Source organism: Nannobrachium achirus (assembly GCF_963921795.1).
Source record: "Nannobrachium achirus genome assembly, chromosome: 6".
Lineage (NCBI taxonomy): Eukaryota > Metazoa > Chordata > Actinopteri > Myctophiformes > Myctophidae > Nannobrachium > Nannobrachium achirus.
The window spans coordinates 23,817,400-23,868,650 of NC_137815.1; the positions used below are offsets into that span (position 1 = coordinate 23,817,400).

At 41.7% G+C, this 51,251-nt stretch overlaps 3 protein-coding genes across 3 annotated transcripts; 1 reads left to right on the top strand and 2 right to left on the bottom strand.

Annotated features, from left to right (window-relative positions):
- Positions 1–782: 782 nt before the first annotated feature.
- rabif (RAB interacting factor) lies at positions 783–5,366 on the bottom strand. Its single transcript, XM_080728495.1, has 4 exons — positions 5,300–5,366; positions 4,929–5,001; positions 3,956–4,101; positions 783–3,217 (listed from the first exon to the last, which is right to left on the bottom strand). The coding sequence occupies exons 3-4, from the start codon at positions 4,088–4,090 to the stop codon at positions 2,972–2,974; spliced, it is 381 nt and encodes a 126-aa protein (XP_080584621.1). The 5' UTR covers positions 4,091–4,101; positions 4,929–5,001; positions 5,300–5,366; the 3' UTR covers positions 783–2,971.
- An 18,598-nt stretch (positions 5,367–23,964) lies between these two features.
- adipor1a (adiponectin receptor 1a) lies at positions 23,965–50,904 on the bottom strand. Its single transcript, XM_080728537.1, has 9 exons — positions 50,836–50,904; positions 49,744–49,805; positions 47,765–47,935; positions 42,381–42,491; positions 38,820–38,991; positions 37,896–38,082; positions 29,280–29,467; positions 28,334–28,527; positions 23,965–25,739 (listed from the first exon to the last, which is right to left on the bottom strand). The coding sequence occupies exons 3-9, from the start codon at positions 47,921–47,923 to the stop codon at positions 25,611–25,613; spliced, it is 1,140 nt and encodes a 379-aa protein (XP_080584663.1). The 5' UTR covers positions 47,924–47,935; positions 49,744–49,805; positions 50,836–50,904; the 3' UTR covers positions 23,965–25,610.
- On the top strand, positions 31,772–32,758 carry LOC308286323 (ubiquitin-conjugating enzyme E2 J2-like; the record flags this gene model as incomplete). Its single annotated transcript, XM_080727321.1, has 1 exon — positions 31,772–32,758. The coding sequence occupies one exon, from the start codon at positions 31,772–31,774 to the stop codon at positions 32,756–32,758; it is 987 nt and encodes a 328-aa protein (XP_080583447.1).
- Positions 50,905–51,251: the final 347 nt, after the last annotated feature.

Below are 51,251 nucleotides of genomic sequence, written 5' to 3' on the forward strand. Positions count from 1 at the left end.
GAGATCCCTGTGATGCCAGGGGAACAAATCCCTTTTATGCCCATACAATATGGAGATCCCCCCTGATGTCCACATCACTGATGTCCACATCACAGTGGCGCGGCATCGCTCTTTAGGGTGAGGCCGCTTGTCACCCTGAGGCGTCTTACTAGTATATTTTTTATTTATCCCTATAGTGGTTCAGTGGTTCTCAAACACACAGAAAGAACTTCTTTGGTATAGCTGACGTCTTACTTTCTTAAAGGACAACTGTTTTCTTTACAACAAGGGTTCATATTTTAGAAAAGAAAAGGTGAGTGCTAAAATGTTTTCATTTACTTCATTCTATCGTTTTAGTACGTTTAGCGATTTTGATTTCAGTAGGTGAGGGCATGCGTACAAGTGGCTAAAGATGTCACATAAAAGGTCCATGAAATATTGCTGTGCATCTTGGAAATGGACTTATTGTGTGTAAACACTTGTATGCATGACCCCCGCCACTGAATTCAAAATCATTGAAATCTCTAAAACGATAGAAAGGAGTAAATGAAAACATTTTAACACTCATCTTTTATTTTCCCTAATTGCAATCTAAAATATGAACCCTTCTCGTAAAAAAACAAAGTTATCCTTAACATAGCAGACTGAGTGAGTAAGGTAACAACATACGCAACACAAGCACAGTCTTTGGTTTGTCAGAAAACTTTAACAGTACATATCTGATAAAACACAGATATAAAAAGCTAGATACCTCATCCGCCACTGCAGTTCAATGGCACGACTGGTAAAACAGGACTGGCGGAAGTGCGGAACTGTGGAAGGCATGCTGCCTCTGATTGGCCTACCGAGCATCCCATTCTGTGACGCACAAGGAAGCTTCCTTCAGAATTCCGGAAGCTTGCCAGTCCTCTTTTACCAACACCCCAGAGCCGGAGGAGGCGTCTATCTTTTTATGTCTATGTGATAAAACATGAAAACAAACATTGCATGCTTCAAGAATTAAGTAGGAATGCAAATCTTCCAGAGATATTTGCAAGATAGTATCCAAACACCGGCTTCCCAAGGTATTTATTAGAACAGATTCCCACAAGTGTTGTCAGTATACCAAAGGAGCAACGCAGCATTACAGTAATGTCAACGTTATACGCAAAATATAACTAGGGTTGGGATCTGGAACAGCGGCTTTGAATGCTATCAACACACTGAATGGGAATTCAGTTTCACATATTTCCAGACCTTTGAGTTACCAGCAGGTCGTTGTCACCATTCAGTTCATTGATGGCAGTAGGTTTTTGTCATCATTCAGTGGGTTGACAAAAGTCGGGGGAAATGAAGATTTACTATTCTGGCACCCTGGTTTTCAATTTCTAACAGCGCTGAGTCGACTCAGGCGACCTTCGCAACGCTCGACAAGGCGACGCGCTCAGCGGTGTCTCACGTGGATCAAGCTCACCTGAGACGGTGTGCCTCCGTCATGGTCAACAACTACTGACCATGACGGGCACAGCTACTGAGCCCCGTCGGTAGTTCATTTATCTCCCAATCAATGGTGTGACAACTGAGCTACAGGTAGCATTCAAAGATCTGAAAAAGATGTGTTGATATCATTCGAATGGGGTGCTACAAGTGGAGCTTTGAAACTGAATGCACGCCCTCACATGCACCATTGTCTGTTTTCGCACTTCGCTGTCGGTCGACGCTGAGTGTCACAGCTTGAACTAACAACAATGAACGACCTGGTTGATGCATATAAATGGTTCATCCATTGTGTGACCTGCTAAACAGCCTAGTAGGTGTGACAAGTTCTGTCTGAAGCAGTCAAGAGAGTTGGATAAAAGTGGCTGATGGATTCATGAACTAATTCAATTACAGAGGTGGCTGTGAGGTAAATGCATAATTATGACAACACTAAAGTTTCCCCATTATGCAAGTAAACATAGAACACAATTTGATAAACAGTATATTGTGGGTTAATAAAATACATATTAAAGAGGTTATTTCAATCGGCGACCGCTCCACTAGCTAAACATTCCACAGCCAGTAAGAGTCCATTTGGAACCCCCTATAGGAATCGTTAAAGGGAACCGTTAAGGAACCGGAATCAACTATAATAGGATCCCAACCCTAAACATAACACCCCGGCGTGGAGAGTCTGGGGTTTGAATCCTGCATGGTACGTCCGGCTTGCCCGGAGGCACTCCGACAAACGTGTTCACTGGTGGGGAAGGAGGGCGATGATCAGGGTTTGACACTAAGGTCTCAGAGGTACCTTGACTGTCGGGCAAGCACAGTTCATGTTCTACTTGCCCAAATGTCATGTCCACTGAGAAGATTATAGGTGGAATTTTAATTACCGTTCATTTTAACACATAATTTTACACAAAGGCATCAGGCATTCCACAATGAAGAGCTTGTAGAACAAATTAATAACAAATCCAATCGATAACTGCCGACTTGCCGAGTGGCGACAGTCACTTTGAGAAACAGAATAAGTGCAACTGTAAAAAAAAAAAGTAGCATTGTTTAAATGAATGGCCGATAATATTTCCACACTTAAACGCACTTTCCCCGTCGTCGGGCAACCTGAAAGCTACCTCCACTTGCCCCAACGTTGTATTTACTTGTGACGGGCAGTCAGGCAACAACCCCTGCCTGTCGCTGCATTACTGACTCCTACAGGTTGGTCAGGGTTGTTCAGCAGGGAGCAGAACTGAGAGGGAGAGTGTGTTGCTACACATGTGTTAAGCTGATTTTAAGCAACAGGTTTAAAATATTGGTCTACCTTCAAACGGACAGAGCCTTACAACCCCCCCTTGTGACCTTTGCCACCCCACCCCCAAGACCAAACAGTAGGGGGTCAGCCGTGACAGGGACTACGGTACATGGGAGAATTCATTGGCATGACTTAAATTGGGGTGGGAATGGAAAAGGAAAACATAACACTCAGACCAGGCAGACAAGGGGGTACAGTAGTAGGTAGGTGGGAGGGACTTTAAGAATGATTCACCCTTTCTACAGCGACATAGAAACTCTTTTTGTCATCCAGACAGTGCCAACCGATGGGTCCGATCTCACAGTCTGCACAGATCAGATACTTGATCCTGCCCACGTCCTTGGTGAAGCCCACGTTCTCGAAGATGTACATGTCGTCCACATGCCAGTGGGCGCTCAGCGTGTCTCCGTCTGAGCCGTCCGAAGAGCCCAGGGAAGTCTTCTTTCTCATGGACGGCAAGAACAACTGATAGAAGAGGAACAAGCAGATGATATTATTGGTACACAATATTAGCCTGACATGACATGGCCAGACTATTATCACTTCTTATTAGGGGTGGGCGATATGAAAAAATACAATATCACAATATTTTCCCAAGTTGTATCACGATACACGATTTTATCACAACTCTTTTTCACGTTGGTTTTTATGGTTATTTTTCAAGTTACTTTTGGGAGGTCTAAATTGAAATAATTTACAAGTATGTAACTCTGACAGTATACAAATGAAACCAAATGGACCCGTAACTCTGACAGTATACAAATGAAACCAAATGGTTTCATTTGTATACTGTCAGAGTTAAGTGGAGACCTTGACATTTGAAAGTTTGAGAACTGATGTTTTTGACCAAAATGCAGGTTTAAATTGAATTCTGCAATGAATCTCCGTATTAACGATTAAACAGGCTCCATCAATTGTATCACGATATATACGATACCTCCGAAAAGGCATATCGTGGAGACATTGTATCGTCTCTCAACGATAATTATCACCATATCGCCCAACTCCTACTTCTTATTACACGGCTTGGTTGAATGCTTGATCTGCTTGAGCCATTCTCGGGCTGTAATAATCTATACTGTAGGTGATGAAAAACCTATCATTCTATCATTGGTTAACTTCATTCTAATAGCCGGTGAAATAAATGTGAAATAATTAAGTCATTGAAAGTGCATCATTTTGCTCATCCATACAGTACAGTACCTCCTTCTCTTTGAACAAGGCCATCCCTGGACAGAGCACCTTGGAGCCACATCTCTGACACAGCACAGACTTGATGTTCTTCCCATCCTCAGACACCAGCTCCGATCGGTCTACCTCGCTCTCTTTCTGCTCCATGACGTCCAATCCTGACAAAAACATTAATTTCAATATATTATACGGCAGAGTGGCACCATTTATTTATTATATATTTATTTATTTCACCAGGAATAGTCCCATTGAGATTATAAACCTTTTTCTTTTTTTGCAAAAGAAATCCTGGACAAAACATAAAATCCCCCAAAAACAATAGATTTATGACATCTCCAATCAAATGCCAGGACATGAGCAGACAGTGGTCAAGTTGTCCTTCATCCTGTTAAAACGGTAACAGGTCAGATGTAAAATTGGCTATTTTGTCCAAAATGTGTTACACACAGACATATATTTGAAAAATAGTCTTAGGTAAAAGAAATATTCGAAAATTAAGGTCTAATATTTCTTGCAACAAAACCTGTATATCCAGTCATTTTGGGGCATTAATAATAATAAGAAGGATAGAATAAAGCCTGATAAATGATGTACCGTGCATGTTAACATGTATATGCCTACTTTACTTAATGTTTCCAATCAATCTGGACAAAATAGCCAATTTTACATTGTGTCCAGATATCCCAAGTGCCCACCTGACCTGCATCCTTAAAAACAACCATGCTGACAAGAAGAGAAATCAGTTTAAGAAATCTGCAGCTACAGACACCAAGATGATGCTGCAAACAAACACATGAACTTTGCATCAGATCATCTCAGGGTTAAAACACTAGTAGAGGGCCTTAATGGAGTCAACAAAGAAGAACACATGTAAAAAGCCAGAAGCCAGTAAGAACACAGCCTTATAAAAGATGTGAGTGACCAATGCACCAAATCCAGATGGACCTCACCTGTCCAAAAGAACCAGTCATTAAATGAGCTTTACCTTCTGTCTTCACCCTAGGTGCATACAGATGACTGTCAGTCTGCAGGATGTTAGTAGATCCTACGGCACGTTCCTGAAACGTAGATTCATTGATGAACAGGCTATATTTATACTTACATATCATGTCAAGTTCACGTATAGCCTAATAATCACATTATTATTATGACGACGTAATCCAGTTTCTAATCTATCCATTAAATTCCAGAGAGGAACTAGGATGCCACAATAATCGAGCTTTAGCTTTAGGAATTCTCGTCCAAACCGCTTCCAACGTTTACGTGCAGGAGACTCAATTCGTGAAAACGTGAACACATCCAGCACGAGAAGATAATGTTACGATACGTTTGAATGAAACAGACGCACAAAATTACCTTAGATTTTAAAATCTAGACAAAAAGCAGAGTGGATGAAAACCATCAGATAGACATGGTGCACACACTATATGAGCTCGACCTGAAACAAGCAACAAGAGGTTCCTAAGTTCCTCCTGCCTAGTTGGGAAGATTACAAAAATGTGGTGGAAAAAATACTACAATGTTTTACTCAAGTAAAAGTATTAATATTGCAAATCCGTGTACACAGATTATTGCAGTATAGTAAAAGTCCGGAATTCTAATTGTACTTGAGTAAAAGTACAAAAGCTCTGCTTTTGAAATTGATAGTATCCTAGATAAAGTAGCCTACTATGTTCTATTCGTCTGTCTTTCAATGTTACTAGCCCTTACCCGTTCAAAGATATGAGCTCCGAAATGATGTGCAGTGTGTGGGTTATGGGATGTGCACTGTGCACACAGTATATGAGGGATGGAAATAACTTTAATTGGTGCTTGCATGATAATATGTAGGAGCATCAATGTAAGAAATACCCGTTTTGTTTAATGGCTATAGAGATACTGTGTACCGATCTGCATGATTTTTGGACAACATCTGTAACAGGGCCAGACAGACAACCAAACCCCCCCCCCCCCCCCGCCCCCCCAAAAACACACACACACACACACACACACACACACACACACACACACACACACACACACACACACACACACACACACACACACACACACACACACACACACACACACACACACACACACACACACACACACACACAGCTGGTTAAACATGCTGCCTCATGCTAGATGCAGAATAGATATGCCTCATGCTAGATGCAGAATAGATATAGATATACCATAACAATGCTAATATACAGCATATGATTTGTGAAAGTGACAAACGGGCTTCACAGTTATGTCAGGTGTGTTCATATGCTAATGGTGATGCGATTTCAGATCAATAAGCCCTTTTGCAAATCCCGCCCCATTCTGCCCTGTTACTATGATAGGACATTTGACCCTGGGCAGATTGTTTTTATAGTGGCAGTGAATGGGATTTTTTTTCCCCTTCATAGCCTCATTACAGCTATATAAAGTACCAAAGGAAAAACATCTAGGTGATATTAATAAAAAGGGAAGACAAAGGTACAGTAGTTACATTGCAAAACAGGGGGTTTACCCGAAAATATATGTTTTAATTTGTTTAATCCCAGTGGGACAGAATCCTCTTTGCAGATTCTTTTATAGTGGTAGTGGATGGGATTTTTTTTCCCTTCATAGCCTCATTACAGCTATATAAAGTACCACAAAAAACACATCTACGTGATATTAATAAAAATGGAAGAAAAGGGTACAGTAATTACATAGCAAAACAGTAGTTTTCCCCCCGAAAATAAATGTTTTAATTAGTTTAATCCTCTGGATCAGAAAGAGAATAGACCAAGCATTGCATCCTGGGTAGGAAGAGGACAGAACTATAATCCTAACCTCACATAATAGGCTGGCTTTTCGTAATTCTGCCCATTTAAAATACTAGAAGCTCGGCCGCCCTTCGGGCGGCCGAGCGTCTAGTCGGCGACCTGGCCAACTCGGGAACAATGTAAATAGGGAATGAATGCCCCGCCCTTTAATGCAAACCCCATTATACCTGTTGTCATAGGATCCGTTTTGACCATCTGTTTGCGTGTGTCCATTTATGCCCATATATGGAGAGATATGTCTGTCTACGTCCATTTTCTGCCCATATATGGAGATCTCTGTAGGACCTGGTTTGACCATCTGTTTGCCTGTGCCCATTTATGCCCATATATGGAGTTTGCAACCTGGCCAACTCGGGAACGATGTAAATAGGGAATGAATGCCCCACCCTTTAATGCAAACCCCATTATATGGAGATCTCTGTATCTGTCTGTGTCCCTTTTTATGCCCATATACTCTATCTGTGTCCATATTTTATGCCCATATGCCCATATATGGAGATCTCTGTATCTGCCCATATGCCCATATATGGAGATCTCAGTCTGTGTCCCTTTTATGCCCATATATCTGCGTCCATTTTATGCCCATATGCCCATATATGGAGATCTCTGTATCTGCCCATATGCCCATTCTCTGTATCAGTCTGTGTCCCTTTTATGCCCATATACGGAGATATCTGTCATAGAGATCTCAGTCTGTGTCCCTTTTATGCCCATATATCTGTCTGTGTCCCTTTTATGCCCATATACGGAGATATCTGTCGGGTCGAGGCGCCCATATACGGAGATATCTGTCATGGAGATCTCAGTCTGTGTCCCTTTTATGCCCATATATCTGTCTGTGTCCCTTTTATGCCCATATACGGAGATATCTGTCGGGTCGAGGCAAGGCCCCTGTATTGCCCATATATGGAGATCTCTGTATCTGCCCATATGCCCATATATGGAGATCTCAGTCTGTCGGGTCGAGGCTAGGCCCCTGTATCTGCCTGCAGTGATGTCACAATGACTCAGCGCTTGCGCCCGGCACTGCAGTGATGTCACAATGAGTCAGCGCTTGCGCCGATTTTGCGAGAAGCTAACCGCTGCAGCCTGCGGGAAGTCTGCATGCAGCATGTCTGCAGACGTGGGTCTGAAGACACGGGTTTGCAGACCCCATACTACTTGACTGACCCCACCCACCGTTTCCCCCGCTGGTTGTACCACGCTCTGAGGGTGGCTAGATTCACATATACCAGCTGCAAATCTGTGTCCTGCATGATGCTTCCGTTATTGTGAATCAGTGCCCTTATGTTACTGTAGCTGTCAAGCCTAAGAGTCCACCTACTCACGGATCCCTCTCCGCGTTTCTTTGGACTCTTGTGAATACGACAGAGTCATATAAATATGGCCTCCATTAGACGGCAGCAGTCTGGAAACTGGGCACTTGAACCAGGCGAAGCCAGTACACTCCGTTTAAGGCTGTCCACACCCGGTGTGAACTCTGCTTTTTTCTTGGTAGACTTGAACTTCCCAACAGAAAGTCTGTCCTGGTGTCTGGCAGCGAAGACCAACCGCTGGCGGTCATAAGGCAGAAGGTTCTGCCACAAACCCTTAATGGTGGAGACTTGTTGTTGGCTCAAAGTCAACGCAGTTTGAGTGTGCAACCCCACCAGATACTCTGCTAGCTTGTCCACGTGATCCATGCCTGGAATGTTACGCTCATCCACAGCCTGGAAATACAAATGATATTAAAAGTAAACATTGTGGTATAAGCAAGACAAAACAATTAAGGTTTATTTGCCTGGAAATACAAATGACATTAACATTGTGGTATAAGCAAGACAACATTATTAAAGTTTACCTGGAAATACAAATTACATTAAAAAGTAAACAATTAGTGGTATAAGCAAGACAAAATAAAGTGTATTTAAAACTGTTCCAAGCACTTACCAGCTGTGCCTCAGGCACCTCTGAGGTAGCAGGTTGAACGGAGCTGGCAGGAAGGCAGGAGGCCACAGCCTAGGAATACAAAAACAATTAGATATGAAACATTTACACTTGAGCAAGAGATTAAAACTTTGATTTTATGCCATTCTAGCTCTTACCAGCTGTGTATCAGTTTGAAGGGAGCTGGCAGGAGACTGGCGGGAGTCAGAGCCCACAGGAACAGTGGAGCTGGCAGGAGGCTACAACCAGGGAATACAAACATAGAAATTAAACATTTACGGTACACTATGGTATAAGCAAGACATGCAAGCATTAATTTTATGCCGTTCTAGCTCTTACCAGCTGTGTATCAGTTTGAAGGGAGCTGGCAGGAGACTGGCAGGAGTCAGAGCCCACAGGATAGGCGAATGTGGCAGGAGGCGGGCAGGAGTCAGAGCCCATAGGAACAGTGGAGCTGGCAGGAGGCTGGCAGGAGTCAGAGCCCACAGGAACAGTGGAGCTGGCAGGAGTCTACAACCAGGGAATACAAACATAGAAATTAAACATTTATTTATGGTACACTATTATAAGCAAGAAATGCAAACATTCATTTTATGCCATTCTAACTCTTACCAGCTGTGTAGAAGTTTGAATGGAGCTGGAAGGAGGCTGACAGGAGGCAGCAGAGCTCACAGGAACGGTGGAGCTGGAAGGAGGCTGACAGGAGACAGCAGAGCTCACAGGAACAGTGGAGCTGGAAGGAGGCTACAGCAAGGGAATATACAAACATAAGAAGTTAAACATTTACACCATGTATAAGCAAGATATTCAGATGTTTGACTTTATGCTATATCCCTTACTTGCTGTGTAGCAGTACTTTGAGTTCCCAAAAGTCCTTGCCAGCTCTTGCATAGAAACGGGAGGGGCACGTGTGTAGCAGGTTGAGTGGCGCTAGCAGGAGACTGGCAGGAGGCAGCAGAGTCCACATGATGGGTGGATGTGACAGGAGGCTACAGCGAGGGAACAAACAGAAATTAAACATTTACTCTAGTGGTATAAGAAAGACATAACATGTGATGCTGTTCTAGCCCTTACCAGCTGTGTAGCAGTTTGAATGAAGCCCACAGGACGGGTGGAGCTGGCGTGCGGCTGGTGTGGATCATCCAAGTGAATAAGTGGCCACAGTGTTACAGCAGTAGGATCTGGGGCCTGGTCTACAAAGCCTTCGTCCTGGTCTTCCTCAACATGGAGATCTTCCAAGAGCTGATCCGTATCAGCTGAATCAACATCAGTTCGAGTTGTCGGCTCTCCTGTCTGATTGGACAGGTAATCGACGCCAATCAGCTCTCCTGGTAAATGAGAAATCAGATAAGCATGTTTGAACGCAAATGGATAAACTTAACCCAACAAAGGTTTTTCATAATTACTGCATTAGCGTACCAGTGTAAGGAGGCGGGCGATGGAAAGAGGGGATATACTTCCGCCCCAGCAGGTTGAGTGGCGCTAGCAGGAGACTGGCAGGAGGCAGCAGAGTCCACATGATGGGTGGATGTGACAGGAGGCTACAGCGAGGGAACAAACAGAAATTAAACATTTACTCTAGTGGTATAAGAAAGACATAACATGTGATGCTGTTCTAGCCCTTACCAGCTGTGTAGCAGTTTGAATGAAGCCCACAGGACGGGTGGAGCTGGCGTGCGGCTGGTGTGGATCATCCAAGTGAATAAGTGGCCACAGTGTTACAGCAGTAGGATCTGGGGCCTGGTCTACAAAGCCTTCGTCCTGGTCTTCCTCAACATGGAGATCTTCCAAGAGCTGATCCGTATCAGCTGAATCAACATCAGTTCGAGTTGTCGGCTCTCCTGTCTGATTGGACAGGTAATCGACGCCAATCAGCTCTCCTGGTAAATGAGAAATCAGATAAGCATGTTTGAACGCAAATGGATAAACTTAACCCAACAAAGGTTTTTCATAATTACTGCATTAGCGTACCAGTGTAAGGAGGCGGGCGATGGAAAGAGGGGATATACTTCCGCCCCAGAACTTTCAAGCTGTTTGTGTTGACATCATGGACCAGTTCTCCCGAGTAGCTGAGGAGGGCAGGTGGCTTGACAGACAGTGACGCAGCACCCCAGTCCTGGTTCCACCTATTCAGGCCTTCCAATAAAAACAGCTGGTAGTTCAGGCTGTTGACCTGGGTCCCTAAAATTGTGACAAATGTGCATAAGGAATCAAGACTTAGATAATCACTACTAAAAAAATTATAATAATAATAATGCTTATAAATATACAGCCATTCTCACCTGGAATAAACCTGTTTAGGTGGAGATGAAATGACTCCAGGGATGAGGAGCCCCTGGCACATCTGTACACTGTGAGCACCACTCCTAGCTTGGTGGTTGTGCCGGTCTCCGTGTACAGAGGTACATTTTCATCATCCTGGATGCACTTTATGTGCTTCTGCTGCGTGCGCCAGATGTGCTGCATCTTCTCGGAATCCAGGAGTGGAACACCAAGGAGGTCTCTCCCTTTATCCCCCATCAACTCATCCAGCAGTCTGCCAATAAGACGAGTGGTGAAGTCCACCCCTCTGGTCCTTCTTCTGCAGTACAGTGCCAGCTCATCTTTGGAGATATTTGCGTCCACCATTGCATCTGTAATGCCAGGCCTACCCTCCCGTTTTAGCTGCTCCCTTTTGTACCGGCGCAATAAAGCAACATCTCCCTCATCCCACTCAAAAACGCATGCAGAGAGCCGTGCCATGAATGTGGGAAACAGGGGATGGGCGTCGGTGGTAGTGCCGAGTGCCAGTCTCCTCATGAAGTGGTAAATGTCCAGCCGAACTTTGAGGTCTGGCCACCCACCAAACCTCTTCTGCAGCTGGGTCCGTTTCTCACCCGTCTCCGAACAGCACCCACAGTCCACATACAGCAGCTTTGGTGGAGTCACGCTTGCCGCACTGTACCGACTAATGATCCCAGCCACCATGAGATCTAGTCGTGCCCCTTCCCCATCGGTAAGAACACTGTTGAGGATTTGTCCATGCTCGTTGCTGACTGTTGTCTGCCACAGTGCTGTGCCCTTCGCTGCTCCTGCCAGCTTCTTGGTAATCTGTGATTACACAAATTACACAAAAGTGATGATTCAAACACAGATTGTGGCACAAAGAGTTTCACAAATGATATGCAAGTCCAAGAATTACCTTCTTGGTCGAATCCATTTTCAAAATGGATCCAAAGACAGAGGTGATGCTGGCTTTCACGTGGTCCAGCCGGGTCAAGATGTCCTTCCCAAACACCACCAGGAGCCACTTGTTTGTTGGAACTGCCACAGGCTCAGGGGGATCCTGACAGACAACAGGAAAGAGACTGGGACGGTCCACAAAACCAGCACACTCCCCAAGGTACCTTGACAGCCAAAGAAATGAGAGAAAAAATAAAGAATTATGTAAACAGTGTAATTTGAACCTTTGTACATTCCTGTTTTTTTTTGTATTATAATTTTTTTTCTTCTTTATTATTATTGTCATTGTTCTAAATGATCATGTGCAGGTGGTGTTTGTATGTGTGTGAAAGTGAGTGAATGTGTATGTACTGTTTATGTAAAAAAAAGAATCAATAAAAATATATATAAAAAAACCTTGACAGACGATGGAGCCACTGCTCACTGTGGTTCTCTTTCAGCTGCTTAGCAAGCCGCGTGGAGCTGTTCCCCAACGTTCTCTCACGCATCAACCGGATGACGCGGATGTCACACGCATACCTATATGGAAAGGTTAACACACACGTATGACACGCATCATTATGCATTTGTGATACGACAAAAACAGGCAGTATGCTGTAGAATAAAAATAAGATTAGGCTATATAACATTCATGGACCACAATATATTAGTTTAATAGTTTAGATCTCATGTGTAAGGATTAGGGATAACATCTCACCTCTGTGTCAGAATGATGCGGAACTCTGACTGCCAATGAAGATCCAGCTGTCTTAGAATGGCATTGCTGGTGGAGATGATGGCTGCCTTGCACTGTGGGTTGCTGCACCTGGACCACAGTGGAAACAAGCATTTCATTGCATGAGAAGGTTAAATCACCTTAAACACAGATAACACATTATACAATATAAGAGCAAACACAGATTGCACATTATCCAAATTAAATCACCTGAGAACCTCAGTTATCAAGAGGTAATATCTGTCCACATCTAGGACCTGACGAGCTCTCTTGTGTGCACCACCTCCAGTGAGGTGCTGGCTGCACTTGGGACACGTGAAGTCCTTCTTGATCCCATGGTGGTAGGGCATCCACACCATAAGCCGGTGGCAGAAAAAGCGTTCTGGGTGGGGGACTTGACTGTAGGTCAGACTAGGAACAGGTGGCTCATACCATAATTGCTTGAGGTCTTTACGCAACTGCTGGTTCTTGTACAGTGCAGAAGCAATCCATCGCTGGTCTTGCTGAGGAATGGTACACTCTAAGAAAGAATTCTGTGACCGAGTAAATAGCACTATTAGAAAAAGTTATATTTACTCAATAAAATCACTGAATATCATGTATGTGATTGTTTGAGTAGGTCACACCAAACTAAATGAGTAAAAATCCAACTGTTCTTTTTGAGTTAGATGTACATATATTATTTGAGTTAATTTCGTGAGAATAAATTAGTATTTGACCAACTAATTTTATTCATGAATTATACTCAATTTGTTTTGGTAATTTTCCTTCATAATATGTGAGTATGGAGTACTTATATGGATCAATTTAAAAAGACCCTTAATTATTATTCATTCCAACTAAATAATCTTTCATCTCTCACAACAACCTAAACAATTGAGTAGATATGACTAAGATTCAAAATTGTACACAAGGGTTCATGGGAAAAAAAGGGTTCATGGGAAAGTTCTACTGGAACATTCTGTCAACAAACAGCAGCAACACATCTTTTTCAACAAGAGACCTGGAGAGTGTTTGCAAATATTGGTAAGTAGATTTACTGTATCTTTGTGCATATAGGCTACACAAATGTATTTGGTATAACTTATGTTCTTTACAAAGGTTTGCAGCTAGTTAAGGTCACAGTGAGGGGAATGTGCAAGCCCTAGTCATTGTGACTTTTTGCATGTATTACAAGCTATGCACAGCTGCATACAATGGTGTGTACAATGAAGATAAAATGCACAGGTAGGCCTACATATTATCTACATGTATCTATTATGGTGTTCAATGAGGATTACATGTGTAAACTTGGAAAAAGTATGAAGTAAATAAGCAACATGATTATACAGTATACCTTGATTTTGGTTTGGCCAAGTAATTATTGGAATCATAAATTGACTAAGCCTCACATGGTGTCAGTTATTTGAATTATTATCTTTTTTTTTTCCTCAGAAATGCTCAAATGACCAATTTACAAGCTCAAGCTTGTGAGCTGTAGATCAGCTATATCCACTATTTTTGAATATTTTTAAGTATACAATTATTATTATTAACTATATCCCTGTAAAATTGTGTTGCAGATATTAAGCATTGGATGACATGATGTTGTCAGCCAGCAGACATCAAGGAGAGTTGGCCTGCCTTGTTAGATGTTTACAGAAATGGTTACAGAAATTAGACCTGAATGTGACAGACATCTTGTCATTGTAGTTAACCACTTGTATACCCTAGCATCCCTATCCTGGGGGACAATACCAGATCTACAATCTCACGTCTTCTTTTTTACTCTCTTCCCCTCATCTCTGTCTTCCAGGTTAAGTTCAGGATGATCACCACACTGAATCTTGAGCCAAATGGCAATGTTGGACTTCTATACCCCCAAACTACTGTCCATGTTCCAGTCCAAGAAGGGCAGTTTGGGCACAAATGAGTATTCTACTTCAGGTATGAAACTTTCATTTACTCCAACTGCTTTAATTATATTTCACCTGGCTAATGACAATAATTACTATATTAATTTATGCTAAACTCATCTTTATCCCCTGCAACTCTCTCTCCTGATTATTAATTTCTAAATGTATGTCTTAATAGCTACTAAGGACAGTCTCCCAGCTTCCGTTGCTAAAACTGGGTTGTGGAAACAATTGTATTGCCAAAGTTTATGTTAGTTTATGAAAGTGCAGTCATACTGTTTGTTTATTGTTTAAATAATTATTTTTCTATTCTGCAGAGAGGAATCCCCAATCATCCGATGTCTCATCGACCATCTGGAAGAAGATTGTGTCAAGATCAAGGACTTTCAAGTTAGTAAAATAAATGTTTTGACGTTTTAATGTCATCGTGGATGAGACCATCACATGCAAAGGAACAGCATAGTGATGTCCAGAGAATCAGGTTGTGACATTGGCTGAATGGCTGTTGCATCCGTTGCATGTCTGGTCCAACTGATTCAAGATTATGCCCAGGGCTGCATGTGTGGAGACAGCTAGGATTGCTCAATGTGTGTCTGTGTGTCTTGTAACATTTAGCCTGAAAGTGAGCTCTAAACAATTATCTTCACAATGTGTGCAGGAAGGAAGCTGCTGGTGCACCTGTCAGAGTAGAAGAGAAGTTGACAGAGGAGGTGATGATGAAGATGAAGATCTACCTGCTGCAGAACCAAGAGGACTCAATGAATGAACCTACTGATGTAGGTATTGTGATTGAGGGCATCACTGCCCTCAACAATCTTGGGGGTCTGCTGCTATCTGTTGGGACTGTTCTATGCCTTTAATCTGAGATACCCCAAGAACCTCAGATATGGTCTTGAGATGTTCCAAAAAGTACTAGTTGAGTTGGATCCTGGACACCTTTCATCCAAAGTTCAGAGACTGAAAAAATGTCTGCTTGCCGACTACTGTTCAGCAAGATGCTCTCAGAAAGTGGGTATAAAGTGGATTTATTGTCAAAACAGCATTTTTGCAATGGTATTTGTTGCTGATAGTAATTAGTTAATGTAAAGTGTTTGTTTCTGGTGCATTCGAGTCATAATGCAAACAGGTCAGTTTAGCATAGACATTACACGTGTGCATAGTCAATATGTTTAAATGTTGAGCTACTGTAAATGCTTATTTATTATTTCATATTCCAAGTTGTGATTTTCTTTCATGCCAAATGGCCTCTGACTGTCTTCTTTAATGTATTTTGTGGTTATGACTTACTGTTCATTTGATGGGCTCATTGTTCTTATGGTGCATAATGTTTGACAGACTGCTTACTTACAGTATGCACAGTTCAATTAGAGGTACTTATAGTATTGTGTACACACACTGCTCTTTAGTAAACAGAACATTTTAAAAGTGTCAGGGATACCCCTTTCCTGATCATTATCTTTAAACATATTGTTTTTGCAGGCATTGTTGCATGTCATTTACATACTAAAGTATGTTGAATGTTCATACTTGATGTGGTGTTACACTGGTCAAAATTAGTTGATTAAAAACATAATTATCTGCATAATTATTTCATGTGTATTCATTTGACATCATGTACTTCTGGAGTAAAAGTTAAAGTAAATGAAAGGGGTAAATGGTACTATATGAATTAAATCAATAAAAGTAAATGAATAGTGTAAATGTGACATATTTGTTTTGTTAAATCATACTCTAATATTCAATTAGATCTACTTAATATTTCAATTTATTTACTTGTAGTCTTTTGTGGCATTGACTGAATAATTTAATTATATCTACTCAATTTCTTTAGGTCATTGTACTCAATTTTAGTTGTTAATAAGTACGCAAAAGTTTTGGTTACTTTTACTCAAATTAATTGAGTATCATCTACCTGATTTCATAACAGTAATATTTACTCAATATTTTTGAGTGTAAAAATGTTTCACCAATAAAATTGAGTAGAGACTAGTTTTTGTTATGAGAGTGTATCCTTCATTTTCTTTGGTAAAAAGAACTCACTGGGTGAAGACAGCAGCAGGGCAGTAGCAGCAGGCAGAGATACAGGTGACACTTCACTGGTTGAAGAGGGGGGTCTTGGTGTTCTGGGTGAAGCCCTAACTGAGGTTGCAGCAGGTCCAGGTGAAGCCCTAACTGAGGTTGCAGCAGGTCCAGGTGAAGCCCTAACTGAGGTTGCAGCAGGTCCAGGTGAAGCCCTAACTGAGGTGGCAGCAGGGCCAGGTGACGCAATTGGTCCACCCTAAGTAAAGTTACAACACAATATAGATCGAATGAACATGCATATAAAGATTACCGTCATATTTTAACTCTACACAAACACACACAATATATATGAAGTACAGTAAGTACTTACAGTGCCAGCAGCATCAGTCAAAGAGGGGGGTCCTGGCGTTCTGGGTGAGGACTGAACTGAGGTAACAGCAGGTCCATGTGATGCAATTGGTCCATCCTAAGTTTCAACACAATACAGATTGAACATGCATAGGCCTATAAAGATGACCATGTCATATAAAAAGCCTATACATACACACAATATTTATTTGAAGTAAGAACTTACAGTGCAAGCAGCATCAGTACTCACCGCGGTCGAAGAGGAAGGGGGGAGAGACAAAGGTGAAATAGTCCTTATAAAGGACCTGGGGCTGCTCAGAGGCCTTGAGACTGGGGAAGAGGCCGTCACGGAGACCACAGAGCCATCAGGTGAGGCTGGGACAGTGCTGGAAACAGACTAGGAATGGGGATAATAGTTGATACGCATACAACATTAATATTGACCCAAGTTAGTCAACCAAGAGTAGTTTTCATTATATAAGAAATCTATTGTATAAACCATCAATGTCTAACATTATGCCTCTTACCTCGGCAGGTTTCCTAGACCTGGTCAAACCAATGTTGGGTTTGGCTGCGTCACAATGCGAGCCACCAAACCTTTGCTTGTCAAACTGTGGAAGTAAACAGTGTCAATACAGTAAGATAAAATGCAGTATTCAGTGTCATACAGTACCAGTGAAGATAAATAAAAACGCAAAGTCAAAACGTATTGGATTTGGAACTTCATCATGGCCAAGCTTGAGTTTAATACACAAAATTAGGCATATTTACCATTGCCAGGTTTGGTTTAGGCCTTTCCCTTGGAACAGGATCTGCTGGCTGAATATTAAATAAATGTTAACAGAATAATAATGTACAGTTAACAGAATAATGTACAAGTAACAATACAACTTTATAGAAGTCTGTTATTTAACATTTAAACTTACTTTCTTAGAATGAAATCCACAATTGCAGACCTGTGGCCCCCCAAACAGAGTCCTCTGGCCCGGTTTGTGTAGTGGGCATTTCTCTATCTGTGAATGAAATCCATGTACACAGCACACATTAATTATATTCTTAACTGCTGTTCTGCAGGAAATTGCACAACCATAACTCAAATTCACAGACAAATACAGCAGTGTTGGTTGATATCCTGCATCAAGTCCTTTAATGAGACATGCAAAAGCTTACCTTCTCATACAAATCATGCAAAAGCTTACCTTCTCATACAAATCATGCCATTTCTTCTGCTTGATGGATGGTTTGTTCCCCAAGTTACCAGGCCAGACACCTGCATCAGCAAACACCTTCATGCGGGCATGCCATTCATCTCCCCCCATGGCCTTGTGTTTTTTGGGCTTTGTGTATGCCATCTGAAAACATTTGGAATGATGCTCATTAAGCTTTCTGAAACTTTCCCACCATTGATCAAGTCAAGTCATTTTGCATGAAGACATCTTTAGCATTGTCCAGTTAGTAAGTTAGGCCAGTATAGTTCTCAACCTGTGGGTTTGGGGGGGGGTCCCCAGATGATTAATTTAATGTGCAACATTGTTTTCTCACTCAACAGTACACAAACCAACAAAGTTTAAGTGTATAGAGGGTATCTGCACTCTCAACAGTACCCAAACCAACATAAAGTTTAAGTGTATAAAGGGTATCTGCACATTTCTAAAGAGACAATAATTTAAGGACTTTATAATACCTCTAAAATGACAAATTAAATATTGGTCAAATTGTCAAATATTAGAGGCAGAAATTGTAAATATAGCTCATCTACACACGAGGCTTTGTGACCATGTATCAGCTATTTTCACAATAGAACCATGTTATCAAAAAATGCCTCATGGTGGGGGGGGGGGGTCCCCAGTTAAAAAATGATTATTTTGGGAGTCACGACCTGAAAAGGTTGAGAACCACTGAGTTATGCTACCTTTGCTTTATTGTATTCGTGTGTAGGCTATTTTCTGTTAAGCACTTGTGCTTAATTTTCTACTCTGTAAAGCACTTTGAGCTGCATTTCATGTCATGAAAGGTGCTATACAAATAAAGTTATAATTATTATTATTAAGAGTTCACGCACAATGAAACTTGTTTAAATTAAAAATCAGTCAATAGCCTACTAAACAACATGAAACATGATGCCTACAAAGTCGACGTTCCAAGACAACATGACGTTAGTTTTTAAGACATCAATAGGCCTATGTCCACTCAACAAGCACAATAGTTACTAAACAGCATGCATCATGACAGTGTATTGTCCCTAAAATGTCGAGGTCCCAAGACAACATGACTTTAGTTTTTAAGACATCAATATGTCCATGCAACAAGCTTCCAAGCACAATAGTTACTAAACAGCATGAATCCCTAAAATGTCGGATACCAGTTAAGCCAACATGACGTTCTTGTCAGTGTTCTTGTCAAGCGTTCACGCACACATACTCAATTAGAACAGACATCAAAAGTGCATCATTTTAGCCTCTTACCTTAGAAGGAGGTTAATGTCTTTCGTTAATGAAGAACAGAGCCGCTCATCCCACCAAACATTTCTACAGTGCTGTGTGCTTTCAAGGCTGCCGCCGTTCAGGTAATGTGCAAATAACAGGCTGGAATTGAAGAGGGGCGGAGGTTTCAATTGGTAGGTAATGAGCGATTGGGCCATTTTCATTGGCAATGGGGGGAAGAGGGGGGGCTTCATTGGCCAGGAATGAAGAAGGCAAATGAGCCAGTAGAGGTGGTGTTTCATTGGCCGGGATTGTAGAATGCAAATGAGCCCGTCTTTTGTGATTGGCAGGAGTTGAAGCTGGGCCCTTTTCGATTGGCAGGAATTGAAGAAGGGGGCTCAGCGAATGGTCAGTAAATGAAGCTTCCTTACAGTCCATCAGGGGCTGGGTAGAGGAGAAACGCTGTGACAGACACTCACTCAGACAGACAGGCAGACAGACAGACAGACACTCACTCAGACAGACATTCGGAAAATTATATGTTTGATATGAGATACTTAAAGTGTGGTACCAATTCTAGGATCTCCTTTTAGTTGACCTTGTACCAGTGATTTGTACTGTCATGAAACTGTACCTTTTTCTATTGCAAATTTCTAATAAATTCTTCAATCAATCTCGAATCAATCAATTAATTGGCATCAAAATAACTTAAAGTATCAAAAGTAAAAGTAGGCCTACAAAATGTTTGAAAATAGCAGATCTGCAGCCCACGTTTTAGTGCAGAGCTCAGTGTTCTTTGTTAATAACGTGCAGTTGTAGGCTATATTTGAAAAGTCACATACTGGGAAAGAGAGGTGAGATTATGCAAAGGATGTGAAGTGTTTTCATTTACACCTTTTATTTCCAGTAGGGGGCGCAAAATGATACCTCTGATCTTGCTCTCAACCAGAGGGGTCCCCAAATGATTCGATGATAGCTCAACAGTAAACAAACCAACATAATATGTATAAGTGTATACAAGGTATCTGCACAATTCTAAAGTGTCAATTAAAGGACTTTTAAGACTTTATTTTACTCCAAATTGTCAAATATTAGCCTACATAAGAGGCAAACATTGTGAAACATAGCTGATCTCGAACAGCGTGGGGATGCACCGAAAGGGACATTCTTGGCCGATACCGATGTTTATAATAACAATTTAGACGATAACCGATAGCCTGCTGATATCGATATTTGTTTATATATTTATTCCCCACTTTTGTGCCAGGGAAACAAATACATCTTCATTATAATAAATAACTGTTCAGAATCTACAGCTTGGTAGGCTGCAGATACATGGCACAAAATACAACATTTTGAAAGAAATTCAAAATACTTGGTCAGTATAGCCTACTTGGTCTAATACTGACCAGGATACTGTCACCAAGAAACTATCCTGGTGACGGTATCCTGATCAGTATTTCACATAGTATTTTACATTTGTATTTCAAATACTTTTTTGCATTTTGCGCCCATCTTTGCAGATAACCAATACACCAACATAGCCAGTGAAAAATATATGTTTATCAACCCCAGATAAATATCGGCTACTGCCAGCGGTTAATGTCAGCTTTATTTGCAGATACTGATATTGACCGAAAACTGCAAATGTCGTTCGATATCTGTCCGATACTGATGGTGCATCCCTACTATTTTCACAATCTTTGAAGTTAATATCTTTGCCATAGTTGGTTTCTGCCTTAGAGATATGATTCCCATCTACATTCTATGGTCTCCCTTTTGGCAGAAAATCTTAAAAGCATCCCTGGCTAAGCCAATAATTATACATTATGGCTAATAATAATTATACATTATAATTGCCCCCATAACTAAAATGTAAAATACATTAAATATTGTATTTATTTCAGAAATAGTTCATCTTTTCCCTCTATGGGGACGGGACAGCTCCCATCGCAAGTTGATATCATTTGTCATGTGTGGTCCAGCCCAGAGTTCATGAAAGCACAAGCTAATAAAATGCTTTTAGGATATTGCTATGATGCTCATATTAATAGGAAGTATTAAGTCGGCTTTTATTAGCACATGAATCACATCAACTTTCGACAGAGTTTTGCCTATTGAGTGCAAGATGAACTATTTATGGAGGGTAATTATAATGTACTAGTCGCGCCAATTCTTGACTATCTGGCCAACCACAGTGTTTCTCTGACGATTCTAGTTGTTATCATTCTGGGGGGAGTTTGTTCATGTTTTTGTGAGGGTATCAACCCTAGGAGACACGGGGAAACATGCAAACTCCACACAGAAAGGCCCTATCGCCAACCCCATCGAGGGTGTGAGCGATGGGGCCTAAACATGGAAATGTGGAGAACACTATATATGGAGATAGTCCAGTCCATCATGTCATAATGGGACTACCGTCATAGACAGTAGCCATTGTTAGGCCGGAGTCAATGGCTGTGTCTATGACGGTAGTTCCATATGACATATTGGACTAGACTATCTCCATATATAGTGTTATCCACATCTCCATGTTAGGACTCATATATGGGCATAAAAAGTATGTCATGTGACATCACTTCCTGTACAGACAGTCAGCCATTGACTCCGGATTAACAATGGCTACTGTCTATGACGGTAGTCCCATATGACATATTGGACTCCATATATAGTGTTATCCACATCTCCATGTTTAGACAGCCAATGACTCCGGCCTAACAATGGCTACTTTCTATGACGGTAGTCCCATATGACATGATGGACTGGACTATCTCCATATATAGTGTTATCCACATTTCGTGTAGCCGCCCTGTACAGGAAGTGATGTCACAACTCGCTGACATCACACTGACATCACAGAGGATACGGAAGGACGGTCACGAGGATACGGAAGGAAGGAAGGAAGGAAGGAAGGACACTCAAGCGACACGATTCTTCAGAGTATATGCGACCTTCGGTCGCAATTAAAACATGTGAGGCTTATAAACCAGGGATCCTTTTAAGGCTGAATAGACAAAATGAGCTGGATTCTGCTGGAAGTAAATCAGTAAAGCATTTACGGTTATGAGGGGATAAAAAATAATGAATATTGCACAATAGTTTTCCAAGTTAACCATTAATAAATATTTATTATGTTTTACATTTCAGTGAAATGTATGATTTATCACTTGTTCTACACAGGACATTACACAAAGTCAAGAAGAATACACATTGTTTTAGTTCTTTGTAATAAAGCTCCGATAAGTTTACCTAAAAAAAAAGGAGTCGTAATAAACAGCAGTTGATACAACCTATCGATGCAGTTTCTAAAGTTCAATAATGATTGGATTGGATATATGGCAAGAACACAGGAAAAACAAATCAACGTTATCTGGAAATCCTAGAGAAGCTCACTTAACTGTAGTATAGGCCATTTTTTTTATGTAAAAACCTTTCCGTTGGCCTAAGGCACAGGAATACTATAAGATTATCATACATACCACACATGGATCCTGTACAGTGACTTAAAAGTGTTTGATTTTTTAATAATTATATACTAAGGTGCATCTTGCTCCTTTACACCTCTCATAGCGTTTGTAATACAGCATGGAAAAAGAATGTCAAGCGAAAAATAAAAAGTAACATGTCAACCTTATCGCCAGATTTAACCTTTGTGCGCAACCCCAGACTTTTTTTTTTCCTTCCAACATACAATTGAGTAACTTTGTAATATTGTCTCATTGAAACATTATATGGGGGAGGATAGATCATCATTGAAACATTATATGGGGGAGGATAGATCAAATAATTTAAGTGGGTTTAAGCATCATGCATCTCAAATTATTACAGATTCTAACCTCTTATATATTTGACTCGATGCATTTAAGTAGTCGTTCTAAACAATAAAAATAAAAAGGGTGTTTGTGTCTTGAGTTTCTTTCCAGTTTGTTTATGCTACTATTCAGTAATTTCAAAATAATACTTTGGGATTATTGTCCAAGAGTTCAATTCAAAGTACTCTTATGCTACCAAGGTTGAAAATGGAAGGTTCTAGAAATATAAGGTATAAATTTAAATACAGATAAATGCCGTTTTATAAAAGTACCCAACCCCATGATTCAGTTTGGCTCAAACAGCCACAAACAAAAAATGAACATCCAATAACACGATAACTTAGACATCTTTTTTTTTTTCTTCTTCTTTTTCTTTTTTTTCTTTTAAAGATTCCATTTTGGGGGTTAGATTAGAACAATATATTCCTTGCAAAAAAGTGTTTAATTTCTGTGTCCTTTGTCAACAAAGTCAAAGAGAAGATCCTTCAACAGATCTTAACAGCATTTAAGGATTAGAACACAGTAGAAATCCTCAATTGTTAAATGATCCATTTGTTAACCAAATGGTCCCTTACAGCACGGTGAACTCAATAGTGTACAACACGTAAACAAGTGGACCATTACGGTAGGGCTGTCACAATTATTACATAATCGTCGTGATTATTTGACATAATCGTGATTATTTTTCATAATCGTCATAATCGTTTCCATGTTGAAAAATGTTCATATATTTTTAAGAAAGTCAAAAATAGTGGAAATAGCAGATCTACAAGCTCACAACGCGTCGCATTGCGACGCGTTGTGAGCTTGTAGATCGGCTATTTCCACTATCAATGTTCTTTTTTAAGTATAAAGTTGTCAAATATGTCAGTAATTTCATTGTATATTTAAGGTTATGTGTCATATCTGCCATGTGCAACTTCAAAGCCTACAAGCCAAACAGAAAACACAATTAAATCGTTAATCGCAATTATTTGAGAGAAAATTAATCGTCATGTAAAATGTCATAATCGTGACAGCCCTACATTACGGGTCCATTTGGTTACATCATGTTACGTACGTCATCCGAGTTAAATTAACACCGAGGATTCAACTGTGTAGGGTGGACCTTTTCTATCGCGGTAGGTTTGATTGATTGAATCGTTTATTATCATCAGTTTGCAAAAGTACAGCGGTACGATTTTACACAACAATGCTAAAAGGATAACACAAAAATCTCAGAGGACTTGTTTCCATTGTGGTCCTGTGTAAACAAGGTTCGTTTGCATTAACCTTTCAGCATCACTGAGCATAATCACTACTATCGTTTATCGTGATAAAAAACACTCACAATAATCGTATCGAGATTGGAGAGATGGAGATTTAAATTCATTGTGAATTTGTCTTCCTTTTATTTGCCGAGCTGCATGTCCGGTACCATTTAAACCCTCTATAATTGGTAAAAATTGACCCGTAAATAGTATTTCTTTTCATTCTCTACCAAATCTCTTAGCCGATCTACAAGTTCACAACACGTCGCAATGCTTTGTGAGCTTGTAGATCTGCTATTTTATTGGCAAATGTTCCGCCCCAGGTTAATGGATGTTGAGAATATTTTGATTATCGCGATAATATCGTAAATCACTATTATTTTGGTCACAATAATCGTGACATGAAAAGTTCATATAGTCCCATCCCTATCCCTTATTTTACACATTTTGATAACCTGGTTATTATTATAGCATCACAATCATTTTAAACAACTTCATCCATTTTGGTAGCGTGGGCCCTGGTCCTTTAAGGTTTAGGGTAGGCCCCCGATCCCGTAGTCCGGAATGATCCCTGCAGTTCTACAGCCCGCCGCAAGTCTGGAAGAAACGCCGAATTGAGTTCACAGCGCGCAGCATCCGCGACACGTTGTGAGCTTGAAATTCGTCTAATTTTCGTTACGCAATATAGCACCCACCCTGCAACACAACACGCCTTGGAAATGGAACAGAAAAGAACACGTTTACTGGTATATGGGCTCACATTCAAGTCATATTCTTTCTTTTTACCGTTAAGCTCTGGGGGCTACTGGGGGCACAGGTAAAGTAAGCGTCGAATAAGTTGATCATCAATGAACATTATTTAACATGAATGTTTTGGTGAAACCCCTGGTTGTCGTTCTTCTCGAACAACAAGACCCATAAGTGATTGAAAAGGGAACAGAACGCAGTGCTTGTCCAGATTCCCTCCTCCTCCAACACTTCATTCGCTATCAAGAAAAGCCGGCATGAAGAATGGAAGCACACAGGAGAAAAAAAAACAACAACCGACGACCACCAGAAACCTAAAATATAAAACGTACAAGAGGGGGAAAAAGGGAGCAACAAAGTGAACATACTGAATTCCAGCAGCATTTTCTTTTCTTTCTTTCTTTCTTTTTGTGTGTGTTTTTGCGGGGTGTTTGGAGGGGGATCATCATCATCAGACAGGGAGGAGGAAATGGGATGACAACAGAGGAGGAGGAGGAGGAGCCTTCCTAGAGCAGAGTGTCGTCTGTGCAGCCTCCCTCCAGGCCGTAGCGGAACTCCTGCAGGTTGGACACGCCGTAGAAGTGGATGAAGGCGGCGGCCACCACCAGAACATGGAAGATCTGGTGGGAATGGAACTGAAGAAACAAAGAGAGGAGAATGAGACATGATGAGCAGGCCTGTCACAGTTAGTACATAATCGTCTAATCCAGGGTTCCCCAATAGGCGGCCCGTGGGGGGCTACTGTCTGGCCCCCACCAACCCCAGTAATAATGGTGGTATAAGAGCAGCAACAACACTAGTATATCGTTGTTGTCGGGTGGAAATCTCGTATCTCCAAATTTGTAAGTTCTTTCGCAAATCATACAAGGCCGTCGCACAAAAGTAGTGAAAACAGCAGATCTACAAGCACACAACGCCTATTTCTGCTGATTGTGAACCGCCCTGACCGAGAACCGACCTGTTGGGTTGGACGTGTGTCTAGAGAAAGAGAAAGTGGGTTTTGAAGGTTTGGAGGGCGGGGGGTGGGGGCTTCTCTTCTCTGACAGTATTGGGGAGTGCTTTCATTCATTCCACAGGGAGTGTGCATGGCGTCACTTTGTGGTTCCAACCTACTAGCCCTGTACAGTCTGGTTCTTCAGGTATGTCAGCCTGTCAGGTGTGGAAGTAAAACCACTCTCACTCAGATACATAGTACATACTTTGCATTTTCTAGTGAGCGCTGGGAATTCTGCCTGACAACTGGCAAGTCATCCAGAACCTCACACTAGACTGTGCTTTCATACGTGTCTCTCTTCTTGACAGAGTCTGTACATGATGAGCTCCTCTTCTGTAGTTAGTTACATTCTTTTATGCTTTAACTATTAAAAAAACAGCAGATCTACAAGCTCACAGCATGGCACCAAGTGCCACGCTGCGAGCTTGTATATCTGCTGTTTTTGAAAATCTTGTTTTTTGCAAATCTTTGAATATGTCGGCTAAAACGGCTTCATCTCGCAATCTTTCTCCAAAATCGCATCGATCTTCGAGAAACGGTAACAATTTTTCTTTTACGTGTGAAAGAAAACATCCTGATCGATAACATGGTGAATTTCCACAACATTACACGATAGTAGCTTCCGTGGGTCTTCAAAATAAAGCGCAGTCAATGGCGACACACGCCATCTAAACGATTCATTATATTCCTGCCACTAAAAGTCTTAAAGGAGTATTTCACCCTTACGCCATGGAGACTTGAATTCATGGATATTTTTTAGTTTTTGACGTATTCCTAAGACAATAATTTGATTACAATAAATGTACCCCCATTAATTCAGGACAGGGACCCGATTGCATTTGGGTATGAACCAATGGGGGTAAAAAATGAGTTTTTTTGTCTCAGGAATGCGACAAATACAGTCTCCATGGTGTGAGTAATCAATAGAAAAAAGTCATTTTGGGTATGAACTACTCCTTTAACTGTTCTGCCGCCGTTGACGGTGAGGACTGTCATTGAAAGGGTTAATACCATGGCGCCGTTGACGGTGAGGACTGTGAATCTTACTGTATATACAGTAAAGATATGATTACTTACTGTACGTCGCTCCGGTCCCGCCCGCATCGGTAATGTCGGCGATTTGTTTACAACGCACGTTGGGCGTGCACGCGAAGTGAAGCTCCTCAATGTTAAGTCAATGGAGAGGCCCATAAAGAAACTTCATTTAAACAAAATAGCCATTTTGAGACATTTTGCAGCAGATCTAAATGTAAACAAGGTTCAAGGCAGGGCGCAGCCATCTTCATCTTCTTGTCGCACACTGTCATGTGACTAGATGACGTAATCGTTGCCGTCAAGTGATAATCCAAAAAAACAAAAACAACCCCCTTCCGGCCCTTCAAAATAATAGCGGCGGCCGACGGAGGAAACGACGTGGCGCCGAGGCACCAAGCAACCTTCAGATTAAGAGGCAGTAGATGTGTTAAGTAATTTAAGAACCCAGTTCCCCCCCATGCATGTGGATCTACCAAAACTAAACTGCAGAAGTTACAGTAAATAACCTGGCAAAACATACTCAAATGGGGGTCCCTCCGCAGCCAAACACATACATTTGGGTGGTCCTTGAACTGAAGAAGTTTGAGAACCAGTGTGCTAGGGGGTCCATGGTAGGGCATTCACCAAATATTCGAATATTCGAATATCAAAGTCACTATTCGACATTGTTCACTGAAGTCGAATATTCGCTTATTTTTATTGTTTTGTCTTTAAAAAAATATATATTTCTTCATGGTTTATAAAGCTTGGCTAGATAGGAAGTCATAAGAACCCTGACAAGCACTTGGAATTATAGGTATAACCAGTGGTGTGATATGGATTTTAGAAGTGTGGGTCCTCTAAATTCATGACATCATGCGCGCACGCTGTTTTTATTGTTAATTAGTGTGTGCATATGAGGCGCGCGTGCGTGCAGCAAAATAAGTGTGGGCTCGCTGAGCCCACGCGAGCCCATGGCATCTCACCCCTAGGTATAACATTTAATGTGACTCGGTTCTGCAGATAAATATCGTGAAACTAGCAGATCTACATGTTCACTGTTTGTCTCTTGCTTGCTTACTTAATATTTGACAGTTTGGCCAGTCCTGTCGAATATTCGACTATTCGAATACTTTGAGGTCGAATAATTCGAATACTAAAAATCACTATTCGTGAATGCCCTCGTCCATGGTGACATGTGGTTATAAATTAAGAACTCACCCAGATGTCACACTTCCCGGGGAAGAAGCGCTCGGGGATCCTGGCGGCGTACAGCCCCGCCCCGGTGATGTACATGGCCCCCATCAGGTAGAACCAGCCCATCTGGCCCACCGTGGTGGCCTTCACGAAGCCCTCCTCGATGGTGAAGTGCATGGTGGGCACGATGCCACTCAGACCCAGGCCCATGAACACGCCTAGAGAGAACAACACTGGCTTAGCATGGTGGTATAGTCTCGCATGGCCAGACTGTTTCCTCCCAAAATGTGCAAATGCTTCCGGTTATACAGTCTGGAGTAGTAGTATAAATCATAAGTCATGCAAGAATATATAGCTTGCTGCTTATTAGCAGAAATTATATTTTGAACGCAAATGGCAGTTTCCGTTACTCCGATTTCAGGAGGTCTAGTTCAGGACTCTATATAGCATTCAGAGATTGTGGAATAGTTGTCAGGCTACGCAAGACTAGCATGGTGGGCACAATGCCACTCAGACTAGCGTGGTGGGCACAATTCTTCTCTCTAAAAGCAAGAGTAAAGAAATAGGTCTTGAGCTGTGCTTTAAAGCTATCCACAGAGGCTGCCTGTCTTAGGTGTAGTGGTCCGTAGAAGCAGAAAGCTGCTTCACCATATCTTTTATGTCATATATTGTCATATCGTCGTTGTCGGGTGGAAACCTCGTATCTCCAAGTTTCAAACGTGTACGTTCTTTCGCACAGTAAAGCCCTGCTTCGTCGTACAAGGCTGTCGCACAAAAGTAGTGAAAACAGCAGATCTACAAGCACACAACGCCTCGCAACGTTGTGTGCTTGTAGATTGGCTGTTTTCACTAGTTTAAAATGCTTGTAGATTGGCTGTTTTCACTAGTTTAAAATGCAAAACGAGCGGTTTTGGACATACAAGGTTTTCACCCGACAACCGACGATATATTATTAGTGGAGAGGTGGTACCTGCTCTGGTGGGCCTGTGGCGAGGCGTGGAGAAGCGGTCCCACTGGGCCACGATGATGGCGGCGATGCCGAGCACACAGACTATGGTGAGGTAGATGAGGCGGGGCTGGGGGGAGCAGTAGAAGGAGTAGTAGAGCCAGGGCACGAACGAGCCCATGATCAGCAGGGCGATGCCCGAGTAGTCCAGCCTGGGGACGGGGAAGAAGAGGAGTGACCGTGTGTTAGGGCATTCACCAAGTATTCGAATATTCGAATATCAAAGTCACTATTCGACGTTGTTCACCGAAGTCGAATATTAGCTTATTTTGATGTTTTTATTGTTTTCTCTTAGATAGATAGATATAGTTTATAAAGCTTGGCTACCTAGGAAGTCATAAGAATGAGTTGTCAATTCCCCTGGTGGATGAATTTGTTAATGCTCTATACCAGGGGTTCTCAAACCTTTTTAGGCTGTGACCCCCAAATAAACATATTTGAACTGGGGACCCCCACCCTGACAAGCACTTGGAATTGTAGGTATTACATTTAATGTGACTCGGTTCCAGAGATAAATATTGTGAAAATAGCAGATCTACATGCTCACAATGCCTTGCGTGCTCACAAAGCCTCGCAACGCGAGGCATTGAGAGCATGTAGATCGGCTATTTTCACAATGTTCGCCTCTTGCTTACTTACATTACATATTTGACAGTTTGGCCAGTCCTGTCGAATATTCGACTATTCGAATACTTTGAGGTCGAATAATTCGAATACTAAAAATCACTATTCGTGAATGCCCTACCGTGTGTGTGTAGCTCAGTGTTGATTTCGTTGACTAAAACTAAGACGAAAAATGTTCGCCGACTACTCACTGACGAAACTAAATAGAAACCAAATAAAAACTAAGCTACGATGACTAAAACTAAGACTAAATATATTGACAACTTCGTCAACAAAATAAAAACTAGACTAAAATGTTAGGGAGGGACTAATCTCTCGAGACAGCCTCAGAGAACGCTAAGAGAGACAGACCGATAGGTGTCGCACTTTCTTCTTTGACGATGGGTTCCCAGATTGGGGAGGGACTAGTGGAGAAGAGAGTAATTTATGTTTGGTTGCTCTCAGGTGTTGCTGCGACGCGTTGTGAGCTTGTAGATCGGCTATTTTCAACACGCAACCAAGTGTAAAATCAGTCATTAGGATGCCATCAAGGCCTACTAAATACATTTCAGTTGATTAAATCAACTGTAGTTTTAGTCGCCTAAAGTCTTATGACATTTAGTCGACTAAACCTAGACTAAAACTAAAACTTTTCAGGTGAATAAATTATGACTAAAACTAAATTACATTTTAATCAAAAGACTATGACTAAGACTAAATCAAAATTTGCTGTCAAAAACAACACTGGTGTAGCTATTAGGGGTGGATATTGGCAAGAATCTTGCGATGCAATACATATCACAATACTTGGGTCACGATGCAATAGTATCACGACAGATTGCGAATCTTTGCGATATGATAGTATTGCAATACTATTGCGATTTATTGCGAAATTCAACAGACAATTTTTTGTAGAGCTTAAAATAAATACTTACAGGACAAATTGAGTCAAAACCATTTTCAGTTATTGAATTAACTGAACGTTGGAAATTCCTCATGATGAAAAAAAAGTTTCCCATTCAGACAGTAGCCTATGGCAATATTGCCCTTCATTATTTTCAAGGCAAAAAAAACATGTCATCACTCTCTTTCAATTATATTCAATAACATTTCTGCTTACTTGGTTAATAGCATATTTTGGTTAATAGCATATTTCTTTAAAAGCAGAATACAATCAATAACTATAGAAGAGAGAGTCAAGAAATGTGTTAGTGCCAAAGTTGTTTTATATACCTGTTTGCTTGTTTCTCTCACAAAACTAAAATATTTTTTCTCCAAAAGTATCACAATAGTACGTCCTGAAGTAACGATACAGTATCGCGAAATAAACTATCGCGATGTATTGTCGTATCGATAATAATTTATTTTTATTAATTTATTTTAGGAACAGATGTTTACTAAAGAACATGTCAACCTTTGTGAAATAAAAGTATAAAACTCAGTTGAGAGGCATATTTCTGCTGGCATGTGATCTGCTGGCTTTTTTTGTAGGATATTATATTTTGTTTCATATACACCAAATGTACATTCTCAATTTAACAATGAACAAAAGAAGTAACTGAAGTACTTTTTCTATGTAACTTGAAACTTTATAAGTTACATTTCTCCAGGGGTAGAACTTTAACTTGATCAAGTTACTGCCACGGTGAGTTACACTTTCAAAGTAACTTCCCCAATACTGGTTGTTTGTGACATCAGACAAAAGCTGTGTCAGCCTATATAAGACGCCTGTGAAAGCAACTGCTTTACCGTTGCTGCTGTCTGCGTTTGAGGAACCAAAGTAAAAGCGAAAGCAACACATTTGAGTTTGGTGTAGCTGTGGGTAGACGCTTTTGCTCTGGACCTTAGCAGCTATGAACAACAACAGGAACAAGAGCGCTTCGGTTACAGCCGTCCAGCGACTGAACCACGATTACCTGACGATGAAGAAAAAACCGGTGCCTTACATCAGCGCGGAACCTCTGCCCTCCAACATTCTGGAATGGCACTATCTTGTTAGAGGTCCAGAGAAAACCCCCTATGAAGGAGGATACTACCACGGTAAACTCATATTTCCACAGGAATTCCCCTTCAAACCACCCAGTATCTACATGATCACACCAAACGGGAGATTTGCATGCAACAAACGCTTATGTCTGTCTATCTCGGACCACCACCCGGACTCGTGGAATCCCATCTGGTCCGTGTCCACCATCCTCACAGGTCTGCTCAGCTTCATGGTGGGAAAGGACAAAACCTTGGGCAGCATCGTCACCTCCGACGACACGAAAATGCAACTGTCGGCCCAGAGCCTGGCCTTCAACCTCCAGGACGAAATCTTTTGCGAGCTGTTTCTGGACGCGGTCGACGAGATCAAGCAGAAGCTGGGTGTGCTCCCCCAGCCCCTGGCCCTCTCCTCCTCCTCCGAGGTGCCGAACGACGGCAAGCCCCGGCGGGCCACACGCCAACACCACAAGCCCCAGCCAGTCGACACCGACGCGGACCGAGAACTCCGGATGGCCTTGGACCTCTCGGCCCGGGCCCAGGAGGCAGAGGAGCAGAGGAGGAGGAGGCAGGAGGAGGAGGAGCTGGAGAGGGCGCTGCAGCTGTCCCTCGCTGAGAGCCCCGGCAGGTTCTTGGCCCGAGGAGCTCACCACGGCGGCGCCCAGAAGGAGGAGATGAGGCGGCGGGAGGAAGAGGCGATGCAGCCGTCGCAGCGGGGCGCCTCGGGCCCGGACCCGGAGCTCCGCCTGGCCATGGAGCTCTCGGCCCGCGCTCAGGAGGAGGACGAGCACCGGAGGATGCAGCAGGAGAACGAGGAGCTGGCGAGGATATTGCAGCTGTCGCTCACCGATCATTGAAAGGAGCAATGCGCACACCGGGGTTCTTGCATCATTTTGAAAGTAAAATGTAAGACTTTTCAAGACCTTTTTAAGACCTTAACAAATGTAATTTAAGACCCAAATCAATGTCGTAACAATGTATTCTTATATTGAAATTGGCAAATCGGAGGGTGGGCCAGTGAATGGGTCGGCAGACCACCGCTGCTTGTCACCATTACTCAGAACTGGAATGCACAATATTGTTTTTTGAAACGGATAGACAACTTCCTGCTTCTACAGACTACTATAACTGTTTGTAGGATATTTATTTATAAAGTGCTGTAACAGGTTAGGGCCTAATAACTCTTATTCAAGCATAAATGATTTAACAGATTTTCCCATAACTTTATATCTGTAGGCTTTATTATATTTGTACTGTCTATTTTCTTTTCTCTCTCTCTCTCTCTCTCTCTAGTAAATGGTATAAGACTAGAACCTATTGTGTGAACCTAATGTTCATTTTTCAAAAAACAAACCCTTCTGCAGTGAATGTTATTACAACTTTTGCTGCATACTTAAGATGCTGTATTTACTGACTCATACACACAAGCAACAAAATGTTGTTGGAACTCCTATCATAGTTTGTTCTACATATAATATAATGAAGAAAAGAAAATAGACAATAAAAATATAATAAAGCCTACTACATGGTAGTAATCCAAATAGCCTAGTTAGGGACTTGACGGGCATCACAGCTGGGAAGGTCACTTCTCATGTTAATCTCAGACTCTGAGTTAAATTATTATATTACTGTCTGAGGTTACTGAGTGAACAATACTTATTTGTATGTATTTATTTTAGGAACACAGATGTTTACTGAAGAAAATGTCAACCTTTGTGAAATAAAAGTATAAAACTCAGTTGAGAGGCATATTTCTGCTGGCATGTGACTTTTATTTTTAGGATATTATATTTTGTTTCATATACACCAAATGTAACACTGAAAACAAAAGTAACTGAAGTTACTTTTTCTATATAACTTTTTCTCCAGGGGGTAGAACTTTTAACTTGATCAAGTTACTGCCATTTGAGAGTTACTTGTAACTGTACAAGTTACACTTTCAAAGTAACTTCCCCAACACTGCTTATAATCTTGAACTGAATTGCCTTTTAGTTTGGAGATCACTTGACTAGCGTTTTGATGACTTTGTCATCCATTCCACAGCTATCGCTACACCTCCCCCTTATTTTTTATTATTTTATTCGGATCTGCACTGATCTCAGAAATAGTTTCTATGGATGGAATCGACTGAAATCAGTCCCCAGGACTGAGAACTTTAACCCCTGCAGTCTGTTCAGACCACTGCTGCATCCACGGCCAGGCAAACCATACAGGAGCATCAGGAGATTCACCACCAGACCTCTTAACCCATTAAGACCTGGAACGCTATACCCACTTATCATTATTTTATACTTAGGCTATTGAAAAATACACTTGTGATAGGGGGCGATGATATGTTTCAATTGGCCCATATGCTTGTGGTCTCTGTAGCTATTTCTGTGAACTTCCGGTTTCTGTGTAGAAAATAAATCTTTGGCGCCACTCATTAAATATTAGCTCATTCTGTTTTATTTCTGTGACGTGACGTAGGCATATCTAATTACTATATTAACATTTGTTTTATATACAGTCGTATCAAGGGGGGGCGTGGTTTCACTGTATGCTACTTTCAGCCAGAGAGAAGAGCAGAGCCAGAGCGTCAACAGACCGCCCACAGTTACACTGTGGTGCCTGTGTTTCCTGGTTCTCTCACAACACAAGTCAAGTCACAACTCACAAGTCATACAGTTCTTTAGATTTTAGGGTAGTTTCGTATTTGGTGTTTTATCATATTAGTATTTTCAATGGTCGTTGACCCTTTCCGAGCCGAATAACCACCGTGTGTTTACATGCCGTGGCAGAGAACGCTATGTGGCTGCTGTCTTGACCGTGGGGCAGGGCTGTTGCTGTTCGACCCAGTGGTGGAAAGTAACACTTGTTACATGTTGGAAGTATATTAATACTGCAATGTAGAAACACTCTGTTACAAGTAAACGTCCAGGATTCAAAATCTACTCGTAAATGTAAAAAATAGCTGATCTACAAGCTCACAACGCGTCGCGAAAGCGTCGCGGCTATTTTTCGTGGATAAAAGCTCAGACAGCTTGTTTGTAAAATACTTGCACATTTTGACTGGTTATAGAACATGGAGTTGCCGAATCTTTATACGTTTTACACCTCCAATGGCTGGTTTTAAAATCTGTTTCCGAAATGCAAATGCAACAAGTGTGGACAGCTTCTCTCTGTGGCTACACTGTCAGAACACAACGATATGCACGCATTACTCCGCCCCCTCGCCCACAACAGCAGATAACCACGCCTACATTTTTATTTTATTTTCTTATTCTCAAGTCTGATAAAAACAAATAAAGAGGCGGGGTTTCTGACCCCTTTAAATCATGAAAATGTGTGCAAATCTTTGAATACATATTTTTCAAAGCAAACTTTTGTAATTCAAGTCTCTGCTTCTGGGGGGTCCCTGGAAGAACATATTTTGAGACGGGGGTCCGCGACCAAATACATGTCATTTAGGGGATCACTTAACTCATTTAACGCTGATCCCGAGTATACTCGTGAAAAATACTCGAGTATTTAGAGTGCCGATCCCGAGTATACTCGCGTAAAATACTGTATATAGAGTAACGCTGGCACTCTTACCCTAAGGTCCGTTGGAAAGTCCTGGCACGATTGGACCCGCCGATTCATCATCATCACGGATCCACATGCACAAAATAGTAATCCCTTAACATGGAGGCCGACGGTGGATCTCATCTTTAACACAATTAGTGCCTCTTAATCTGAAGGTTGCTTGGTGCCTCGGTGCCACGCAGTTTCCTCCATAGGCCGCCACTATTATTTTGAAGGGCTGGAAGGGGGTTGTTTTTGTTTTTTTGGATTATCACTTGACGGCAACGATTACGTCATCTAGTCACATGACAGTGTGGGACAAGAAGATGAAGATGGCTGCGCCCTGCCTTGTGCCTTGTTTACATTTAGATCTGCTGCAAAATGTCTCAAAATGGCTATTTTGTTTAAATGAAGTTTCTTTATGGGCCTCTCCATTGACTTAACATTGAGGAGCTTCACTTCGCGTGCACGCCCAACGTGCGTTGTAAACAAATCGCCGACATTACCGATGCGGACGGGACCGGAGCGACATTAAGTAAGTAATAATATCTTTACTGTATATACAGTAAGATTCACAGTCCTCACCGTCAACGGCGCCATGGTATTAACCCTTTCAATGACGGTGAGGACTGTCAACGGCGGCAGAACAGTTAATGTCCATTTTCTCCAAAAAACACTTTTAAAGCCAAGGATGGCATTAGATTCTCGCTACAATAACGTAATAACAAAGGCAACGATCGGCCATTACAGCAACAGCATGGGGTGACGATCGCTTCCGTTGAATGACGTCATGGCGTCAAACCGGAAATGTTTACGCAATGGACTTCTGGCCTTCAAAATAAGAGAATGGCCGTGGATGGAGCCTGCGAGAGGCACGCTGGACATTTAACCCGTTCATGTCTGGAGCACTAAATGGGTTAACATGAAAAGGTTTGAGAACCACTGATTCAGAAGAAGGATTTAGAAGACATTTGGGTCAATATATTCAAACGATTTTTCAAACCTAGCAGATCTACAAGCTCACAGCACGGCACCAATAGTGCCGCGCTGTGTATAGTTGCTATTTTCTTATAGTTAAAGCATCAAATAATGGTTAAAGTGGTTCAAATCTAGAGTGACACGGATGCATTCCAGGTCTTAGTTGGTTGATAGTTTTTATCCAGCAGCAATTACACTGCTGAATAATAAGGCAAGAGCACACCAATGCAACTAGTCGCAACTCCTTGCAACATAACAGTTTCAAGGCCGGTCCACACCAATGCAACAGCCATTGGGGATATTCGGTTGCAAGTATTTGCAAGGAGTGTCATGTTGCAAGGTGTTGCAAACTAAGCGTTGCATTGGTGTGGACTGGCCTTAAAACACAGTTCAGTCTGTGCGGTGCAGCACCCCGCACTAATGCAACCAGTCGCAACTCCTTGCAACAAAACCATTTTAAGGCCATGTCCACACCAACGCAACTCCTTGCAGCGATTTGAAAAGTATTAGACATACTTAGTAAATGCGCCCTGACGGGCGCAATCATCACTTTGGTGAAGTTGTTAGCAGCCAATTCTAAAATATAAACTGGTCTATTATTTTCCTCATCATATACTGTATACTTAAGCCTCTCCAACTGACCCATAATGCTGCAGCATGATTGGTATTCAACCAGAAAAAATTGCCACATGTTTCCTGATGCTGGCCAAAGCAACCAAAGGTATGACACCTCCATATCTTCAAAGCCTGATTGAACCCCACAACCCCACCCGTGCACTCAGATCAGCCAACAACAGGGATGCTGACAGAACCCTTCGCTAAAAACCCCAGGACAACGATCCACTCGCCCGAGACTCTTCGCTCTCCTGGCCCCCAAACTGTGGCACAAACTCCCAGTTGCACTTAGAACTGCAGACTCACTCCCTATAGCTTCCACTGTGGGCTGAAGACTCACCTCTTCAGACTCCACCTTAGCCCATAGCACTTACCGTAGCACTCGCCCACCCTCAATGACCATGAAGTAATTTAGATCGATTTTTTTATGTTATTTGTTGAGGTTTTTACTGAATAGGTGCTCTGTCTAATTGTTTTCTTACATTGCCTACTATTTCTTCCATTTGATGTATTGATGTTGAAGTGCTGATGTATTTATTACCTTGCTTATTGTAAATCGCTCTGGATTAACTCTTTCTCTGGTCATTCCCGAGTTTCCCGAGTTATATCATGTCTTTCCCTGCCAAGTCAGAATTTCCGGAGTTGTAAATAATGTAAAAAAAAAAGAAAAAGAAAAACGTCTGACGTCCTACTTCCGGTTTCGGTAGTGATCGCGAACCGGAAATGTGATCCAAGTTAGCCGCGGTGTGAATATGGTCTATGGTAATTGTATCTATTAAAAATGACCAGACAATGCTTTGATTTTGTTTCTTTTTTTAAATTCACGTCTATTGTGGTAAAAGCGTGGAATCTTACTTGGAGAAGGTGCGCGACACTTTCTCAGAATGGCAGTAGACGGTGTGAAAGAGCCAGGAGAAGCTGAGACAGAGCACCGCCCCCAGGAAGAACATCCCAAAGACCACCTTCTCCTGCAGAGGAGCCATGAAGTAGACGTTGGGACGGAGCAAGGTCAGTGTGCCCAGGCAGATGAACAGAATCAGCCCTGGAACAAACAAACAAACCGGAGCATCCACCCATTAAATTTAGGCCTAGAATTATTGAATGCTTTAACCAGTGAAAAATAGCAGATATACAAGCTCACAGCGCGGCACCGAGTGCCACGCTGCGAGCTTGTAGATCTGCTATTTTTGAAAAAGTCGTGAAAATGTGTGCAAATCTTTGAATATACGTATGTATTTTCAAAGCGAATGTTTCTAACTAAAATTTTGCTTCTGGGTGGTCCCTGGAACTAAATATTTTGAGATGGGGGTCCGTGGCCAAATAAATATCATTTTGGGGGTCCTTCACATGAAAAGGTTTAAGAACCACTGACATAGTAGTCTCTCAAGAACAGACTAACTGAGCTCCAGTTAAGTGAAAAGGACCTTTTCTTTGACAATGGCTGCCAGATTACTGACATAGAAACATAAAAAAAACCCTTAGAAGGATTCAAAAGACACTTATAGAATCGGGTCAAAATTCTAATTTTCACGATTTTTCAAAAATAGCAGATCTACAAGCTCGCAGCGCGGCACTCGGTGCCGCGCTGTGAGCTTGTATATCTGCTATTTTTCAATAGTTAAAGCATAAAATAATGATACACAATAATGTGTACCCGTTCTAAACGGGGTTAAAAGGTAAGAAAAACCGAAAAAGCGTGGTAGGGAACAACCAAAGTCGAAAAACAACTTCGCCAGTAAATGAGTTAAGAGCTTTGCAGGGATATTGACTTCTCCTCACCTAAAAGATGTGTCCAGATGTTCCCCGTCTCTGTGTGAATTCTAAAGATGCTTCCAAAGCAGGCCCTAAACGAGGGCATGGGAGGACGGTGTCCATGCAGGAGATAGTCGTTGTCCTTCAGCCAGTCTGGAAGCACGTGGAACGGGATGACCCTCCAACGACCTTCCCAAACCTGGAGGAAAACAAGAGCAGCTTTTATTTCTCCTAGACCTTTTGATTCATTATTTTGTGTCCTGTGTTTAACACAGTGGTTGCCAGGTATATAACTAATTCATTCTGTAGCTTCTGCCGGGGGTTTTCAGTGTTCCCAATTTTCGAGGCTCCATGAACGCACCACTGGTCCCGGAAGTAATCCGATTACATTTGGACGAACAGCTATTCGATGCTTTTGTTATGGTCCGTAGAGAAGGGCTTGTTTTAAACAAGAACGCGAACTGGAGTCGATAAAGCCATTTTCCGGAAGATCATTCCATTGCTTCCAACCGTGGATTACACTTCCCAATTCCGTTTTTCCCAATGGATTATGGGGATTTGAGTTTTTGCTTCAGTGCCGGTGCCACAGAGCGCACGCTGTGGTTTACAATAGGAAACGTAGAAGTCTACAAGCTCACAACGCGTTGCAATGCGACGCGTTGTGAGCTTGTAGATCGGCAATTTTTTGGCAAATGCTCTGCCGAAGGATAATGGATGTTGGGGATATTTTATTGTGATTCTTTTGGTCACAATAATCGTGACATGACATTTTCATATCGTCCCATCCCCATCTCAAACTGGGGTTTGAATTTAGAAGTTTGAGACCAGAGCATGTGAGCGGAGCGGGCCGTTTTTGACGTGAGCGTGAGCGAGCGACTTTTCAAATGGGTCTGAGCGGCTTTGGAGCGAGGATTTTCCTCCGCTCCGTGGAGCGCCGACCTCCTCCGCTCCAAGCCCACCCTGTTGGGGCCGCGCGCCGCATGTTTCCAACAAAACAGAGCCGTGCACAGTACTAGTGGCAGAGTGAAGCCATGTCGGCACCGCGGAGAGGAGAACAGACATAGAATTCCCTTTATCACGATTTCACTAAAGTCAAATGTATTTATATCATCCACACACGTAGGCTATGTTTATAATAGCCTACCTTGTGTCAGTTAAGTTATATATCACCAGCCAGTCAACGGATACGATTTGAAAATCAAGTGAGACTGATGAAAAACACACGCCACGAGTTGCCTCCCTCTCTCGGTTTTGGTGATTAATCAATAACCAACTGGATTTACTATTGCCCGTCTTATATGGCGTCTTTGTAACATTGAAGGCAGGTCTCCATCAAGCCGAGGCTCACGTACCGCAGGCATTTGTGTTGGGAACACTTGTTGTGGCAAAGCAAAGGAGAAAGTGTTTCGGATATGGTAGCAAAATCCATTTTTTATTTTGGCTGCTGACTCTGATTGACGACCCTGAGCGGAGCGTGGAGCGAGCGTGGAGCGAGAAATGCGAAAATCAAGGTGAGCGACGGAGCGGCCCGGTGGCCGACCAGAGCGACGAGCGAGCGGGACAAGAGCCCTCTGGAGCGCGGAGCGGCTTTCGTTGCCGCTCCACTCCACTCACATGCTCTGCTCATGAGACTGACACAATATGTCCATATATGGGCTTTCCCAGATATGGTCTAATATTTATGACATCAGGGATCTCCATATATAGTCATAAAAGGAACAAGGACGGCCATATATGGAGCGTGATTAACTGACTGACTGACATGGGTGGGACTACAGATGAGGTGAGCCGTTTCCTGGCTCTGTCTGGCTCAACTGTAATGAAGGCTGCATGTTTCAGTGCTTCAGGAAGGAGGAAGTAAAGCAGTGGTTTGGTAAACCACAAGCTTTCTGGTTCCTGTGTGTCCAAGTGTCCTTGAACAAGACACCAAAACGCTCACTAGTGTCCTTGTACAAGACACCAAAACACTCACTAGTGTCCCTGAACAAGACACTAAAGGTCTTTTCACACTGCTGCATTTTTTTCCCGGCCGAATATCAGAGCTAATTTCGGAGCATGTGAATACAAAAATCAACCTCAAGTTATGTCAATCACGATTGCACACTGCCTTGCAATGGTTTCCCTCTGCCGTTGGGTTGGGTGTGTGAATAGTGTGTAAATGTGAGGGGGCATAGATACTGTACATACATTCTTAAGTGTGTAAATGAATGTTGAGAGGGGCATAGATACTGTACATTTTAAAGTGTTTTAATGTGAGGGCATAGATACAGTACATTTTAAAGTGTGTTAATGTGAGGGGGCATAGATACTGTACATTTTAAAGTGTGTAAATGAATGTTGAGAGGGGCATAGATACTGTACATTTTAAAGTGTATAAATGAATGTTGAGGGGGGCATAGATACTGTACATTTTAAAGTGTGTAAATGTTGAGTGGGGCATAGATGGGAGCGTGTCGATATTGCGACATAGCATCTGTTTGACGGTTCATTCTTTCGACACAGGTGAATTTTAACCTGGTGAAAAGCTAACCTGCCGGCACGGGTGAATGTTAAACTCTATGCCTAAACTTAACCCAAACCCTAACCCTAACCTCAGTAACCACCGCGGGTGAGTAGCTAACCTGGCGATGCTCATAGTCGAAAGAATGACTTGTCGAAAGAGCGAGACTTCCCCGGCATAGATACCGTACATTTAAAAGCACTTGTTCGAGAGGTTGGAAGACTAGAAATTGACCATATAAAATGTAGTTTGTTCAAATTTGACAAACTAAGCTTCTGGTTCAAATACTGACAGTAAACTAAACATGCTTTGTTTTCTTGTAAATGCTAAGAATGTTATTTAGATAGAAATGTTCAGATACTAGGTTTGAGGTTTCCTGGTCTGCTTGTTTCTTTGAAGCTCAACTGGGTTGTTGTTGACTAGTATAGGGTTAATGTAATTTAAACTGAACTCAGACTTGTAGGTCACTCTGGACAAGAGCATCTGCTAAATTGCCTAAATTATAAATTGTAATTTGAAGCTGTGAAAGCTTTGTTTAGAATTGGTAACTTTAGACACTGAAGTAAAACATAGACATTCTGTTCGAATATTTGGTGAATGCCCTACCTCACACTGCCTCTTGAGCTGCAGTGAACCGTATGATTATATATTATCTTACTGTTCACAGTTGCATCCAATAAAGCTTCCAGTACTCGCCGCATGACTTGCCGCACCGACGCCGTGCTACTCATAGGACGCGTTTGTGTGATCCGACTGAGCTAGCCCGGGATGACTCCAGAGATATAGCTGATACCGACAACAAGCCTCTCCGTCTCCGACCCACTTTCTTTCTCACTTACTGACAGACTTATATTGACCTGACATGCTTTCTATCTATTCAGCCAGTACAGATGTGAGAATCTGGACAGATTAGATCCGCACACTGCCACTTGCAGCTTCAAGAGAAGAGTTTATTTAAGAGCAACGTTTGGGGTCATGAGACCTTCCTCAGGCCCTGGGGACCTGCTGGGAAAAGATTAAGAACTAGGCGTGTGGGAAGACTTCTTTTCACTATCTATTCTGCCAGAATGCTAATTCCAAAGACTCACTTTGTGTACAAACTCCTCCATCTTCTCCATGGCATGGTGGGCCTGAAGAGGTAAGGTCAGGACATCCTCTACATCATCCTCATCATCCTGGTCAGAAAGCATGGCGGCTCCCTGTGAACACACACACCAGGGTTGTTATAGTGAACGTTGTGAGCATGTAGATCTGTTATTTTCACAATAGAACCGCCTCAACTCTTAGTGCTCGTCAGGGTGGGGGTCCCCAGTTAAAATATGATTATTTGGGGGGTCGTGGCCTGAAAAGGTTGAGAACCACTGCTGTACTGTACTGTACTGAGTGTACAGTACTGTTCTGAGTGTACAGTACAGTAATGTTCTGAGTGTACAGTACTGTACTGTTCTGAGTGTACAGTACTGTACTGTTCTGAGTGTACAGCACTGTACAGTACTGTTCTGAGTGTACAGTACAGTAATGTTCTGAGTGTACAGTACTGTACAGTACTGTTCTGAGTGTACAGTACAGTAATGTTCTGAGTGTACAGTACTGTACAGTACTGTTCTGAGTGTACAGTACTGTACTGTTCTGAGTGTACAGCACTGTACAGTACTGTTCTGAGTGTACAGTACAGTAATGTTCTGAGTGTACAGTACTGTACTGTTCTGAGTGTACAGTACAGTACTGTTCTGAGTGTACAGTACAGTACTGTTCTGAGTGCACAGCACTGTACAGTACTGTTCTGAGTGTACAGCACTGTACTGTACTGTTCTGAACACTCAAAACAGTACAGTACAGTACCGTACACACATACAGTACAGTACTGTACTGTTCTGAGTGTACAGTACTGTACTGTTCTGAGTGTACAGTACAGTACTGTTCTGAGTGCACAGCACTGTACAGTACTGTTCTGAGTGTACAGCACTGTACTGTACTGTTCTGAACACTCAAAACAGTACAGTACAGTACCGTACACACATACAGTACAGTACAGTACTGTTCGGAGTGTACAATACAGTACAGTACTGTTCTGAGTGTACAATACAGTGCTGTACTGTTCGGAGTGTACAATACAGTACAGTACTGTTCTGAGTGTACAATACAGTACAGTACTGTTCGGAGTGTACAATACAGTACAGTACTGTTCTGAGTGTACAATACAGTGCTGTACTGTTCTGAGTGTACAATACCGTACTGTACTGTAATGTTCTGCATATACAGTACAGTACTGTACTGTTCTGAGTGTACAATACAGTGCTGTACTGTAATGTTCTGCATATACAGTACAGTACAGTACTGTACTGTACTGTACTGAGTGTATAGTACTGTACTGTTCTGAGTGTACAGTACTATACTGTTCTGAGTGTACAGTACTATACTGTTCTGAGTGTACAGTACTGTACTGTTCTGAGTGTACAGTACTATACTGTTCTGAGTGTACAGTACTATACTGTTCTGAGTGTACAGTACTATACTGTTCTGAGTGTACAGTACTATACTGTTCTGAGCGTACAGTACTGTACACTGGCTTTAGTGTGAGAGGAATATTCTTTATGTGTATATATAATTGATTTATTTTAAATTTCAACTAAAATAAGTCCCCTCACATCTGTTAGCAAATTACATCCTGCACATAATTCTACATGCATTCAAACTCTTGACTCTGGGGAGGGAGTCTGTGAGAGATGTGTTATTGCTCTCGAGTCTACTCATCAGTACAATGTCTTGATGTGATATTTCAAAAGTAGAAAAACATTGATTGTCATGAATATGACAATCAAGTGTCCTTGAGCAAGACTCTGAACCCCTAGTTGCTCCTGATGAGCAGGTTGGTGCCTTGCATGGTTTCCTCCACCATCTGTGTGTGAATGTGTGAATGTAATGCACAATCTCTGTAAAGCGCCTTGGATAAAGGCGCTATATAAATGCACCATTTACCATTCATGTCAAAAAGATTGCTGACCCCTGAGCACCATCATCATGTAAATTGTACAGAAAGAATATAAAACAGTAGTAAAACATCAATTAAATATACTGTATGACTGTAAATTAAATATCATCATGTGATGAATTCAGATCGGCATAGACTGGCATACTCGCGCGCCGATACCGATACCAGCATTTCAGGTAGTATCGGCAGCTTTACTTATCTTAAAGGGGATGACAACCCATTTTCAGTAATCAAATATATCATGTATATATGTTAAAGGACAACTCCGCCCTAAATCACTTCTAGGCTCATTTTCCTACTTACATTGATCCCAAAAGACTGTCCATGGGGTCTATTAGGCAGAAATGCCCCTGTTGTCCAGTTTCCCCAGCAGAACCCAGCAGCTCTCATAGCATAGAGTGGAGCCTATAAGCCTATCACTTTTACACTATTTGTTGTGTTCAAAAGTGATTTTCTTTTTCATGAATGTGTTACTAGTTGTCATTACAAACACATCCATGCCTTGGTTGTCGCACACAAGCCACCACAATCTCATAAATAATGTTTTGGGGTGAGCATTCGGCACAAGTGCCAATCAAAGTGACTGCACTGGCCAATCACAGGGCATCTTTTACGGGACTTGGCAAAACACATAAAAGCATAACATCTATTTAGCAGAGCGTGATGGCTTGTGTGGGACAACGATGACATGGATGTGTTTGTAATGACAACTAAGCCCCGTTTTCACTGAGCAAAACTTCTGGGAGTTTTTTCAAAAATGACGGCAATTTTGAAATTCACGCCATGTGAAAACGGCCACTTATTTTGTGTCCCGGCAGTTTTGGGGGCCGAAATTTGACGGGAAAATACCTAGTATTTTTTGCTTAAAGTACCGTGACAATACAAGTTTCCCTCCAGTGAAAACGCATGCCGTGAATTTGCCGTTTTTTTGACAACCAGGTGCATGAAAGGAGCCAGTTAACAGTTTAAAACATTGTATCTGGGATTGAAAACGACCTGAATGTAAAGGAATATAGAAATAAAGTAGGTCTACAGCTTCACCTTGAATAGGGGATTAATTATTTAGGCTAGAATCGCATTGACAAACACAGCAGAAGTCTATTTCTTTCGTTTATGGTGTCGCATGAAGAAAGAAAACACAGCTAATAATCTACAAGCCCACAAGTGCAACACGTTGCATCATGCAGCGACCTTCTGAGCTTGCTCATGGTTCAAACTTATTTGTATTCTATAGCCTATTTTTAATTAAACTGTGTGGGTTTTGATACAAGTCCGGTCTGGAGAACGTGATGATACGGGATGCGATGCGCTCGTAATGTTGTGATGAAAGCTGGAATCTTTACCAACTCAAAGAGCTGCATCATTAGTTAATAGTTTCTCCTCGTTGCATGATTAAAAGTGTTTTACAGAGCAGCGAGCATCGAGTAAAAAAAAGCTAAATCTACAAGCCACAAGTGCATGGGGGGAGCGTTTCGCTGTTAAGAGCGAGATTTCCCCCAACAGGTTGCATAACGCATGAGCTATCCTTTTTTTTTTTTTTTTTTTCAGTCCGTGTGTTGCCATGTCTGCTAATTATAAGCGACTCTGGGCTTGATTTCCGTAAAGTTGCTTGTATGTATTGATAGTGGCTGGTTGCGGTTTATTTGTTGTGAGCTTGTAGATTGGCAATTTTCAAGTAGCTGATGCGGCGATGCGTATAGTTTTAAAGTGCTCGTGTAGGCTAGATAATATCACTTTTTGGGGCTTATTTCTGTACACCTGGTTGCTTATTTCTCTCGCAAAATCTGGCAACACTGGTTTTGATCCCGTCACAATGGCTTGGTGAAAACGAGCGATACCAGTATTTTTGCTGCCGATGAGGGCATGTGAAAACACCCAAAAAACTAAACTCCCGGCAAGTTATGCTAATTATAATTATTTATTTTGCCGGGAAAATTCCGGAACTGCAATGAAAACATGCCTCTTGTAACATAATGAAAAATAAAAACACATTTGACCACAGCAAATAGTGTAAAAGCGATAGGCTTATAGGCTCCACTCTATGCTATGAGAGCTGCTGGGTTCTGCTGGGGAAACTGGACAACAGGGACTCATTTCTGCCTAATAGACCCCATGGACAGTCTTTTTGGATCAATATCAGTAGGAAAATGAGCCTAGATGTTATTTAGGGCGGAGTTGTCCTTTAATGTTGATGAGTGAACATTAGCTCAAGTGCCCTCCCTCCTGTTGAGAGGGAAACGGAGTTGTGACGATTTGGGGGTCACGTGACCAGTGACGTCAGCACATTGTCAAATGCATCCCTCCCCCATACCCGTTTCAGTGGGATATCAGAAACAGCCCGACTTCAATTGAAACACAGAGCCTTTTCAGCCATGTCAGTTGTATTATGTACAAGGGCTGTGTCTTGTGAGCTAGTGCAGTATATGTATCCATATGCCATCAAAAAACGAGCAGGATCTACTCCTTCCGCTATTATTACTTTGTTTACACAGAACTAGGGAAGTAGGGCGAAAATACGTGCCCACATTTGGCGGAACGTGATGACGTCTTTCAACGAGGGGGGCACTTGAGCTAATGTTCACTCATCAACATCAACATATATACATGATATATTTGATTACTGAAAATGGGTGGTCATCCCCTTTAACTAAAACTTTAAAAAGAAATTACCAGTAAAACTAACAGAATGACATTGAATTAACTCCAAGACACTATAATAATCTTCATGAAAGGCACAACACACTGATATTAATGAAGCTACTGAGAAGCACACTTTCAGGAAACAGGAGAGGAAGAAATCCTTGTCGTTCCATCCATAGTTAGCCCAAGTGTAAAATCTAATTTAGGACACTGCACAAACACACTACTATTAATGAAGCTACTGAGAAGCACACTTCGGTAAACGGGAGAGGAGAGGACCTTGTGATTCCCTACCATAGACGGTAAAAAAATATGGACGGTGGGAAGCCATTGGTTTCTGTGCTGTGAAAATGACGCTTTTTTTGCCCCATCATTGTAGAAATCAACGTTCATTGATAGAAATGGTACCATCTCGAATGCTATTGGCTGCCAACGGTCAAGCGCAACTGCAGGGATACTTGGGAGAATGTGGTGTTGAGCTTGCCGAAAAAGAAAAGCACACGAAGAATCATCATCATGAGCCTATGATCACAAGCCCCTCCTACAGCATACCCTGCTATAATATCAGATATAACATAAATTGGACCGTATTTTCACAAAAGATATCATGGTGATTGAAACAAGGCGTTAAACTAGCGACAGGGACCATAAAGTATTCATGACAATGTTATTAAGGTAAGAAAATCAATGTAAAACTTCAGGGGAAATGAATGGAATCCTATGAAGAACACGTTGCTTCTGGTACCAGAACAGCGCAACCAGCAGACAAACATAGGGAACTTTTAATTCCGCATTCGCTTAATTTTAATCCGGACAACTGGCCCGCTGTTCCCTCCCTACCTCTGAATGGAGGCCTTTAGTGGCTCTCTGCCGGCCCCCCGTAGCCCCCTCCTCCTCCAGCAGGGGTCCCAGCTCCATCAGCTCCACGTCCGGGACGTTGCAGTCCTCAGAGATCCGGCAGTCTGCATCACATGCGGCGGACCCGTTTCGGCCTGACATAGGGAGACTGACCTGGATGGGCAGGGACGTCACAAGGGGGGGAAAAGTGGGACTGAGTTACCAGGGCCCAAGGTGGAGGGGCCATAATTATTTTGTACTTTAGCTATTGAAAAAATAGCAGATCTACAAGCTCACAGCGCGGCACCAAGTGCCGCGCTGCGGGCTTGTAGATCTGCTATTTTTTAAGCAAACATCTGCTCAACTCAAATGTTGCTTCTGGGGGGGTCCATGGAACTAAATATTTTGAGATGGGGGTCCGTGGCCAAACACATAACATTTTGGGGGTCCTTGACATGAAAAGGTTTGAGCACCCCTGACATAGAAACGTATGTTTTTTCAAAAAACCTTAGACGGATTTGAAATATTCAAAGACTTAAAAAAAAACAATCACAATTTTTCAAAAATAGCAGATATACAAGCTCGCAGCGCGGCACTCAGTGCCGCGTTGTGAGCTTGTATATCTGCTATTTTTCAATAGTTAAAGCATTCATGCGGGGCCCGCAGTGAATCTTTGTACCCAGGGCCCAGAATTTGGTGCGACACCCCTGTGGATGGATCCAGAGGTGGGAAAACGACTCACGTTTCTTTACTGGTAAAAGTATCGATACTGCAACGTAGAAATGCTCTGTGACGAGTACAAGTCAGGAATTCAAAATGTTCTTCAGAACAAAAGTATTGGTATCAAAATGTTAAAGTGCCAAAGTACTCATTATGCAGAATGTCCCATTTCAAGTTTTCAAATGTGTACACACTACACATCTTTAGCCAATCTACAAGCTCACAGCCTGTGTTTGTCAGATCATCTGACACACATTCTGACCTGATGGTCAAGATTCAATTTATCCCCAGAGCAAGCGAGCAGGCAGGCTCTATTGGCTCAAAATGGTAAAACTTTAATCTCTTACGCAGGAAACCGGGTTCGAATCCAGGGTAGAAGAGGAGGGTTACATTAAAGGAGCTATAGTCAACTTTTTCTTGAAAAACGGATGCTATAATAAAAATAATGTTTCGATAATATTTTATAAAAAAATAAGCTTATGTGTTTCTATTAAAAAATGACCACAAAAAGCGTAAAATAATGATAAAATAATCATTTTGGCCATTGCCAGACCGACACTTTGTTTACATTCCAGTCTGTAAACAAAGTGTCAGCCCGACAATGGCCAAAATGATTATTTTATCATTATTTTACGCTTTTTGTGGTCATTTTTGAATAGAAACACATATATGAAGCTTATTTTTTTATAAAATATTTTCGGAACATTATTTTTATTTTAGCATCCGTTTTTCAAGAAAAAGTTGACTATAGCTCCTTTAAAGCTAGGGTCTTGCTTCCTTTGTTTCCATGTATTCAATTCATCAGCATAGCATACAAAAGTTACACAATAATACATCATCATCAACAAATACAAAACACTATATTAGGGATGCTACAATACAATTTTATTTCAGACCCGAGTACAAGTACTTCATTTTGAGTACTCGCCAATACCAAGTACCAATACAAGTATTTATTTATTTAGTTTGTTTTTGTTTTTTAGTAACCAATTATTTAATCTGTGTAATGTACTTGCAATGTACTGTAATGATACTGTAATGTTCAATTACCACAATAATAAAGACTTCTGATTCTTAAGATACAGTTTTTCTTTTAGACATTTTCTTTAACTGTCAATTGAATGTCTTCGGGTATCGGGTCAGAGTATAGAGATTTTGAGTACAGAGTATGAGTGCATGAGTAGGTTCTATCAGGGTACCAGTACCGGTATCGGAGCAACCCTACATTATATATGCAAGAGCGATGTGAATATAATGTTTACCTGAAGACTTTTCCTCACAATGCCTCGGTTTTCTGCTTGAATCGTGTTCCTTTTGATATTGTCTGGATCGATCCAACAGAGTGAAACAGCAGAGATCAATGATCATAAATTGGTTATACATCTGAAATGTAATGACCAAATATTAAACTGGGTGTCCTTAAGATTGAGAGTCAATGAACAAAATTAAGCTTTACAGGTGTGTTAAGTTTTTTTTATATATATAAAATAAAAAAGGGTGCAAATTGGACCCTTACTGGTCCATTAAGGTTGTGGATAAATGGACCCTTACAGGTCAACTTGGTTCTATATACTTATTTTTGTGAGTGCAGTCAGTGCAAAAAAATATAGCATCATCAACATCAGTTTAAATACTTGTACATCCATAGGCTATTTGAATACAGCCGATCTACAAGGTCACACAATGAATCTTTGCTATTAAATACAAATCTTACAGTATCTTATTATTATTTCTAAATGTCAAATGTTTATTTATTTATTACATTTGAACAACACACATCTCGTACTTATGCAGGATGTCTGCCATAAAATATGCTCAGATGAGGGCCAAATACAATACAATACAATACATCATTCAGAAGGAATGACCTAACCTAACAATAATAATAGTGCACATCAGAAGTGAGGCTCTTTAAAGACAGACATCCATGCTTCATGGCAGAAAACAGACATAACAGACAGCATCATTCAGTGAAAGACGATATGTGTGTGGGGGGGAGACAGGGTGACAGACACACAACAGACAATAACAACAGACGGCTTATAGACAGACACAGACTTGACTGTTGAATTATCATTATGACGCATGTATGATATGACACACTATGGCCATTAAAACACCACAACTCAACATTGATGTTGTATAATAACAAGAGAACAACGTACAAAGGGCAGAGTGATTGCTAACCCAGAGATGCTAACGCTATGCCTCTATGCTACAACACAGAGAAGCTAAACCTGGAGGCTAAAAACAACTAGACACGATGATAAAAGCCCCTCGGAGCTGCAGAACGGTCGTTATGAAGGGTTATTATCTGCTGTAAAGACATGGTTTCTGCCTTCACAAGGTCTTACCTGATGAGGTTGACCCACAGGTAGACGAATTAACAGCGAATGAACTGTAATATGAACCTATGCCGGAAATGTACTGATGCTGCTGCTGAGAGAGAGAGAGAGAGAGACACCGACTGACTGTGTGTGTGGGGAGAGAGAGAGAGAGAGAGAGAGAGAGAGAGAGAGAGAGAGAGAGAGAGAGACACTGAATGACTACTGAGAGAGAGAGAGAGACACTGACTGACTACTGAGAGAGAGAGAGAGAGAGAGAGGGAGGGGGAACACATTTCCAAATTAATAAAAGAAAGTCATTGAGTTCAACAACAAAGACTGTGTGTGTGTGTGTGTGTGTGTGTGTGTGTGTGTGTGTGTGTGTGTGTGTGTGTGTGTGTGTGTGTGTTGACTTGTATGCAGTGGAGTAACTACACGTACATTTT

Bases quoted from the DNA above. Each gene is read 5' to 3' on its own strand.
- adipor1a (XM_080728537.1), bottom strand. From the start codon at position 47,923: ATGTCAGGCCGAAACGGGTCCGCCGCATGTGATGCAGACTGCCGGATC. The intron at 38,992-42,380 runs GTGAGTCTTTGG...GTTTTCCTCCAG, and splicing joins TGGAGGAGTTTGTACACAAA to GTTTGGGAAGGTCGTTGGAG. The intron at 38,083-38,819 runs GTGAGGAGAAGT...TGTTTGTTCCAG, and splicing joins CATCTGGACACATCTTTTAG to GGCTGATTCTGTTCATCTGC.
- rabif (XM_080728495.1), bottom strand. From the start codon at position 4,090: ATGGAGCAGAAAGAGAGCGAGGTAGACCGATCGGAGCTGGTGTCTGAG. The intron at 3,218-3,955 runs GTACTGTACTGT...CTCTTCTATCAG, and splicing joins CCTTGTTCAAAGAGAAGGAG to TTGTTCTTGCCGTCCATGAG.